The sequence below is a fragment of the Cygnus atratus genome, chromosome 3 (genome assembly GCF_013377495.2).
Source record: "Cygnus atratus isolate AKBS03 ecotype Queensland, Australia chromosome 3, CAtr_DNAZoo_HiC_assembly, whole genome shotgun sequence".
In the NCBI taxonomy this organism is placed as follows: Eukaryota; Metazoa; Chordata; class Aves; order Anseriformes; family Anatidae; genus Cygnus; species Cygnus atratus.
This window is the reverse complement of record NC_066364.1, coordinates 113,618,249-113,689,515: the sequence shown is the minus strand read 5'-3', so window position 1 is coordinate 113,689,515 and position 71,267 is coordinate 113,618,249. Positions and strand designations below refer to the sequence as shown.

The window sequence follows — 71,267 nt, the reverse complement described above, 5'->3', positions numbered from 1 at the left end:
TTGAAAGAGCAAGAGCTGTCCTTCCTGGCAGGCTGCCTTTTTCTATCTGCAATCTGTCCTACAAAGTGGATGGGAGATAACTCACTGGCAGATCCCTCCCCTGCCCCTGTACTCATAAAAGAGGTTTTAATTTACTGGTATTAGCTTGGCACTACTGAGCAATATTGGAATGACAACTCCCATCACGCTCAATGCACTTCCAAAACATATTAATAAACTTAAAAAAGGAAATGGAGCTGAGGATTCATTGTCCTTTGTATGAAGAAAAAAAAAAATGCATGTAGGTCTTCAAGTTTAACCCATTTAATGGTCACAAATATTTTGTTCAGATGTGTTACCTTCCATCAGAAAAATGTATAGTTTTCCTGAAGTTAACTTCCTATTTTCTGAGAAAAACAAAGGAAAATTATCCTCTCTGTAGACAGAAAAGTAGTGGCACAAAGAGGGCAAGAGATCTGTTCTGCAGAGCTGGAGAAAAGATCACTGATTATTAAGTCCTTTAATTTTGAGGGCGGATTAACTAATGATGCAATTTGCAAGGAAATGCCCATATGTTGCTCAGAAGGTGTTGGGCTAATCTGTTGATAATTTAGCTATAGGACTTTCTACGTACAGTAGGAATCAACACAAGAAAAACTTTTTGGTCTACCCATATCCTTTGAAGTTAAAAAAACAAAACAAAAAAAATACCCAACTTAATAGCTCTTTCCCTGAGCCCCAGCATTCAGGGCAGGGCAGGATGGCCTTTGTTCTCATCAGTATGGTAGCGTTTAATAGAAATGTTAGAAAAATAGACATTTTTTAGTCTTGTTTCCTGCAAGAAAATAATTTTTTTTTGTTTGTTTTATTTAAGTTTGTCCTGCTTTCCTGCCTGTCAGATCCTCTTTAAAAGCTTCTCCATCTGCTGGGCTGTGTTTCACACAGCACCAGCATTGCAGCCAGGGAAACAGAGGTTTGTAGTTGGTCCACATGGAGGAAATGTCCCTAAAATAACCTAAGAGGGTCACTCTGTGTTCTACACCTAGAAGAACAGGGTTAAAGATGTATTTGCTGCAATTAATGCCATTCCTGCAGTGGCCTACTTCAGTTTATAGTGGTTGGTGTGATAGTTCCCATTTCAGACTCACGAAAGGATGATTTTTTTGGGGGGCCCAAACCTACCCCCAGACTTCTACTCTGAGGCCAGAGGGCTCTTCCTCTGTCCTTTGTGGGGCAGATGGACTGGAGAGAGACAAGGAGCAATTTATTTTTGTTAACTTTTTGTATTTAGTCACCACAGGAGGTGGTACAAAGTGAGACTGTGTGAGGGTGGTGGCTCTGGTTTTGACTGAAGCTGTCTGATGAGTGCTAGGAAAAAAAAAAAAAAAAGGGTTTCTATGCCTGTGTGCTAATCCTACTACAGAGCCAGGGTTAAACCTGGGTACCTGTCAGCATGAAGCTGTTCCCCAGGCCTCTGTAGCGCTGACTTGTAGCAGCAGCTTCCTGCAGTGTATAGAGCGCTGTGTGATCAGGCCTCTGAGTGCAGCAACGCCGCACTGGCCTTGCCCTTGGTGCTGCCTAGGCTGGCTCTGAGCCACAGGTGGTGACATGATGGCAAACGCAGCATCAGCTTGCCGAAGCCCTGGATTGGGTTTATGTGGCAAGGTTTTGGTAGCAGGGGGCTGCAGGGGTGTCCTCTGTGGGAAGAGTCCAGAACCCGCCCCATGTTAGATAAGGGCCAGTTTCAGACAGCTCCAAAGGGGCCTGCTGCTGCCCAGAGCTGAGCCAATAATTGATGTTTGTGCCTCTGGGAGAGCAGATTTAAGAAAGGGAAAAAAAATCTGCTGCACAACAGCAGCTTGGAGGGAGGAGTGAGAAACATCCCTGCAGCCCCCAAGGTGAGTGCAGCAGGAGGACAGGAGGTGCTCCAGGCATGCAGCAGCAATTCCCCTGCGGCCTGTGGAGAGGCCCCTGGTGGTGCAGGCTGTCCCCCTGCAGCCCATGGGTCCCACATGGAGCAGATCTCCACGCTGCAGCCCGTGGAGGAGCCCCCGGTGGAGCAGGTGGATGTGGCCTGGAGGAGGCTGCGGCCCATGGAGAGCCCCCGCAGGAGCAGGCCCCGGGCCAGAGCTGCAGCCCGTGGAAAGGAGCCCACGCAGGAGCTGAGGGTCTAGGGGGAGCTGCTGCCCATGGGGACCCGTGCTGGAGCAGTTTGCTCCTGACGGATGGACCCCGTGGTACGGACCCATGTGGGAGCAGTTCTTGAAGAGCTGCTGCCTGTGGGCAGCCCCCACAGGCTCAGTTCGGGAAGGATGGCATCCCGTGGGAGGGACCCCACGTGGAGCAGGGGCACAGAGTGACCGTGAAGGAGCAGCAGAGATGAAGCATCAGGGACTGACTGCAGCCCCCATTCCCAGTTCCTCTGAGCCGCACAGGGGGAGAACATAGAAGAAGGTGGATGGGGGGGAGGGGGGGGGGGGGGAAGGTGTTTCTAATGTGCTTTTTTAGTTTCTCACTGCTCTAGCTTGTTAGTAATAGGTAATAAATTACATTAATCTCATTATGCTGAGTCTGTTTTGCCCATGATGATAATTGTTGAGTGATCTCCCTGTCCTTATCTCAACCCTTGAGCTCTTTTCATCATATTTTCTCCCTCTTTCCCATTGAGGAGGGGGAGTGAGAGAGCAGTTGTGGTGGAGCTCAGCCGCCCAGCTGAGTAAAACCACCACAGGCCCATGGCTCATCACTGCCAGATCAGGTGTCAGGACAAGGACGAAAGCTTCACCACATCCTCACTGCAGGATTTACCACTGAAATTGAGCCGTACTGTGCATATCGTTGCCTGCACATTAGCACAGAGAGGACATGGAAACCCACTGAGTACACTGTTGTCTCCTGCCTGAAGTGTTACCTGGCAGCAGGTGCATTGTTGGCTGCTTTGGGAAGACTGCACTTGGTGTCCATCAGCTGCACTTTGTCTTATGGGAGTTTAAATACACTGGGTTTGCATTGATCCTGAGCAGAGCACAGTAAAGAGAGCGGCAGAACCCCCTCTGCAGACCATATGGATCAAGGCAAAGCTGGTTCTGAGAGCAGACACGTCTAACAGTGTTTTATCTTCCACTGCTAGAATTGTATCTCAACACATTTCAGCTATCTTCCTAAGTCCCAGTGGCCTGACTGAAAGTGGTATGTTATCATCAGACCGGTTATGACCCTTCTGAAATGTGGCTCTTGAGAGCTGCTTCCAAGTCTTGTTTTGAGTACATTCATAATTAAAGCAGATTGGGGCTTTGGGGAAGGAGGGAGTGCAAACCATTTCCTAAAGCCCTTTCTCCTTGAATTTCATTTGGAGAAAATATACCGGAAGGATGATGCAGCAACTGGGATTGAGACTTCTCAGTGTTTGTTGGGTCAATTATACCTTCACAGTATGTTTCTGAGGGACAGTGGGAAATGCAGGAAGCCCAAGTGAGCCCAAAGTTGCTTTAAGGATTTGACATGGGAAACATAAGGCATGAATGTAAAGTCGCCATGAAGTTGCTGACAGACTCTTCTTATTTTAGAAGTGCCTCAGAGCTGTTTTCTTCAATCATTTTGGTACGTGAGCTGAAAAAAAGCCACTCAGGCTAAACCAGAGGGATAAAGTGCCCATTTTGCCACTGTAATAAATACCAGTTCAAACACAAATGAAATCATCCCAATGCAGCGCTCCCATCAGACAGGCCCTGCAATGTTGTGCAATAGCCTTTCTGCTGCCGCCTACACAAGAAGCCATCAGGCAGGAGACAAGGACACGACAAGCCGGTTTCCGCAGTAGTAAAGCAGAGCTGGTTTGATGGTTGACGCAGGATGACGCAAACACGGGCTCTGAGGAGGAACGGTATGAGGCATCTGAGTCACCTTCCTCCCAGCACCATCAGCCTTAGTTTAAACATAAAACAGTCATTTTGCAGATGCTGTTTTCCACTGCTAAAACTCTTTCTCCATGGAGATCCGGACATATCTCTTGTGTAAATGATACCAGCTGGGTTCATGTTGTTGCTGGGCAAAGCACAGCCCTCACCTGCCTCTGGGTGGGGAATTTGGCTGGTCCAGGTGATGCTAATGATGAGTGTGTGGAGAGAGGATATAAATGCTTTCCCAGGAGCCCAGTTACATGGTATGGGAGTGATATGGTCTGTTTCTTCTGTACTGCTTATTTTCAAAAAAAAAAAAAAAAAAAAAAAAGTTGTGGAGAAACTCATTGCTTTACCCATGATTTCTAGCTACTCTTTGCAATTTTATGTGGTTTCTGAATACAGCCCTAGAGCTAAGGACTCTAGCCCTGTCTCTGGGAGGGTGGTAAAGTGCAAGGTGATGGCCTGCATTAGCTAAAGCTATGGGAGAGGTTGGGCTCCCTGGCCCTTACCATGAAGCCCACTGGCAGTGTGGACCTGGGAGAGCATCGCCCTCAGCCCTGGAGGTGAGCTTCCCAACAGGTCCTCAGGCTCAGAGATAAGGAAGTGCTTGCCTGTTTCATTGCCACCTTCCTTTTTTTCTTCTTCTGTGCCACCTGGAGAGGTGTGATGTAGGAAAGGAAAGGAAAGGCTGTGGAGTACAGTAATTTGTGAGGTAAGCGCTTGCTTCCCTTCTCCTCATCCACCAGTACATTGCCTTTACCCCTACTTCTGTAAAATAAATGTGCAGTGCCAGCTCTAGCTATTTTACCCCTCACCACCTCCTTCCGTGTAACAGAAGCCCTGATAAACCATCCCTATGACTGTTTTGAGCCCCTAATAGCATCTCAGGAGGGTGGTTGTGAAGAAAAGGAGAAAGGTATGGATATGGGCATGGAGTGCTCCTCCATCTTTGCACTGATATACCTGGAAATAAAGAGGTTCATACAGGTTAGTTGCCCCGGGTGGAAATGAAGGCTAGCTCTGGCCGAGCACAGAAAGCAATGGAGAAGCTGGAAGCACTCTCAAATAGTCATCAGGATAAAATGTCTGCCCAGCAAAATATCTGTTGGATTATTTGAATGTGGAGAACTTGCATGGGGAAGCTAAAATAACATGTTTATGAGTCTTTTGGCTGAACTGAGTAACTAAAACTCAGGGCAGGTGTTGCAACAAGGTGAAGAAATCTCATGCTTATTTGCACCTGCTGTAGATTTGGCCCACTGCAGTAATGATAGAAAGACTGGAAATACATTTTGTTATGCTTCTCCTGCCCCCACAGCTTCTGAAGGCTTTAACAGATGCACAGCAAACAGCTGCAAAGCAAAGCGTGTTCCTACCTGCCAGAAGCAGCAGCAAATTTCTGAAGTTAGTGTCTTGTGAATGCCAAATTACCCTGAAAAGGGGAGAATCTGCAGCAGGTGCAGAGCACAATGGAGCAGATAACAGAGACCAGGAGGCTTGGGGGTGATCAGACAGGTACAGCAGTAGTAACTGGTAAAGCCAGCTCAAATTGTTCTCCAGCTCCCTCCTTAAGTCGTGGTTTTCTTTGTAATTTTGTGCTACTGGTGACAGTGCAATGGGATGGAGATGGTGGGAAGGCTGAATTTCTGAAGGACCAACTTCATCTATTTTATCAAAAATAAATAAATAAAAAATTTTAACCAGGGATGACCTAATTGGAACAACTCCTTGAATGCACTGCTCTGCCTGGGGACTGCAGCTTGCATCAAATGCTGTCTCCTGTGGTCACTGTTAGGTATGTGCTGTGCTAAGCAGATTGGGCTACAGCGCTCTCTCAGCAAGGGAGAGGCTTTGACAAAGGATTTTCATCATGAAATGATTTTTTTGTCTCTGCTGAACATCAGGTGACAAGAGAAATGTAATCATCTCAGATATCTACTGTCTGTCTCCACTGCTGGCAGCGACTTGTACCTCTTGCATGTGATGCTTCCTCTGGGGAGGAAGGAAAATGCGTGTAATGAAGTAGGGGTTTTGGCTGATAATTTTTATTCAGTCTTCAAATGGCTGTTTCTGGAGCATCTCTTGTTGAAGCCTCATTTTGTATGAGGTAGAGAGCTAAAAATATCAGTGGTATACCTGTACTGGCTTGAGATGCTCGGTGCTTGTTGTATAGACACATAGGCAGGTGGGATGTGTTCCTGCCATACCAACTTGGAGCTGCTCCTCACAGACCTGACCTGCTATAGAAAAGGAGCACTGCCTGAGGTGTGTGCTGCTCAAGTTGCCTGAGGATGTTGTAATGGTATTTTTGGCCAGAACCCTCTTGTGGAGTGATTGATGCAATCAGCTCTGTGAAAACCATGGGGCTAGAGGATTTGTGAAGGGGAACAGCAGCAGCCCCTTAGGGTTTCCAAAGTCCTGGGGTGGTTTTGTCCTTGCCCTACTGCTGGAGTCCCCAGGCTGCCCTTACATCCAGCCCTAAGACTTCCCAACTTGCAGGGGACAGGTAGGCTTTAACTGATTAAAAAGCCTAGCACTCCCCAAAGTGGCATGCTCTTGCTTAGGGCACACTTGGGACGGCACAAAACTGGTGGTTCCATCTCCGGCTCGCAGAAGTATGTAGCAGCAGAGGCCATAAATAATTTTTCTCTGAGATGAGCTGACACTTGGCTGCAAAACGGGAAACCATCCAGAAAGAAGGCAGCTGCCAGCCTGCTGATATCCTTCCCTGGCCAGTCGCTTTCCAGCAATCCGTTGCTGGGATATCTCATGCGTGTGCTTCAGTTGATTATAAGAGCATATCTTTCCCAATGTTGTCTTTTAAGACCGTTTTCCCTTTTCTGGTCTCAGTGTTTGTAGCTGAGTTTCTAGGCCAGGAGTCACAAGGAAGGAGATCTAGAACCCCCTGAGAAGGTATCTAATGAGGCAGATGTGCTCCAGCCAGGTCAAATGCCCAAGTACATCTTCCTTCACCCAACCCTAAGATAACAGCCAGTACCCCTGGGCCAAAACAAACAAACCCCAAACTTGTCAGCCCATGCTAGATGCTTAACTGAAACAAACTGGCAGCATCTTGCTCTTGGGGTGCACATTGGTTCCATTTCTTGAGCCCTGGACATCCTGCCAAGTTCCTTTTAGTTGCTCTTAGCTTGTTTGGTCTGGCAAATGTTAAGCTAATCCTAAAAATCTTTGCTTCTTAACAAGCACATTATGCGGCATCTCAATGGAAATTTAATGAGAGGCTGAGGAGCAGAGCTGACAAAGCAGTGACCTTTCCTCCATGGTGAGCCAGACCCAGTTCATCCTGAGGTGCTGAGATTAATGAATATGGTGCTTCCAGCCAAAAGCAAATGGGCCTTATTTATCTCATAGGGCTATTTTATTGGGATGCAAATTTCGTAGTGCTGAACTCTTTGCTTGAGAGAAGCCTTGAGCTGAGACAGCACAAAGAATCACTGAGTTATCCACTATTCCTAAGGCAAGTGTGCTCCAAGGTCACGGCTGGAGCAATCTATCCGAGCCTGGGGTTGGCCATCAGATATGACTTAGCAAATAACTTACTGAAGAGGAGGACAAGTTTTCTGTACTTCGTTTTTCAGCATGAAGTAATCTACAGGTATTTTAATCAAAAGAAAAAAAGTTTATACCTCTATATTAATAAAGAGGAGCTGTTACTACAAGGACTTCTGAGCCATCTGTGTCTTGCACGCTAAAATCTTCCCATTGTTCATTAAGTGCTGATGTTTAGCCCATTGGTCTGCAATGTCTGCCCTGTTTTGCTTTAAAGATTTCTTTTTTTTTTTTTTTTTTGTCTGCAGCTTATCTTACTGGACATGCTCTAGCCCAGAAAGCAGAAAATCTCTGAAGTTCACTTGATGCTTGTATTTGCTGCAGTGTACTTCTGGGCTCAACGCTGGGAAATGAGAGCAGGGGACTTATTTCTGTGGTGGCTTCAGAGCTTCCTTATTGGCAGTCATTACCCAGCAAGGGGAGCAATGCTGCCAGCAAGCAAGAGTTGGATGGATGGGGAGGGGCATTGAATGGCAAAAAAAAAAAAAAAAAAAAGTAAAATAAAAATCCTAGCATGGAACACGAATGGGGCCAAGAAGACAATACTAAAAACAAGGGGCAGCCCTGAGAGGCATGAAGGTGAGGTGTGGTGTGAAGGTGGGAGGGTGAGGGGGGTGGAAAGAAATCTAGGAAAAAGGTCTTTATGTACAGAGTTAGTGGGGAAACTACCATGGGGACAAAGCCAATGGAGTGGCCCAATGGTGTAGAGGCTGCTTGTCTGGTATTGACTTGGGTCAGTGGGGCATCTGCACCAGGAAAAAAAAGCAACCCCTTGTTGAAGCCTTGCTTTCTTAGGGTTAGGAGTTCAAAATTAGCCTTTATTTACTGCATGCTGCTCAGACCTTGGCAGAGACAGCAAGAGATCAAACAAGAGGATCAGTGGTCCACTTTGGCCTCTTCATCTTCCTGTATGAGTAATTATCTTCTCCAGAAGTCCTTCTTGGCTTTAGACGGGGGTTAAAAAAAATAATCCCCTAAACATCAAAGTTAATGAAATTCTTGACACGTTTAAGAAATAAATTGTTATATGTGGCATCAAGTGAGGCAGGATTCCGTGTGCTGGCGGTCGGGAAGGGAAGGCAGCGGGCGGTGATGCTCTGGCGCGCGCTCTTTTGGGCGATGCCCAGCCACAGAAATTGGTGCTGTATTTCTGAGAGGCACCAAAGTGTGTCCTGAGCATGGCTTCATGTCCTGAGCGCCTAATTAAGCACAAGGCCTGCGGTTTTGCAGAGATGATCTACTGCGTCATGTACCCTTTCTTTTTAATGGGTTTTACTTCCATAAATTAAGACGCTTTGGGTTTATACATCTTAAGGGAAGTCATTTAGGTGCGGCAGGTCACTTCCAGACACAGCAGTTCTTGTGGCAAGAGGTTTTTTTTGTTTGTTTGTTTGTTTTGTTTTTTTTTGGGGGGGGGGGGTCTCACAAAGATTTAATCTACTCTTTTAAAGTGCTAATCCTTCCATCTAAGCTGATGTGAGGATCCTACTCACCTTCCTATTACACCCCATTACCCAGATACATAAATCTGGGCAGGAAAAATCAGCTTCCAGCAGCTAGAAGCGATTCATTTTTGATGCTAGCAGAGTCCATGCAGGTTTGACATGCAGCTACAGCAAGGTAACGGGAATTACAGGGCACTTCTTAAGCTCATGAGGCACTGGGATATCAGGGCTCTTAACGTTACAGTATAAATAATCTCTTACCACTCCATTAAATGAGAGGCTTTCAGGGCACGCAGCTATTGCTAATGATCGCCTCCTAATTCTGATGTTCATGGCTTGGTAATTCAAGGTCTCCTGGTGATTTTTTTCCCCGAATGCAACTGTTTGCAAGCAAGGGCTGCGTGGGGAAAGAGGTGCCGGGCTGAAATGCAAAACGAGGCCCATGTGTGCAAAAGATCCCACTGCTGTTGCTCCTTGCTTCCTTATCCTACTTGGAGATAGAAGCTGCTGCACAGGGAAAGGAGGGAAAATTAAAAAAAAAAAAAAAGCTTTCCCCAGCTTTAGCAAGCCAGCCTTTTGCTAACAGACAGAAATGTCTCTATCATTGAGACAAAGCCAAGTCCAGGAGACCTTGATTTTTTGGTAAGATGTTGAAGTGCTCCTGTAAAGGCTTAATTTCAGGCACTATCTGCAATCCTAATAATCATTTTTCTTCTGCAAAGAAATTAAATAATGATGTGAAGACTAGTTAAATCCAGCAAATATTTGCACTGCTGTAATTCCTTGGGAGGTACTGTGGCTGAAAGCAGTGCGGTGGTGGAAGAAAGCTGATAAATAGTATTCATTTAAACTTGCAATTAAAGGAAAAATCTTCATCTGATGCTTGAAACAGTTTCATGCAGACAGTCAAAATTGTCGGCACATCTTGTGGGTGCTCTTTGCTGTGCAGTGACCATTGTAGGGCCCTTCTGAAGGAAGAGGAGATAACTGTCCCCTTGTCATGCTAAGCATAACTTTTCACCTTTTCCCAAATCCAGCTCTCACTGCTGTGTCCTTGCAGCAGGCCAGTTGCTGAGGTCCCTCGTGGGGCTGTGCCTGTGAGGTGTGTGTTTTACAGCTGTGATGGCTGTGTTGCTGGGGGACCCTGGTGCTGGCAGTCGAGTGCCCTCTCCTCCCCTTCAAATTGTCTCCTTCTCCAAGCCAGGCGGGACAAATGCCTCCGTGAAGCAGGATCCAAGTTATGTGCAAGTCTGCTGGCTTTGCCAGACCTGATTTTATAAATATATTTATATGTATGTATACTTATCTACACATCTTGTTTTGGCTCTGTGCAGGCAGTTTGAGAAGGGGGATGTTAATAGGCCAGAGATGGGATTCGGACACCTCTGCACCCAGGCAGTGGTACTGCACTGAAACACTCACAGTTGTGTGGAGCCTGGGAGCAGAGCAGAAGGAAAACAGCTCTTTGGCTGAGGATACAAAACCCATCTCTGCTTTGCATGCTCTGAAGGACAGGAGTATCCTGGCTATGCATGCAAAATGCTGGACCATCGAGTATAGAAATGAAGGGATCATCAAGTAGAGAAATGAAGCTTACTCAGGAGCTGCCTTTTGGGCAATGCACCTACAGGTGTGGTGGTCGCAGCAGCTACCCCGGGGCTGGCCGTGCTGGGTGCCATCGGCCTGCAGCCCTGGCTGAGGTGCCACTGCAGGGTGTGCTTGGTCCAAAAGGTGCCTAAAATTGTGTTGCTGCAAATTCACGTGGCACTGTGTCTTGCAATAACCATAGGGATTTTGATCACAGATGTCATAAAGAGCTGCGGGGGAAGGCAGTGTGAAATATGCAGGGGTGATCAGGTCCTGCATTGGGACAGACCAGGTAACTGCAGCAGCAATTATTTTTAATCCAAATCCACTGCAAGTGTTTTACTAATAGCTGCTGGTTGATTTCTCTGCCTTTGTTCGCTCACTCCAGATGAGCATCACTGAGTCCTGAATCAATAAAAAGCTTAATTTAGAAAGCTGGGGCCAGAAAAGAGAGTAAATGCTCTGCAAGAGGCAGAAAGGGTTAGATGGAGCAGCTATGAAATGCAGAAAATTACACACAGCCTTTAGAGATGCTAAATGTAATGTAATGCTATGTCAACATTTTAATTATCCATCTTATTTTCAGTATTTTGTGTTTGGATTTAAGAAAAACAAAAGCAAAACTCAATAGGATGTCCTGGGTAAATACGGTCAGGTCAGGAGCACATTTTCTGCTCTGCAAATGAGTACAGTATAGAAATGTGTCTTTACCTTTGGGCATTTCTGAAGGAGGAGCTGGAGTGGGAGCTCAGCCCCTGCTTGCAGGGAGCACTTCTTGTGCACATCGTCCCCTCTGCCTTTTGGTGTGTGTGTTTTGGCTTTTTTGTGTTTTTTTTTTTTTTTTTCCCCCAATGGCTTTTGAGCTCTTCTGTGCCAAATGCTCAGAAGTGATGATTCTCAAGGTCTCTTTTCATTAGGTGCTGGGGCCGAGACAGGGCCGCACTGTAGCCTCGAGCTCCTGTGACAGATTGGATAACTTATTGCAGCAAACAGGAGACAAAGGTCGTGCGAGGCTCGTGGGCTTCTGAAATCCGCCTTGAAACACTTCCTCCCCTCACCTTGCAAAATGCCCTCAGGTCTTCATTGCAGAAAAGAAGGCAAAAATGTTTTCCTGTAGTGAGAAATATCTGTGCAATATCAGTCTGGAGGAGCTAGACACCACCCTGGTGGAATTTATCCCGTGCTCAGAAGCTGCCCTTTGTACGTAGAAGCGAGGAGCGAAGCCCTGAGTGCTGCCATCCGGGCAATTTGACCTGCTGCATGGAAATAGGCTTCTGCCTGCCTCGGCTCTCAGCGGTGTGTAGCAGACAGTAACGAAGGGGATCCAAAGAGCACGCGGAGACCAGCAGTCAGCACTCTGGGTGCTTGTTTTTATAATTGCAGGGCAAAGCACTCTGGGGTTTAATTGTGCTCAGTGATGTTACAGCACCACCACACTGGCCAGCTGTCCCTGCAGAGGGGAGCAGCTCCTGTGCTGGCTCAGGGGGAGCATTGGCAACATCATCTCCCGAAAATCGCTCTTCTCTTCTGGCTTCCTTGAATCCCATGTGTTTCAGCTCAAGGTTTTCCACTTTCTAGTTACAAATGAGTCTTTTATGAGCCCGAATGAGTTTATTAGACCTTCTGAGTTCCTGAACCTCTAAAACTTTCTTATACTGTAAAATCTCCATTACTAAAATCATTGTAAAATCCTAAATTATTGTCTGTAATTGACAGACATTCTGTTTTGACCATGTTTTTTTGGAGTCCTGGCTGATAAGCTGAATTATTTTTTGTGACTTGCATCAGAAGGTAGCAAAACCATCACCACCTCTTTGACAGGTCTGTGTTTAAGTCTAGGCTACCTAATTTCTGTTTTGTAATAAAGAGGAGCACCAGGTGCCTCTGAACAAAATAGAAACACTGTTAGCTGCAAGTGTGGATGGGAGCTGAGATGCAGCTGGATTTCAAGCACTGGACATCTCTGCTTAGAAAAAGACCCGCAAGGAAGGAGTGCTGCCCTCCAACCATTCCTGCAGAAATGCAGGGTGAAAGGCATCTTTACCTCTTCCACGGTTTCAGTGGAAGCATCTGGTTTAGGGTTGTCACAGTGCAATACAGCACGGAATTGCCTGACCTAGTTAGCTGCAGACGAAGTGTGGCAGAGATGCTTTATTAGTTCCTGCGCTTGTGGTGTTTTGTGAGATATCTCTAGGCATCAAATTCAGCAAAACAGGGTGAAATATAAAGCTCGTGATCAGTGTGAGAAGTTCTTTAACTGCGAGCTCAGTGTGCAGCTATCCTTTCTGTGCCAGCTGACTGCTTGCCTCTGAAGGAGTCAGCCCCTTCTATGGCTGCAGCTACAGCTTGTTGGGTGCTGGTTGCTTTTGGCTAGAGCTGGAGAACAACAGGAACAGGAGCAAACAGCAACGCTCTGGTATCAAAAGCCTGTCAGACCAAGCTCCTTGCCCAGCTCCAGAGGGCAAGTTGCGTTGGCAGCCGGAGGTCTGGGACACCTACTGAGGCCGGAGACCTCATATTTAGGTAGCAAAGGTTAGGCTGCGGTTCGTGGCTTCTTACTTGGGAGAGCTGGTGGCCAGAGACCTAGGGCAACTTAAAGTATTTTCTTGTAAGTGATTGTAAATGAGAAAGCAAGCTTGTCTGCCTTTTTAAACTGGTTGAAGCTTCCAGGAGTTGCTTTTCAGGCATGTACTTCCCAGTAAAAGAATAAGCCATATGGCATTGAAATTTCATTTATGAACCCCCCTGAACTTGAAGGGGAGGTTTGATATGTCTCAGCTGAAGTATAACAGTGTGAGGCTTTCTCTGCCTTCAGGATCCTCAGTTTCTCTCCTGCTATACTTTTCATTGCTGTGGGTAAGAATTCATAAAAAGGATTTGTTTCTATAGGGGAGCTGAATGCAAAGCAGTGGAGGGAAAGCTGAGCTGTGTAGATAAGTCAGGTCTCTGGTCAGATGGATGGAAATGCTATTGCTCCTACTCTGGTTGACTCTGAAGCTTTAGGGGGGCTTGATGTGGAGGGTGAAAAATGCTGGTGCACCAGCTGTGGATCTTATCTTTCACTCATTCTCCTATAGCTGCATGTAAGGAGACTTTAGGGTCTCTCTTGCCCTACTGAGGAGGTAGAACTTCCTCTCATAAATCCTAAAAAGTGTGCTGTAAATTGAAACTGGAAGGAGAGACGTAGTTGTGGTATTATTTAGAGGTTCTGGACAGAAGAACAGAGGTTAGCGTGTTTTCTGGGTGCAGGGATTGCAGGAACAAGCCATATGCTGTAAGCTCAACATGTCTGAGACTCAACCTGGGCACGGAGCAATGGCGAAATGCCTCTGCTGTGAGTCTGACAGTTCTCAGAAGCAAAACACCTTCATCAGTGGCTAGTGGTGAATTTTCACACGCTTCTCTTAATTCAATCCATTTTTTTATTAGTTTGTACATATTTTCTATGTTCCCAGGCTAATATATATGGATTTGTAAGAATTCCTGGGTAGGGATTATCCTTATGAACCTGTAGGGTGTTCATGTTTGAGCACGAATCCTACTGACCGAATGGTGATGCTCTGTGCAGCAGAGATGTGATTTATGCAGAGATGAGGGTCTTGGTTTTGAATCCATTTGGGTGCAGAGGCTCTTGCTGGAGAGGGTCTAGTTGCTAGAGAGATCACCAGGGTTTATATTTGAAGCAGTGCCTCAGGAACTGATGGGGATCGGCAGAGCTTTGCAGGAAAGTCTGCCCACTACCCATTTGCGTTTGTCTGCCTTTAGCAAAAGCTATCACGTTAATGCTAATTTAAATTCTCACTTTGGCATCTGCAGGTATAATTGCATAAAGCACTGTGCATTAAATTGATTCCAAATCCATGCTTGGATGTAGAGCCTTCAGAAAGACTACATATGTTAGCCTATTTCCAACATACTTTGGCCATTCAAGATAGAAGGTTATTATGTCCTCCTCTTTCACCCCTTTTTTTTTTTTCTTTTTTATCACTTGAAGAAGTAATGATATACATTTAGAGTGGCTTGGTAATACCCTGGTACCAGTTCAGCTGCCAGTGACGTCCCATCAGTGTCCCTGGGAAGTGTATCCCCCACTACTTTTATGAACCATTTTGCTGACAGAACCCAAGTCTGCGGATTACATGGGTTGATCATGCTGGATAAATGAAGCTCACAAACAAATTGAACACAAACTACTTCGATCCTGGTTGTAACATGCTGTAATTAATCACTGCTGCTGTGTAACACCTGGAACCCAGCAGGAGCCCAAATGCTAAGCAGGTCAGCCAAAGTCAGCCTCAAACCTGCATGGAAAGCAAAGCCAGGGGCAGTTCTTACCTGCCTGGGCCTTGTTCTTATGCTGCTGGAGTTGTGCTTTTACTATGCAAAATACAACTTTAAAAAGTGCAACATTAAGGAGAAAGCTACCACTTTCTCAGCTTGAAAAGGGGAGACTGTCCTTGAAACTTTGCAAATTTGATCTTGAAAAATTACTAATTCCTGTGTTTGGCTCTCATCGCAACTTCAGCAGCACTCTGCAAATTTGGGGTTTTCCATTGAAAAGTGTTGTTTTTCCAGTTTATTTCCTGCGCACTGATAGCTGTGTCCAGGGGTTCTGCACTGCTCCAGAAAGCTTTTTGCCAGGCAGCAAGGGCAGCCCAGCCCATGCCCTGCTGCTCCTAGCGCTGGGTTAATGCCTTCTCCTTTGTGTGCACGGGCATAAATGAAGCTCCTCCTGGGGAGGAGGTTTATGACACTAGTTACTAAATGATCAGCTGAAGAAAGCCATGAAATGTTCTTTCACTTGGTTTAATCACCCTTGCCAAATGCATGTGCATGTGCAGCACTTAGCGTGGTGTGGGAGCTGCGTCTGAAGGAAGGACCTGCCTGTACGTGCCCCCCCACTTTGGTTTTGGGGCACAGTGCTGACCTGAACCCAGTTTCTCTATGCCAAAACACCCTGCATCATTCATGAAAAATAAAGGGTGGTTTTGACCTGAGGAAGGTGCTGTGGTCCTGGGCAGATCCTGCCTGTTGGGCACGGTACAGGTACTATTGGGGCCTCTCTGAGGACCCCCCTCACCTGGGGCAGGTCGTGTCCCCTTCTTTCCAAATGTCCCCGGCCACTGCAGCTCTCCAGGAGCTTGGATGTGGCATCTCAGGATGCCCCAGGGCAGCTGAGGCAGGCAGGGACAGAGCTGCAGAGGCTTCCTAAGCGTGGGTGACAGATGCACAGAGCCGTACCAAATGGGAGAGATGGCACGTCGCTGCCTGTTGCTTTTCCCTCGTCATTCTTCAGTGTCTCCTTTAGAGCTGGGTTACTGTCCTTAAAGCCCCAGCCTTAAGGTTTCTCTGACTTTGTTGGCAAATCTTCTGCCTCGGAGATGCCTCCTCCTTTAATTCCTTCCCAGTCCCGTCAGGTTGCACACCCTTATGTATTTTTAAATCCTTTGGCATTCGAAACTGTTCCCCTGCAAGGCCTCCTCCTACATCCCAGCCCTTCAGAAAGCCCCGGGGATGGCTTTGGCCGGGGATGGAGCTGTTCTGGCTCTGGCTGGGACACCAGGTGCTGATGGCTTTTGGAGAATGGCTCTTCAGAGACTCGTTCTGCTGGCTCTGCCTCTTGCTTTTGTGGGGAAGGATGAATCTGGATAAAACAAATCACCAAGTCTTCACTTCTATCTTCTTGGAATGTAGTTGTTGGGCATTAATCCCCTCGAGTCATGGTAACTTTGTTCCTCTGTCTTCTCCCCAAGCTACTGATGCTCTACAACGCGTTCTTTCTCTCTTTTTGTAGCCTGATCTTTTATTTGGTTATTTATGTTCATCTTTCCCTTTTTTTTAAAAAAAATTGATATTGCCTTATTTCACTTTAGAACAAAAAAGGCAGATGCTTGCAGCTCAGCCCTATGTTGTACAGGAGAAGTGGTGGCTGGTGTCAGAGGGGGCTCTCTCCAAGGCTGGAAGGGGGGGCCAGTCTCCACAGGCAGCTTTTGGCTACTCCATCACACTGATGGGTTTTGGTACCAGTCTGGAAACAGCAAGTCCCTCATTCCAGGTTGGATCTGTTGTCCTACTTAAAAATGTGCATTTTGGGGTGTACTTACAGGTTTATCCTCATGTCCTCCAGCCTTGGTTCTTACAGGGTTTCCTTCTGAAACCCCACTTTTTGTTGCCCTTTCCCTGCTAACGTCACCCTGTTGGTGTGACTGTGGATAGCCGCAGGTGATGTGATCCAGGTGCTCTTCACTGAGATCCCACTGTGATTTTATGGCACCAAAAACCATCCGTGTGTTGTCCCTTCCCTGATAACACCGATGTGGAGCAACACGCAGGCACAGCACACGGTGGGGAGAGGGTTTCATCTGCTGGCGTAGCTCGATGCTGAATGCACGAGGTGGAGCCCCAAGCACTTGATCACCGTGTCAGGGTAAGCTGTGACGGAGCACGCTGACAGCAGCACAGTGGCTACATGACAGCCAGGATCAGCCTGATATACGAAGGGCTTAATACCTCCAGCAGCGACACTGCCATGGAGCTGAGCCCGAGCCTGTGCCCAAGATAATCCCTGATCCAGGGAGAGCATTGGTGCTTGCTCCCCGCAGGGTGCTCTCGGCAAGCATTTGGGGATGGCAGCTGTGGGCCGGAACCCAGCCTTGGCTCCGCAGTACGGGATGAGTCAATGAGGGATTTAGAAGAAAAATCGTCGCAATGTCTTTGTTGGCCTTGTTTGAATAAACCCCAAGAGAGGCCCGCCTAAGGTGGCTGCTGGTGATTTGTGTTTTTAATAAAGAAAAGCAAGATGTCTTCACTTTATCTATAAATATGCTATTAAGAGGGCTCCAAAGGGAAGATAAATGTCGGGTTGATGTTTGACTAGCTGTTGCTAAATTCATAGATGTAAGATCCGTGTATGTTTAATGCCACTCACGCCTGACTTGGATAGACCATGAACAAACCATGCTGTGATCCTGTATCGGCCGTCAGCATCAGGGCTGGATCTGACCAAGTGACACCCCTGACAGCAGAGAGGAGAAAAAAGGGGTTAAGCTGTAGGCAGGAAGGGGAAGGCAGGAACAAGGCAGCAAACAATTGGCATCTGGACTCTGGACTAAAAGTGGGGGGGAAATATGGCTTAATTGAAAAATCTGCCCATTGTGTGTGGCTGCTGGCCTCCAGAGGGAAACAAAAAGAAAAAAAAAAACAGTCAAAGTGGGGAGCAAGGAACTGGGAAATCCTGTACAGGCTTAGGCAAGCACTGCCAGCAGCTCAAAGAGCCTTGGGCTTCAGCAGGTGAAATGCTGTTTGCAGCCCTGTGCGGGCACTGAGCCCTCCAAGGGGGTCAGTTCTTTCTGCAATGCCACAGGTGTCCCCTGTGCTGCTTACTCTGCCTGTTAGCTTTTTGTTCACCCAATTACTGAGCTGCTCCTCGTGTGTTTTTATAAAATATTTGGATGTGACTGATTTGCAGGCGTTTTTAAGTGTCTCTCTTTGGGGTGTCTTTCCTTGTGTAACCTTGCTGTTGGACAAAACAAAGTCTAACGTGGACAGTGTCAAAGGCTAGGCACGTAGCTAATTTTAGACTTTTAATAGTTGAAAGAGTAAGACTTTCTCTTCCAAATTTGGTAAAATGAGCATGAAGCAATTGGTTTTGTCTGTTGTAAGGTCTCTCCAGCAATGGCCTCATTAGGCAGTGAATTTCTCTATTTTTTCTGTAATGCTTGGAGGGCATAGTATTTTTTTAATATTTTTATATGCCTTTTGTAGCATGACTAATTGTTTTAGACATTTTATGGTGCAAACTAGAAGAGATTTTCTTTTGCATTTTCCTCTTTGGTTTGTCTTTGGCTCTGCTAAAGCAGTTGTGCTGATTCCGAGGTTTTCTGTGCACAAAACAAGGTGTGTGTGTATCCCTATTATGCTGGATTCCTCTAGCTGTGTTTGGAGCTGCTGCAGCATCTTTGTGACACTCAGATTTTTTGTCTTAACCCTGTTCTATTAAGCTCACAAGCAGTGCTGTAATTTCAGAGGATCAGAAAGCCTCGGATCAGGTCAGCGCTGTCATTGCACAAGTTTGTAACCCAAGTGCCAGTCTCTGTGCCCTGTGCTATCAAGAGCCCCTTCAAGAGGCTTTACCTTGAACTTCCAGAAAGGCTGCACTACAGTACCCTACCAGGAGGATGATGTTATTAGAAAGGCTTTTAACTAATTGTATTTAAGAGTCCCCAAGAAAAAGGGCCATGGATCACATCTGCTTCAGCACCAGCCCCAGCTCACCACTGGTGCTACTCGAAGGGATCGCTCCCTCGGTTCTCAAGGCATCCTCCAGGAGCTGGTTGGGAGCAGGACTGAGCTTGGCGCGGAGGGAGGGAAGTCACCGCCAACGTGGCAGCTGTTTGTCACTTCAGATGACAAGAGTGAGCAGCAGCTCTGTGGCAGGTGAAAGCAGCCCATGTCCCACGTGGTCCCGTAAATGCTCACACATCTGCTGAGTGCTGAAAAGGCAATTCTAGCTCTGTGTTCCCCTACAAACTGATACGAATGGGGAAATGTATCAACTTGATCTCATGTGTATTTGCATTAAAAGTTAAGGATCCTCTGTTAGGATGCGATGGTGTGCAGCGCACAGTCTGAGCATGTATTTTTAATGCAATCTATTCAGCTGTCATTCTAGAAAGTTACACGAAGATGGAGTTAGGGTTGAGCTTGTGTGTAAAGCACACTGCTGGGACCTTCCAGCCCCAAGAAAATGCACACTGCAGATTTTAAATTGAAACCTAAATTTAAGTTTCCAACATTTTAGAGAGAAACACAAAGATGTTAAGACAAATGCAAAAATAAGCACCCAAGCCACCGTAACTCTGCCCTGAAGTAGCGTTGAGTAGAAATGTTGATTTGTGACTAATCTTTTTTCACTATTCTCCAACTAAATTGGCTTAGTCATGGTTACTTGTCTAATTTGTGATGAAGGAAGAATTATGGTTGTTGGCTTCAATCCCAAACCAGAAAAAATGAAGTTGTTCCCAGCCCCCACTATTTGAAAACAAGCTCGCTTTCCAGATTGCCGGGCTTACTTTGCTGTTGGCTGCAGCCTCAGATCAGAGGGAAGCAGAGCTTGCTCTGGAAGGGGGGTGAAAAAGGTGAGTGATGTTGATAGCAGAAGTTTATGCTGGATTATATCAGGTAGAGGCTGATGGGGCAAACTGATCCGCAGCCAACCCAAGTGTTCTGCTTTGCCACAACCTTTTTCTGGGGTCTGGGGGCACCTCTTGTGTATGCTCCCCCCGTGCTGCTTCACACCAGCTCCCACAACAGCAATCCTGCTGCGTCCCGCCAGAGCCAGCTTGCTCCTTGGAGAGCAGCTGCTTCTTTTAGGAGGAGAAATCACTCGTTAGCTTATTTCTCTCCACAACGTTACATTGCTCCTTAGAGTCTCTCTCTTTCAAGATACTCTCTGCTGCACTGGTACTTATTAAAGAAAAAAAAATATGAAAAATTCATATATAGAAAACTGAGACATAAAAATATTATGAATAACGGTGCAATAGTCTCTTCTTTTTTCTTCTTTTGGCATTTTTATAACCTCTAAAGGAAGGTTTAGGGAGCTGTTTTGTCTTTAGAGCATACAGTAGCCATCTGCTGTCAGAAGACGTGTGCTGCCTGCATCACCTTGCGGAGCGTTTCAGTTTGCTCTTTTGTCCTCTCAGTGTGAAGGGAATGGCTGCATGCTCTGCAAGACTGCTCTCTGAAGGCTGTGGCAGGGAGCTGAGCTGCCGTAACCTTCCCCACGTTGGAAGGTTGGTCCGAATTTAGATCTACAGGTGTCCAGAATTGTGGTTCTGGAGTCCACTGACCCCACAGACACCTCCTTTCTTGATTTGACACAGCCCAGGGCATGCACAGGTGTGAGTCAGGTATTGCATTCCTTCAAACCCAGAATCTGGCTCCAGTTGGAGCAAGCAATGGCCACTCTTGCTGTTCACCAGCTGTTCACTCCAGAAGGATTTTTCTGATTTTTACAGAATTCTCATTACTGTCCCTCAACGTTCTAATACTATTAACATCCTCCTTAATGTATTCTGTTTTCATGGATCACATCCTGAGGTGTCCAACTTTTCCCTTTGGTACAGGCTGCTGGGTTGCACTCCAAGATCTGGGTGCCTAAATCTGAAGCAATGCAACGATGAAACCCCTGCTTGAGAGCACAACCTAATCTCTGCTGTGAAAATCATCCATGCTCTTGTCTTGCTTAATGGGAAAAATATTTTCATGAGCATGAGTGCTGCAAAAGAGCTTGAGCTGAGTGGGAAGGATCGACCTATGCATTAGTCCCTTCTAGCAACACAGCATTCAGGCAAGAGTAGGAACAGGACAATCATTCATGATGCTTCTCCCAGAATCTCTACAAGCCTATTTCAGTCAAGGGGTTCATAGCCTGAAGTGCTTTCCCAGTTCGTTAACCTCCTTGGGATTTCCAGGTGCTTGGAAGCCCCGGATCTTCTCCCTCTTGTTTGAAGAACCACATTTTTTTTTTCTTTTTAGGCTCTTACTAGTGTCATTCAGAGGCACCTCATGCTTGTATAGGAAGAGAAAGTGAAGAACTGATGTCTCTCCACCTGCTCTGCACCACTCATGGTTGTGCTCTTGTATTGTAGTTGAGGAGGGCTAGGGAAATGCTTAGACCTTGATGCAGGAAAATGGGCTGCCATTGCCTTTGACCCTTCATTGTTCTCCTCGAGGAGCTACAGCTGTGGAAATGAAGAACAAGAACAGTTATAACACTTCAACAGCTGCCGTTGACAGAACTAATAAACATCATTTTTAAATGCTTCCTGGGAAAAGTAAAAAATCTGTTTCAAGCAGGATGTGATGCACAAAGTGTGGTTTCCCTGAAAAACCCATGACCAAAATCAGGATGTTAAACTTAGCAATATAATGGTGGATGGAAAAATTTTATTAACGCTCTAAGTCTAAAACTTCAACAGAGAATTAGGCAGGGCACTACTACAGGGTCTGCCTGCAAGTGGTTACTAAAACAAAGAAGACATCCAACAGTAAAATGTGAAACTGAATTTTAATCTTTAGACATTTACTAACTTCTGAGAAAGAATAGTGTTTTTAATTCAGAAATAAGGAGTCTAGTGGTAGTTAGCATCTTTCTTAAAGCACAAGCTGCTTGAATTACAGTTTGTTTTTTTTTTTTAGAATGTCAGCTTTCTTTTTTTCTTTCCTTTTTTTTTTTTTTTTTTTTTTTTTAGGTGAAGAAACACAAGTTTCAACACTTACGGGGTGGAAAGCTGAAAAAATGGCCCAAATATATGATAAGTTTCAAGCCTGTCAGAACATATCCAAGGCAACTCAATTAGCTGTTTCTATTTAAGTCACAGCACTTTTGGAGGCTTGTTTTGGCACTACCAATTGTTCCTCTGTGCTTTTTCACCTTTGGCAAAAGCAGTGAGAGCTTTAGCAGTACTGTTTTATAATCCTCAAACAACCTACTAATGCTTTCGTTTCCCATCTATTTGTTGCCAGGCACAAAGGGGTTTAAGCAATCACAAAATGATTGATAACTCTATTTAAACAGAGCATTAGCCTAATGACGTATGAAACTGTAGCAGAGTTGTTAGCTGATGTACAAACGTATTCCTTGAAGAGGGACCGAAGTTGCCTTGTCTTGCGTCCGAATCGGTTCACTAATCTCTCTGCAAATTCCTCCTTTGCATTAATCTTTTTGCTGATGAATGCTTGCTGGGCACGTTGCAAGCGATTGCTCGGTGCCCACAGACATGTGCGGTGTCCTGGCCCTGAGCAGTACCTGAGAGGTGTCAGAAGGGAACCAGCTGGCAGGGGACAAGAGGATGTCCATGTTAACATGGCGAAGGAAAACCACACGTAGCCCAGAGCATCAGCACAGCCTGTGTTTCTCCATACAATACACAGAGAAGCAACAGCATCCTGATGCTACATTTCAGCTTACCCAAAAGTCCCCTAGCAGCAAGAAATTTAATGATGAACTTGGCCAACAGGACAAGGTAATGGTTGCAGGCGTATTTGGGGTACACCTGGGTTCATCTCAGAAGCAGACGTGTCTGCTTAGCACTGCATTTGCCATCTTTAATGGGAAATGCTCCATGAAAGACTCGCAGCTGCAGTGGAGTCAATCTTTGCCTGAACCAGAACTCACCTGACCTCCATTTGAGGCTGCTGGTACTTTTCCATTATCACATGCTTGGAGCAAATCAGGTTTTTTTCAGCCAATGCATTTAGTGAGATTATGCAGTTCACATCACCATTTTAGAAACACTTTTCACTACGCATTTATTTTTCTTCATTCCTTCTAATCAGTATCTGGCCAAGGAAAGCTCCAGCTCCATTTCTACTGCTACTTGTCCCCGGGTGACTTCACACGTCACTACGTGGTTATCCTCTCTCCTCACCCTAAATATCTCACTCATGGATGAAAGGATCCCTCTAGGTAGCTGATCCCTGTGCATCCTGACAAGTCAGTCAATCCTGCTCTGTAAAATATGTGTCCATCCCAGATACCCGATGACAAACGAACTATGATTGATATTCCCTTTATATCCTACAACAGCAGCCATTAGCCCTTCCGGAGTTGTCCTGTCGTTATGAAGACTACTAGGAGGATGGTTTGCAAGTTTTTTATATCTGAAACATGGCTATTTATATCCTGACTACTGTACAGCAAGGATGGGAAGTGAGTCATCAAAGATGTTTTGATTACATGAATAAGATTCAATTTTGAGTTTATCCTAATGATGCAGCTATTCTTCCCTGGAGATGTACGCCTAGAGCCTCTTTCCGTGCTGGCAGCTGAACAAGGCAGGGCTTTGCCCCTTTCAGCTCTGGCTAATTAAAGAGAAAGACCCCATCAGTAATGTGGTGGGAGACCTCCGCATGAGGGAGAGCAGTGACTTTTACTCATTGTGTTAACAGACTTTTCTAACCGAATTCATACCAAACCTGCAAACCATGCTGACCAGGAAGGAAGTCAAGCCCCAGAGGGCTGGAGCTATCATCCATGGTAAGCAAGACAGCAGTGCTTCCTTCTGCTCAGCTTTCTGCCCTGCTCCTACCATCTTCCAGCATCTTCCACCTCGGTTTCCGTGCTGGTTCAGCTGCTTGTGAAGACCAGCTGAGCCCAGCCTGGGAAGGCAAAGCCATGCCGAGGAGGAGAGCGAGGGCTTGGCCAGTTGAGGGACCTGGGGCCACCCCGAGGTGAACCACAGCCTCCTGACATGGCCACTGGAGATCTGGGTGGGTCTTCTGTGACTTGAGCCTTCCCAGCACTAATACCCTGCTTTAAGTGTTACTGTAGGCAGGTGCATGCTGCCTCCCACCACTCCGACTCTCAACCCAACACAATTTTCTCCTTGTGTTTCAGTGCTGCAGAAGCTGATGAGGGGCTGAGATATGGATGTCCCACCCCTGGAGGTGTTCAAGGCCAGGCTGGATGGGGCTTTGGGCAACCTGGTCTGGTGGGAGGTGTCCCTGCCCATGGCAGGGGGCGGAATTAGATGGCCTTTAAGGTCCCTTCCAACCCAAACCATTCTGTGGTTCTAGGTTTCAGCCTGAAGCTGGTGACTGCAGGCATGATTCCTATACAGCAGGTGTTATCTGCCTGTATTCATAACAGTCATTTGTTATCCTCTTTGCAATAAATTAATAAGACCCCGCTACTAGAAGAGATCAAAAATAGGCTACTTCAATATGCGGTAGGATGAATTCTTGTGGGAAAATCCTGAGGAAAGCATAAGAGATATATACAAGATTGCTAGAGGAGCTTGTCCTTCCCCCACCATCTACAAATAGCCTCATGCTGGGAGCTCGAGGGGGAGGTCTTTAATTAAACAGGATGATTTATAATATTATCTGAAAACATAAGTCTGGAGATGCTGATGCATCGTCTGGATATTTCTTGCTATTGTCCTGGAACTCGGTCATCTTTAACCTTTAAAATATTGAAAATACTTTAGACGGAAATAAGGAGAGGCATGTAACTCGCTCTCGGTGTGCTCCCAGGTGGGGAACACCTATATCAAGCACACAGAGCAGGGAAGCGAGCTTGAGGTGCAGCCTGTCCCCCACAGTCCCAACACCTTTGACGAACCATTTCCCATCAGTGCCAGGCTATGTCCAAGATACAAATTGATGGCATTTCTATCTATGAGGAAACAATCAAAGTTTTTTTTTTGCTTTTAGTTTCACTCCTCCTTTCAACACACTTGCCTATAGCAAATACTTAATTTCGTTCTTATAAATAGTCAGCATTGTGTTAACAAGATAGGGATGGTTGCTACAGTACAGCAGTCTTTTTCTTATTTTTAACCCAACTACAGCTATGAGGATGTAACACCTGAAGCCATGTTGACTGGCACCCACCCCTTTTGTTCGTATTTTCCTCTGGCATTTTTGACACACATCCATTTTTTTATCTTTTTTTTTTTTTTTTTTTCCCAGATCAGTGTTTCCAATTTGTGTCTCATTGTAGACTAAGCAGCAATGCCTCAAAATCTGCGCTGGGCTCATCGGGAGGTGACCTGGCTGTAAGCAGAAACAGGGAGGATGCAAGACACCCACCCACGTGTGCCACTGCTGCACGTGTGGCAACAAGGGCCACCTGATTTGAGACAGCTCCCAAACTAGTATTTTTATATATATATATATATATATATATACACCTGTTGAGGACATTAGTTGTCCATCATTCTGTGTTTTCTGATTTGTCTCTCTTCTACCATAAAGCTCTATTTAGAAATAATAATTTAAAAAATAATAAAAACCAAACAAGAAAATAAAAGGAATGCTTGTTTCTGTGGAAGCGTTTACAGCATTGTGCAGGCTGCTGCAGGTCGATCAGCCTGCTTTCATGCAAAGAGAAACTGTTCTGGTGGTGATGTTTCTCCACCTGCCTGCAGGAAGAAAAGAAATCCATTTTGAACTCGGAGAATAGAAAATCGATGTTGGTTTTACCGGCTGTAGTTCAGCTGTAGAAAAACTTCAGCCAAAATCTCTGCAGGTGAAAAGTGATGGAGCTGGCACACTTGTGCCAGCTGGGTTGTATTGCTTTTTTAGCACGGGACAGGATTGTTCACTTGGAAAAAGACCTGCAGAGATCATCGAGTCCGACTGCCTGACCTCTTCAGGGCTAACCAGGAGTTAAAGCATACAAGTGAGGGCATTGTCCAAATACCTCTTGGTTCACCTCCAGCATTTACCATCCTGTAAAATCCTGCTCATGGGGAGCAGGCAGTGATATGCTACTGTCCTGACCCAGGAGGAAAGTTCCCTCTGACAATCAGGCCAGCCAAAGCCCGTGGGGACCTTTACGGTTTCCCATTCCTCTGCAGAAAACCAGCTCAATGCTTTCCCCTAAACCCAGATGAGCAAACTAGGCATTTCTTTGTATCCTTGAAAACCAAACAGAAACTGCGGTGTATCTTCCTGCAGGTGATGAGTATGATTACGATGCTTTCCTTTATTTTCTTCCAAAGCAAAAAGCACCTTTCGCTGCTGAGAACTCGTCCTTCAGTTAGCGGAGCTGGCAGCTGTTGGGAGAGGAAAGCTGCAACTTGACAGAGGAAAGAAACAGCGAAAGAGCTCCCAGAGCATTGTGCAAAAATCTTAAGATGTTGACCTCTCACAGTAGTGTGCATAATCAAAGAAAAGCAGCAGTATAATGTCTTAGTTTTCCCTATATCACCAGGTATCCCAGCCCAAGAGTGTGAAGTAACATTTTTCTTGTGATTTTCCTCCAGAAAAGGAGATCTCACATGTTTAGAGGTCGCTCCCCTTATTCTTGAAACCCATTTCACTTTTTTTTTTTTTTCATATAATTTCTTCATCATCTTACAGTCTGTTTTTATTAAATTACTTCAGGGAGGGTAATTTGGGAGAGCTGTGGTGCACTTGTGTTAAATCTGTGACCTGCGTAAGAAAGTCTATACCGTAGCATTAAAACCCAAGTAATACAAAAAAATAATAATTTCTTCCTTCTCCTCCTCCCCTTGAGCTCCCTTAGTCTTTGGATTTTTCCTCAGCTTTAATATCCTTTCTGTCTATAATCAAGTTCACTTTCAGACCCTGCTGTTCAGCTGTTACTGAAACGTTGTCTTCAGAAACGCCAAGTGGGGAAATGTTGATTTGTTTTGCTCTCAGGGGAAATAATGTAACTCGGTGACAAGCTCACCAACAGCAACTCTTAACACGTATCAAGACAACTTGCATAAAATCACCTTGCTGTTAGGCTGCATACACATATTTAATTGCATTTAATTCTCGAATGCTGATACAACTCATTTCAGTGATATGAATAATGGGTTTTCTGGTTCACTGGCTGAACCAACACAGACTAGAGAAAGAAAAAAAAAAAACACCATAAAATGCTTAGTTTCGTTTTTAGGGTCTTTAACCCTCTTCAGTAAGTGGACTTTTAATTATTAATAATTTTGTTTAATTTTCTGCAATGCTTTTGGGGTATCAGAAGCTCTGCCAGTCAAGAATCATAGAATCATAGAATATTCCGAGTTGGAAGGGACCCGTAAGGATCATCAAGTCCAACTCCTGGCACCGCACAGGTCTGCCCAAAAGTTTAGACCATGGGACTAAGTGCACAGTCCAATCTCTTCTTAAATGCAGACAGGCTTGGTGCAGAGATTACTTCACTGGGGAGCCTGTTCCAGTGTGCAACCACCCTCTCGGTGAAGAACCTCTTCCTGATGTCCAGCCTCAACTTCCCCTGCCTCAGCTTCACACCGTTCCCACGGGTCCCGTCACTGGTGATAACAGAGAATAGGTCACCTGCCCCTCCGCTCCCCCTCGTGAGGAAGCTGTAGACTGCAATGAGGTCTCCTCTCAGCCTCCCCTTCTCCAGGCTGAACAGGCCCAGTGACCTCAGCCGCTCCTCATACGTCTTCCCCTCTAGGCCCTTCACCATCTTCGTTGCCTAAGAAGGGGTTGGCAGGATCCTGCTGTCTCATCACAAGGCTGCCTGATGACCCAGATTACTTTGAAGATTTGTAGTTTGTTTTCCAAAAAAACACATTACACTTCTCACACTGTTTTTCTTACGAATGTTCTGTTCTCAGGCCCTGTGTACTCTCAAAGACTTTGAGCTGTGAGTTTGTAAGGCATAATAGAAATGCCATTTTAATTGGCCAGGGCAGAAAATTTGGTGCGCAGAGCTAGAGGCTGAAGCTGCAAAACTTAGAAAACCAGACTGCTCTTTCTAGGACTAGCTCGTAGAAAAAGAGCAGGGCTGTGCATGGACTAACATGCAGCTTACCAGCTTTCTGCTCTCTTATGCAAGGATTTCACGTTATTACATGAGGAACTTCAGAAGTAATAGATGTCTTTCTCCATCTGTCACTTCTGTACCGGTTTTAGTTCTCTTTTTAACCTATTTTATAAAGGGAGACAGAATAGCAGGTCCCACTTCAGGACCCCCTCCTGCACATCCTTAACACCACAAAGGCTGAATGCCTCTGACTTCCATAGCAGGTGGAGCTGAAACATGGGCACTTCGATACCCCTGAAATCCACCCCAGGGGCAGGTTCTTCCCTCGGCTCTGTCCCCGCTTGTCCCCAGGCTGTGGACAAGCACTGACAGCCCAGGGAGCAGCCGCGAGCTGCCAGGGAGCAGATGGGCAGGGGTAGAGGAGAGGAGAGGGTGGCAAATGCAGTGTGCAGGAATTGGAGGGCTGCAGGACAAAGACGTGAGCTGGCAGCCAGGTTCACGGACCTTGGAGCAGCTTGCTACAAAAGGAAAATAAATAAACCCGGGATTTTAATTAACATGTTCTTTCGTTCATGCACAAAATTAAAAAACCATCCATCCTCAATCATCATCATCTTTTTTTATTTAATTAGGAGGTTTTGCTATACTAATTGTTACATTCGTCCAATTCCATCAAATCAAATCAAACTAATGACAGCCAGATGGTCATGTCTCTCAAGATGCCTTACTCAGGGCTAATCCGTGCCCTCTGCTGTGCAGACACAAGGAGCAGAGGGAGCCTGTGCTCTTCATCCAGGCACCAAGAGGACAGGATTAAAGACGCAGACTTATTCGGCAGGAGGCAAAGCTGGTGAAGATCGCTGCGACCAGCTCTCCCCATGGAGCTGAGGTTTGATTATCCACCCTGTTTGTATGCTGTAGTCAAAAACACGCAGTGGGTTAACTGGGGAAGAAGAAGCTGATGTCTCTGGAGCAGAAACGAGGTGAATTTGACCTCTTCAGTCAATGTGAAGGATGTGAAGATTCATACATGCCCTCTCCCTGTTGTGACGCGTAGACTTCTGCATCCTCTTGCCTACCCCCTAGCTCCTGCTTCATCCCTACCCTACACACACAACATTATTAAGAGCACGACTGGTACCCACGGTTTTTGTTCCACAATAACAGGCTCAAGATGTTGTTCCTGGCACCTCCTGATAATGCATGCGTATTACTAATTACAGCAGTTTATTTAAGAAGCGGTGGGTCAAATCTGTTGTGATCACTTGAACGATACTTGAAAATTATTACAGGGTGCACCCATTGTAAGTTAGGATAATTAAGGCTGCTGGTATTAACACTCTGCCCTTCCTTATTGCCAGCTTAATTTCCTTGAACATTTTTACATCCTACTCCTCGTTCTGCCTTGGGGCTTTGTAGTAAAATTCAATAACCATTTTCCTTTCTAATTTTCTATTAAAGCACCACCTTATTTCGCCATCACAGCTTAAAGCTGAGGTAAGCCTCTCTGCTTCCTTCTGCTCGGGGCGGGCTGCCTGTCCAGAAACCAGGGGAGCCTGTGTAACTCCTCCGTCACGTCCTGCAAGCACCTCTCTTCGGAGTCCATCCCAGCTAATAAGAGCCTCTCTGTGGACTTTGAGGCAGGCACAAACACCTTCACATTTCAGAAGGGTTGACTATTCAAGCACTGGAGTAGACTTTTTGGAGTCATCAGTTGGGCTTATTAGTTTTGCCAGATACTTTTTACTAACTTCATCCTGGCGGATGCAGCGAGCACATGCTGCCAGAAGGACACCACCAGTCCTATGCATCACCCCCGTACAAAGCCAGGAGTCCTGGATAGGGAGCACTCATCCCCACCAGTACAGCTTACTGGGATGGGGGCTCGCACACCCTGGGCGTGGCTTTGCCCTCAGCAACATTGCACTCATAGCCATATCCCAGGACAAAAACGTGCCAGTGGAGTGATTTTTCACAAAAGCACAAGTGCTTGGTACAGCTGAAGAAGGACAATTTATTTCCTCATCTTAACAAGCACTTCCCATCCCTGCACAGCCCCAAAACCACCTGCCTGCCACAGCCACATCTCATCACTACTACCTTTATCTGGAAAACCTCATTTTGCATCTTTGCCTTTTTTGATGGACAACCCTGTTAGGAAAAAAAACCAAACACATATGACCACCACTCTGGTCAGAAAGAAATATGATTGCCCTCCTGAGACAGATGAGGAAGGGTTAAAGGCACCTGGGACTGTTGCACCTGGGGCCTAATGATGGGGTGCTGGAGCTATAAAAGGCCGCAGAAGGAAGTTGAGCCCTTGAAAGGGAGACTTGGAGGTGGTTTCTGGTGTAACTTGGTGACAGACGACACAGCTGGCTGAGAGGAAAGGAGGTGTGAGAAGTGACTGTGCCGCTAAAAGTAAGTGATTTTAGTGGGGAAAGGGCTGAGGTGTGATGTCTGTGTGCTGGAGATGTTGGCTGTCAGAAAGGAGTCAAAAACTCTTCAGGTTGCTTGTAAAAATCTTTTCTTTCCACAATGTCCAAGGGAGGAGAAAGTTTCAGCAGCCTCTTTTCTAAGCCTTTATGTGGTCCCTTTTCAGCAGGGTGGCAGCTGAACCCCCAGCTGATCCTACAGGTGTGTGGGGTGCTGGACCAACCTGCTCCTTATGGGCAAAAGCAGGAATTATGAGACCTGTGCCATGGGTGGGACAGCGTAAGGCAGTGTTTGATGCTCCCCATTAGATATCTTGCAAGCAAACGATGTGTGTGCTGTGGCAGAAGGCATGCAGAGCCTGCATAGCCAGTGCCTGATGAACATTTATCAGTCAGGGACATCCTGGTCACCTGCCCAGCTGCTAAATTTGGTGTGACATAGTTTGAGAGTGGTGGCAGCAGTTGGTGTGGTTGCAGGGGAAGCTGACGAAGGGGAGAAAACAAGCTGCTGCTTTTTTCCAGGCTTGCAAATAACAATTCTAAAACAAGGTATGGCTGCTCCATGGAGGCTACCCTTTATCCCATACAGCTCTTGAGCAAGCTGAAATTACAAGATATTAAAGCAGCCTGAGTGCAAGTCATCTTCCTCTGGATTAAGGCCATAACTCACGCTGAGGGTTCTGGTATTTCTGTGCATTTACCTCTCTGTTATTATCTTAGCAGGTGATGACAAATGAATACCTGCTCTGCAATGGACACCCATATCTACTAGTCCATGTATTTTCCTTTTGGAAAGGCTGATAGCAATTTGCTTAATCCTAAAGGAGTTCCTGCCCCAAATCTTTGGTGGAGGGCAGAACTGGGAGAGATGAGGAAAACTGTATGTGCCTGCATGCTAGACTGGAAATCATGGTCTTCTGGCTGTAGCTCCATAGCCTGCGTGTCCTGACCTTATGGGTTAAAGGGCAGACAAAATTCAACACCCTCTGCTCTTAGTGAGTTAATAATTAACCCAAAACTCAGGGTCACCAGCCTCAATGAGCTGCTGTAGATAACACAGAGTAGATTTTGGAGGCATCTGATGCCTAAATAAATGCAGGGGACATGGCACTGCACTGGGGATGGCAGGATGGGGATGAGCTCCGCTGGCTCGGTTTTGTTCACATCCTTGGCTCTAGGAAAGCTGCTAGTGCGTCTCCCTCCAACTGCTCCTGGCTTGGGCGCCCAATTTCTAGCCTGAATATCTGCAAAACCCCTGGGGGTTTCACCCTGTGCTGCAAGGGCCTTGTCCTGACTGCCAAAAAGAGCTAGCAGCAGCTGCAGAAGTTAATTTTACAAGTCAGGTGTCTGCCTCTGACAGGCAGTTCTTCATATCTTTATGGCTAGACATTATTATATTGTTCTTTCATTTGATAACTGCTCTAGTAATGGCTTCCACTTGCGGTAAATCTCTTGTGCTCTCTTTTCTCCCCCTATTAAATATAAGATGATAACCTTTCCAGGAAGCTGTGTGGAGAGACTCAGGGCAGCTTTAAGAGGGGAGACATAGGGTGGGGGAATGGTCAGCACTAGCAAAGCACCTGGTGGGATGATGCTTTTGGAGAAATTGTAATTATACTCTGCAGCACTTGGGAAAACCTCCCCAGCATGCAAGCTGAACTGGAAAATGAACATTTCAAAATGCCTCTTCAATTTAGTGTCTTTGGAAAGTGCTGCTTAATACCTGGAAAATATGCCTGTGACATGAGAGAACAGACAAGTCTGAATGTGACTCAACACAAATATTTGGTTCCATTTTCCTACCACCACTATGTAGCAGAACCCATCCCAGTTAAATGGCTTTGTAAACACTGATGAAAATACTTCAGCTCTCCCATGCACAGCTTTACCTTTCTTGGCAGCACTGGAGCTTGCCTGGAAACCTGGATGAGAGCAGACAAGACCCCAAAGCTATAACGGAGCAGCCCAAAAACCTTCACTGCAGCTGCTCTTGGGCTATGGGTGCAACATCTTCAACATGAGGAGATGGGGACATCAACACCCAGCCCCACCAGGGCTAGAAACCCCCAAGAGCTGTGAGGGCCCCAAAAGTAAAACTAGTGTTACTGGAAGGAGCACTTCATTTAGGGACTACTCAGTGACTTTCTCCATCTGAAAGCCATCTGTGAACACCGAGTAACCTTCAGACTGTCCTGGGGAACTGAAACTGGGAATATGATCCGTACAACATATAACCTGAAAATGGGAAGCATCCAAAAGCAATCAAACAGTTGCACTTCACCAGCTGGCAGGCCTGCATGCTGCCAGTGCGTGTTGTACCCCCTTTGTTTACCACCAAGCCATGACCAAGCTCTAGTAGGCCTTCGCTATTTCTAGGGCACCAAGGCAAGAGTGAGTTTAGCCCTAGTCTGTAGTGTCCTCTGTGTTTTTAAAAGAGGACATGTGAATCAGGTGAGTGTAATGAATGACTCCATGGCCAGAGCACACTTCCACTATGGGATCACAAATTCAGGTTGCGAAACAAAGCCTTTCTCTGAACTGGAGAACAGGGCTTCTCTCTGCCACTTGCCTGACTCAATTACCTGAGCTGCAAAAGGGACTCTTCCCTTCCCTCTGAAAACAGGATGGAAAATCAGTGGTTATCTAGGCCTAACCCTGCTGTTTAAATTCAGTTTAGACAATGAATATTTTCATTAGCTTCCCAAGTCCCAATTAAATCATTGTTTGCACGCTATAATTTAAAGCATGTACTCTATTGGTAAAAACCATAAGAGCTATAAAGTGTATACATATATGGTTGCTACTGCTGCTGGGTAGCTTCTTATCTATTTTAATAGCTACAATATTAAAACAGGGAAAGCGAAGCACTGATTATCCACAGATACGCCTAATTTCACTTTGCGAAGGTATCTGTTGAAATAACATCTATAATGTAGGTAAATGAATGTACATGAGGGACCAAAGCTGGAGCACAACGCTGATTCCAGAAATAATTGTTTCATTGGGGTGGGGGAAACAACACTAAAGCTCAAAATAAAGCCTTTTGTTAGGCTTTTAAAACTAAACGCCAGCAATACATCTTAATTTCCCTTGTGGCCTGGTAGAGCAGCGTTATGAGGAGCCCTGTATTTATGAAATCCTGGATAAGCCTGGCTGCTGACCCTGACAATGCGGCTACGTGTTTCTGAAGGGGCTCGGGGGCTTGGCGGTGGTTTGGGCCCAAGGCCATGCTAGGCTGCCATGTCAGGGCACCCACGGAGGGTTGCAGCCCTCCGGCCCCTCACGTCTATTCATCTCTGAGGTGGGGCTGGTGCCCTATGGTAAAACCAGCGTTTTTGAGACTCCCTAACCCCGCAGCGGGGTACTTTCACGTGTGTTTTGTTTTTTTTTGTTTTTTTTTTTTTTTTAAATTTTACTATTTCTGTCAATTTTGTGTGTTCACTTGCTACTTTTGTCAAGTTAAAGCCGCCAGAGGCGCCTACCTCGCCCTGCCTTCCCCCTCAGCCCGCCATGGAGTTGTGAGGGAAAGGGGGGGGGGGGGGGGGTGCGGCGTGCGCGTGCGCGCGGGGCGGGCGGGCGCGTTCCCGAGGCGGGGCCGCGCGTGGCGCTGCGAGGGGCCGCGCCGGGAGCGCCTCAGGTCGGTCGGGGTGGAGGGGCCGGGGCGGGGGGGTCACGGCCGGTACCGGGCGGTGCCGGGGGGCGGCGGCGCTCAGGGGGCCGGGCCGGGCCCCGGGGGTAGGGCAGGGGCCGCAGGGCCCCGGGAGGGGTAGGAGCGGAGCGGCCGCACCTGAGCGTCGCCGGGTGTGGGGGGTGAAACTTGGGGGGCTCGAAGCGGGGAGACCCTTGTGGTGTGGCACCGGGAGCGCCGCAGGGGTCCCTGTGTAGCTCTCTGGGGGTTTGGGGTTGGTTTTGGGCCCCAGGGTGTGTGTGGGAGGGGGGTGGGGGTGAACGGGGGGGGCTCTCAGCTGCTTCTGGGGAAACGCTTCACAGTGGGGTGAACCCAAAAGTTGCTTTCTCTCCTTCATTTTCCTTTTTTCTTCTGCTTGAAATAGTGATTTTTTATGATTTTTTAAGCAAAACTCGCTTAACTCTCCATTAAATAAAACTTGCAGAGGAGAGGTTGGTGGCAGTGCCCAGTTTGACCAAAATGCTCTTTCCCTTCCCCTTTCCCTGTTGGCCCAGTGTCCATGTGTTCCCCCAAAGCCCAGCGCCTGGTGTTTCTGCAAGTTTTTGGTCTGAGAGAGTCCAGTGGTGGTAAATTTCAGGTGGAGTTTGTAAACTCGTCTGCCTGGATTGTTTCCTCAAAGGTGAGGTGTTTAGAAATCGGGGATTGAGGGTTGTGCTCCCCTGAAGGGGGGAAAAGTTTGAAGTTAGGATATTTCAGTGTAACTAACAGGATTACAAGCATGCCCGCTTAAAACAACAAAGGCTACCTGTGTTATGTCTGAAAGGTTCTGGTGTCAGTTTTCTGTGCTGGTACTGGTCTTTGCAACACTTTATTTCCAGGGTTTAATCTCTGTCCAACACTTTTTGTTTAGCGTTTGCAGAGGAAGGTGGTGTTGGGCTGTACGTGTACAGCATTGTATTGGAGTCAACTGTAACTGTTCCATGCTTGAATCAGGCTTAAAATAGTTTTTATTTTGGTATTTTTATTCTGGTCTCATCGTTTCCTGCAGAAAGGAAGTGCAGTATGTCATAATGTGTTGTATCTTGGCGTAATTAGGCTATTTAACTTCGCAAATTAAATATCTTAGGACCTTATTCATTTGCAGTAAGTTCTGTAGGATTGCCAAAATCAAAAGTAGAGTGCAGTACTTCTTTTTTTTTCTTTTTTAAATCCCTCACAGTAAGTATGCTGCAACATAATACACCGTAACTTTCCTCATATTTCCCCTCCAGTGATCCTCAGCTCTGCCCTGGAGGAAACACCTTTCAGAAGCCATCCGGAATTCCTCTAGCTTGCCTTGTAAGGCTGAGGAAAGGGATACAACTTGCAGTAGTTTTTTTTTTTTTTTTTTTTTTGTTATAGCATGTATTCTTGCTACTTAGACTGTGTGATAGTTTTTTTTTTTTTCTAAAGTTGCTAAATGGGTGTTATGTTGATAACTTTAGGGCTAGGGTAGGTTTGGTTAAAGCAGAGGTCTGCTGCTGATAGGCTGTGCGTTATGCTGTCAGAAGAAATTTAGGTCTTCATCTCTTTTGTGAAGTTGTGCAAACAACTAGTTATGCAGCAAGACGTCATTCATGCCAGCATTAGCATTGTTGGGTCACTTAAGGTAGTTCTACTGTGATATTCTCTCTACTAGCTGAAAACTTTTCAGGCTGTTGATTTGTTTTACAGAAGTATTTAGATACCTGAGCTGGCAGGCAAGCCCCATTTTTTGAGGCACTACATAACTAAGCAACGGTTTTCCTTTCAAGGAGCTGCTGGATAAGGCAAAATATGGAAATAAGAGATGGCAATCTTGTAAGGAAAAGATTAGAAGCTTTGTGCAGTGCAGGTTTTATTCGGTTCTGATTTATTCTGTAAAGTTGAATTCCGGTCCTGTGCCTTAATTCTGAAGTGCCTTATATGTATGCATGTCAGAAAGCTGGGGGAAAGCTTAGGTAAAAGGTCACTTCATTTGTATTTGTGCACTTTCTGCTTTTCTGGCCTGGCTCATCTCTTTTGTGATCCTACCAGCCCATCTGAGTTTGCTAACTAAGCATGCTGGAGTAAAAAGACCAAGTGAGGGCAACGTCTGTGAAATGCTTGCTATTTAAAACACTGATGGGCAGACGGGTGATCTGTGAACATCTGCTGGCCATCCTGGGTACACAGGGTGTAAAATCACAGAAAACAGGTTTGGAAGGCACCTTGTGAAACCTTCTTGTCCAACCCTGTTACCTGCATCATGTTACCTGGCATCCTGAATAAATATTTCAGTCTACCAGAGGATCATGTACCACTTGAGTACACTTCTGAATGACTTGCTGATAACATATGCCTGTGACAGGATGGATATTCATGTGCCAGGTTACACTTTGCGTCCACCCTAGCTGCAATTTCTCTTCACGATCTGAAGAACTTAAAGGAGTCATTTTACTTCAGAAAATGACATTTTCTAGAATTATAGCTTTGCTGCCTCCTATTTTGCTCAAAGCTTGCTTGGTTGCAAGGATTTTCTGAGAGCATGAGAAGAAAGTAACTCTTCAGTCAGGTAGCACGTTTGCTTGCACCTGGTAGCTGTGGGATTTTATATGTAGGCTTATAAGAGTTGATGGAACAAAATCCCTTTAAAATCTAATCCCTAATGTGCCACACGCTGCTTTCAGTGTGTCACCTTGCTTACGTAGCACAAGCCATACTCTTTACAGCTGGGGAGGAGCTGAGGCAAGCTGCTTGTTATTTACAGCGGAAACATGTACGCTGCTCCTTTGCTGGAGTGTTTTGCCTTACTTTAGAGTCCTCAGCATACAGTTTAACTCGGGTGAAAGAAATCCCTGCCCTGTTAGACAGCTTGCTTGGTTTCTGTTGAGGCACGTAGCTCACATGAATGCCACGTGACGTTAGGGTAGTGTAATGCACATATAAAGGTGTACAAAGTACACCTGGGTGCATTTGATTTCTTAGTGCTGTTTTGACTGTCAGACCAAGGTGATACAGCTGCATATATACGAAGAAAAAGTAAAGGCTTTCATACTACGGAAGTTTTATAATACGTAAAACTTACGTACATGTGCATAATACAATCCCTTAAAATACCTTCATGCTCTTATGTTTGATTACTTCCTCTTTCTTCATTTTTTTTTCCTGTTCTACAATTCTGAGATGTCACAGGGTTAGTAAGACAGCATTATCATGAAGGAGAGTAAGCACTTAGGATGCCCTAACATTGCTACACAAATATGTCTTGATGCTTAAAAATATAACCTGAAACCAGAATTTGGGTATATACATGTCCACCTTTCAAAACTTTATTACTGCAAAGTAGCTGCCATTTACTTGTAAAGAGGAGGAGAAATTAATAAAAATGCTAAAGCATGACTGAATTAATAGGCAAGTGTGGCTGAAGTACTTGCAGCAGAGGAAAGTATATCTGATTTTGTAGAACAGTTGATCTGATAAAACTTTGTCAATGTTTTTATTCCCCTGTGGAATCACCATTATAAATCCAAACAGAACCTGCACGTGCTGGGCAAGTCTGGAAGCAAAGCTAAGGGCAAGTAACAAGATCCACAGCTGCTGACGTGTGGCCAAAGAAGGTTAGTTCAGTGCAGTGCAGTCTGATGGATGCAGTGTTTGGTTCTGTTCCTTGAAATATTTGGACACAGCTCAAGTTAGCAGTGATCGGTCCCTAATACCTGAAAATTGGGGTTATTAAACAATTTAAAAAAAAAATCCAATAGTGTTTATTCTTGGGTTTTGAGACCCACTTTTGAGAAATGAGAGCCACCGTGTTTGAGAATGCATTTCTTATCAGATACTTGCTTTGATAAGGGACTAATCTGTTCCTCTCCCAATAACTGGGATGGTCCTTCTCTTTTGTTAGTTAAAATGCATTGGAAACAAGAAGCTATACCAATTTTTCCCCATTTTTGACTCATTCAAAATACTACTTTTGGATGGTTCCAGGTGTGCTCTTCTACTAGTGTGCCCAGTTACTGATCTGCTTGGGGTTTCTAAGCCAGCTATTTCATGTCTGGTGAAGCTTAGAGTCCAACGGATTGATGTAGTTTCATGATGGCAGACCCTCATGGTGTTTGTTACAACACCTAACCTTTCAAGTCTCCTCTGTTTTTCTTAACCTCGCTCAACTGTGAACTTGAAGCACTTCAGAGCATGGCGATCTCAGGAGACTGAAGGTTGCAGGCTGCAGAACAGTTACTGTGTGGGTCTTAGCAATATCCTCCTCCCTCTTATGTCCCACAGGGTACTTCCACAGTGTGGTTTCACATGAAAACAGGTGATCTGCATGTGAAAATGTAGTCCTTGAATTCTGCGCTAACACATTCAATTGGATCACGTTCCTCCTGTGGTTGTTCATGGGGTGGATACTCCTCTAGTGCCATCAGCTTTCAAAAGTGAGGACTCACTGACGAGTTGTCTATCATTTTGCAGACTTACTGACCTGTGTGTAGGAGAACAAAAACATCTGGGAACCACTGATGTAAGGGAACAGGAGCAGTCATCTTTCTACCTGCCCTTTGTAGATCCTGTATTAACTTAACTGTTCAGTTTTTAAAAAAAGTAGTTTCTGAACAAAGTTAAAATTAGTATTAAGGTTTGTCTACATAAGGGAGATCTGTCTGTGAGATAGGAAGGGAAGTCCTGTCTCTAGACATCCGATCCCAATCTCCCTGTTGAAATAGCCAGCATGTGTACTAATTGTAGTGGTGGTTTCTCTAAAGTGCACTAAGATCACTAGCTTCTTTCTCACAGGGCACTGAATGATCATTAAATGCTAATGACTTTTGATTACTGTTGACCTCGGTCAATTTAGAATTAGTGACCTAGAGATGAAAACCACTGTATCTCATTACCAATTTCCTGAGCTATCTGATCTTGCCTTTGTAAGTCAGTTTTGATAAGAGGCAGAATAGAATTAAAGTTGACCTCTGTCTTAGGAAAGGGCTGAATGCTTTCAGGTTTGCCATATGTTTAGAAACATACACACACAAAAGAGGCAGCCACTAAGAAAGAACTTATTTTTTGACCCCACAATTTGTCATGAGGAAAAAAACATGCAATGAAATGGGCAAGCTTAGGCAGTAGTGATGGGGAAGAAATGTGTAATTTGTTGCTTTTAAATTATTAGAAGAACAGTTTATGTCCTGTAATCTCGGATAGAATTTTTCATTTTTATGTTGAAGGTTTTCTCATCTCACACATTTATTTATAATTCCTGTTTTTACGTTGAACTATCAAGCAGCAAATGAATGTTCATAAAATAAATGGCAAATTCTACTCTGGGATATTTTCTACTTGCAGTTCCTAAACTATGACGCTAGGAAATGTGTCTCAGCAGGCTGGTAAGATCATTTATTTCGTGTTGTGATGAAGCATTTCACATAATTTCTTTTCATATGCACAAAAGGGAATGTTTCTATGATAATTCACTAACAGGATCAAATATGTTGTTCACTGTAGGTTGTTTAAACATAAGTCTTTATACAGTTATGGTTTATATAGAATGTCATTTGTGTTGCATACACAGTATTGAATTGATAATGAAAATTCTGGGGAAACTTAAACATTTTTTTCCTTTCTCACTTTAATATGCTAGCTACATTTTTATCCAGCTGGAAACAAAACCTTTTAAATTTAAAAGCAAAACTCAAAAGTGTAAAGAAGTCTTTTTTCTGTTATATTAGTGTGTTTTGGGTGTAAATACTAAGTTATTGAACCTCTCACTGCAGTTAAATTGCAAACTTTGGGCAGCTAAACAAGAAAAAAATGACAGTAGAAAGTGTTGCACTTGGTTTTGGAACAGGTTTATGGTGAGCCAACTAAAATTCACACAGAAAGTGGATTGCATCAGGAAGTAAATAAAGGGGTAAATTTTTTTTCTTATTCTTAAATACAGTGTTTTGGTTTGGTTGCTTTGCCTCAAAAAGGCTATTGCTGTAAAAATCAAAAAGGGGTAATGAAAATAATTGCAGATACAAAAAGGACATTAGAAAGATTAAGGTTGTCTTGATAGGGAGACCAGTAAGAAGTGATGTGTAGAAATATAGCCTATATGCTAGCAAATAACAGAATAATGGGAGAATAAAAGACAATTTTATTCTTTAAACTTCTGATTTATAAAAGTTTGTATTCACCTGATGATTGGGCTGCTCAGGTCTTTCTGCTTTTGTTTCCTTTAAAGCATTTGAGGGCGGTTAGGGAAAAAAATGTAAAAGCTATATTTGTGGATAGAATTATGCAAAGGGTTTAAGTCCTCATTCTTTAAATCCCATAATAAGCACTAGGCAGAGTTGGGAGGAATATTTGCCAACAAGCATGTTGCTAGTATAGCATACCAGCTATAGCAAAACACAATTTAGCTTCTAGCATTGGTTCCAGATGCTTTTCTATTCTGATGCTATTCTGTTCTTGGCTTTTCAGAGAAAGAAACACTCTCTCCTTTTTTTTTTCCCTTATTTTAGCTTATTCTCTGAAAGTCTTCATAATTTTATCTTTGTTCCTGCTCTTGTCTCATTTTCACCCTAGCGAACCTTACTGAGGAAGACTTGAGGGCCAGCTTTTCCATGCAACAGTCAGAAACAGTTACCACTCCTGGTTAGCTTCAGTGCTGCCAAACAGTAACTTGGGAGAGAGCAAGGAGGTTGGAAAACTTTGTCAATTGTAATGTGTTTTTTACTTGACGAAGTCAAGAGCAGAGCTATCAGTCTCCTTTCCAAGTGAGCATTTTTACCAACAGGAGGGTTTGAATGGTGATGGGGAAGGGTTCTTCCAAGTGACTAAATAATTCATAAATAGGTAAACAGAATTAGGCTCTTCAGTTGTGTGGGTTGGTTTTCTTGGTTTTATTGTTTATTTGATCTTAGAATTAAACACTGATTAAAAAATAGTGTGTAAAAAGTCAAATTAAATGAGAAGTAGCAGTGGACAGGTAGATTTGTTAAACATTAACACTGTGTATTTATTTTGGTTAATAGAGATGTACCGTCTGAAACGTGCTTCATTGGGGAATCCAGAATTTAAACAAAGAATTTTAATAATGCGTAGGCATAATAACAGCCCAGGGAAAGACTTGGCAACTTTACAAAAAAAAAATATACGCATTTTCTCAATGCCTACTTGGAATTCATTCCTCAGTTCAGGATCTGGTTGCGACAGACCATTGGGAATTTTGATGAAATCTTGTTTTTTAGGGATTTGTCTAGTTCCTATTACTACATGAAGAGCAGAGCTGTAAATATGTGATACAGGAAAAGTACAACCTATTAGAAGAAAAAACAGAAAATTTTGGTATGCTTGCTGTTGCATAAGGAGAGACTGATGTAATGCGAGGAAGAGTACCCCCATCAACCCTGGAAATTCAATGATTTCTTGAGTGTAAATTACCTTTAGAAAGGTATAATCGCGTGTGTGTGTGTATATATATATACACACAATTATTACATAATATATATATTGCACCAAAAGTTGGGCAATATGATTCCTGTGCCAGTCCTCACAATGGTTTCAAAGCATATTACTTAGAGATCTTAGAGGATAATTGAAACTGGGATTGCAGGTATGTTATATGCATTTGGATTTAAACTTAAAAATTAATGCTTCAGTTTTTTTGTTTGTTTGTTTTTAAGAATTTTTATCCAGGAGCTGATTTCCAAGGGTTCATAACTTGTTCCCAATTTGAAAGAAGGGTTAAACTTGATGCATGGTTGGACTTGGTGCTTTGGGACATGATTTAGTGGGTTACATTGGTAGTAGGGTGATGGTTGGACCAGATGATCTTTGAGGTCTTTTCCAACCCTAATGATTCTGTGATTCAGCCTCAGAATATAGTTTTTTGCTAAACTCCTCACATCTGGCATGAAGGATTTTCGTTAGACTTGTGTTAAGACTTAAGGATGGAATTGCCTACACCCTTGAAGTTAATATTTCCGGTTTGATTACTTATAAATATTAATATGTCTGAAGAATGAATTTCCTTTTTTTCGAAGTTATATTTATGAAGTTCTGTTAATAAAGAAAAATGTGAATTACTGAAGAAAATAAGGAAAACATCATAACAAGTTTCTGGAAATGGATAGATCTTTGGGTAAGAGAAGATCAGTTTCCTTGATCCTCTCACCAGAAACAGACTGATTGGAACTTGAGACTATGACTAGCCTTTCAACAGGGAGAAGCTCATAGCTTGCTTTTACTGATTGCTAACATTGATTTGTAAAGTCATTAACAGTATGTGTATAATAAAAGAAGAAAACTTTTTTATGGGAAAATATGTGGAAGTTGTTGCCAAAACAGTAAAAAATAGTGAGTACAAGTAGCACCAGTTCTTTGCGCGTTTTTTCCCCACTTCACATGGGTCTAATAATTGGTATATGTCACTTTGTTCTGAGCTAATAAAGTTCAGTAGAAGGTGGTATAAAGCTTGTAAAAGGGTCATAACAGAACTCAGCAGTTCCTATGAAAAAGTTGTGGAGTCATCAACATTTTCCATTTCCAGCAGACCAGGTTTTGATGGGGGACTTAAGAACTGACAGAGCTGCCAGTTGGGCTTTTTACCTACTGGGGTGGATTTTTATCCTTTTACACAGATGTTGTCTTGTCTACTAGGGGTCTGTCTGACTTTTGGGTTCAGGCAGAACATACTTCAGCTGCAGCTTCTTCCTCTCTTCCTTCCCCGTGAGAGCACAACATGCTATAAGTATGTGTGTTGTGTTTTATAGAAGTCAAAGGTATGCCTGACTCCTGGTTCACGTTTACCACTAGTCTTTCCCAAACTGAGGTAGCCAGTGAGTCTGTCTGTCATTCCCTTTCCCTTCTGCAGCCTCCCAGTGACCTTTTTTATTATGTGTATAATCTTTGGACTCTTTGGCAAAGTAGTTTGCAAAAGTGTACGAGGACCTTGATTTTTTTTGCATTTGTTAGTAAGCGAAATGGATTTGTGGAATTAAAACCAAATCTCCCATATGAATCTCCTAACCTCTGTTACCTTTCTCCTACTGCCAATGGCAGTGCTGAATTTCACTAGATTTTCTGATGAATGCATGGCTATTCAGTATCTCTAAGGTTTTTACTTTTTTCCTAGTGCAATGGCAAACAGGTTATTACTGTAACTAGAAGGGACGGAAGTTTACGTAAGGCGGGGAAAAAAAAACTTACACAAACCCAACAAGGTCACATTTTATGCTGAGAATACTTGCTGTGTTCACATTGTAAATCCTCCACTGTGAGCAATTATAAACATCCCATCTGTGGGATGAGTTTCTTTCCCTTTTACCCCTTCTTTTACTTCCACAATTTAATGCGGCTAAGATTGTTAGTTTCTGACCCAAATGAATCTGTCACAGATCAAAAAGAAAAATGAGGGAGAATAAGAAAGGGGGGAAGAAAGCTTGCTAGGAAATATTTCTTTGGAAATTGCTTCACCTGTCTCTTAATCTGTTTAGGAATGTCTCCCAGTTTTTTCAGCCACAGCAGCCATAACCCGCCATCTCCTTTTACATTACCAGCGAAGGTGGCTTTGCATTGAGATGCTGGGCTGTGAAATGCAGCAGCTGAGCATGGACAAGCATCTTTCCCTGTGAGCTTCAGACAGAGGAGAAAGACGTGTGTCTGGAAATAATATCTTATCAAACCACTGCAGCCAAGCCTTGGGATGGCCGCTGCCAATGGTTTTAGTTAGTGCTTAACGTGGAGCATCTCTTCAGGAGACCTGATAATCTTTGAAATATCTGCACTTGAGGTTTTTACAGTCCTTGGGTTTAAAGACGTTCTGAGATTACATGTTATGGAGCCGTAGCTGCGATTCAAGCAATCCCAATGGGATTTTCAATAAACAGCCTGAGTAACTTCTGTGCCTCAGTGTAAGTCAGTGGCAGACTGTCAGGGGTTTCAGCAAGGTCAACTGATTCTCCACCAACTTTTGCTCTTTTTTTTCTTTTGATGTTGTACTCTTGTCCAGCAAAATTAGTTAAAGCTACATATGGCTAGGCTTGCATTAAGAGGAAAGAGGATTTTTTCTTTAAAACTTGAAAATCATTGGGATGACGTTTGAATTATCAACCCAGCCAGTATTTTAAGGTGTGAAATGTTGACACCTAATACTGAATATTTCTTCTCTGCCTTTTTTTAAGTGGCAATATTTTCCCATTTTTATACACTTGACCTACTATTAAGGAAATCTGTTCTATATTTAAGTTCTAAGTAAGCTAATGACTGAAAATTAGTCTTCTTTCTTATTTAAATGGTTTGGTTGGCATAGCTTATATCCTGTTTATTTCAGAAAGTGTTAATAAAATCAGGATGCGTTTGCATCTCAAGGAACAATTTCTGCCTGAGACTCGCTAAATTGTTCAGCCTTTCATTTAATGCTTTGAAACATTGATTAAGTATATTCACTCTGATTTGCTTTAATCTGATTGCACATCTAGAAGTTTTCTTCTGATGTGGTGCAGCCACGTCTGGTGTAAGCTGGCCTAATTAACGCTGCTTAGTGATTTGAGACCCCTGTCAAAGGCCGTTACATTATCGAGAAACATAAGGAGTTAAAGCTGAAGCTGTGACCTCATCTCTATTCATGTTACACTGGAATATAAACTCCGCTGAAAGGGATTGTTTAACCGCATCGCCGTCTTTTCCGCTGCTAGCTGATTTGCTTTAATTTGGCTCGGATATTTATAGCGAGCTCTTTCTGCACAACTGTTACAGGAGGGGTTGTGGGAATACCAGGGGCATAGGGAGCCATGCTAATAGCAATTGCATGTGGGAAGAGCTCCCACAGAAACACTGAGGCTCAAATACGTCTCTCTACCTGATTTCAACTTTTCATTGCTTCCCCCGTGAAAATCCAGGCAGCACCTAGGAGGGCAGAAGCTGCCTGTCCTGCCCCTGGCCAGCCGTGCAGTTATGCAGCCGTGCGTGGCGGTCCCTTCCTTCCTTAGCGCTGCGTCTCAACTGCGGAGCGCCACTGCTGTCGCTTTCATGTTGGCACCGCGCACGTTACAATAGGTGTCACTGTGCGGCTGGCTCCAATCGCTGGCGGTGACTCCAGCCATTGGCTCCGAGCGCCGGCTGACTCCATCTGCAGGGCTGCAACACCGACTCTCTTCGGGTCCCTCCATCGCACGAGTTGAGCTCGCTGAGCGGGCGAGCGGTGCGACAGCACGCCGCGGAGCCTCCGGCGGGAAGCTGCTGCCCTACCCTCCCGGCAGGGCGCAGCGCTTTCGGGCGGTTCGCGGTCAGGAGACCTGGAAAGAAATAAAACTGGCTGGAAGGATGGGGATGTGTTTAACAATTCGAGTACTGGATCAAACTTAAAGGCAGTTTCTTAGTCGGTATGCTGGAAAGGTCACCTTGCCTTGCTGGAAGAGAAACAAACTGTCAGCTCTGCTGCCCTGTGTTTAACAGCTTACATGTGCATTTTTTAACGTTCTGAGCTAGTGAGGCTATCTAGCAGTACAGATAAGTATACTCATGGTAGATGAGAAAGGAAAGAACATGAAATGTCTCACCTTCTTCTTGATGCTTCCAGAGACAGTCAAGAACAGGTCCAAGAAGAGCTCTAAGAAGGGAAATAGCAGCAGCAGCAGTAGTAGCAGCAAATTGCCTCCAGTTTGCTATGAAATCATTACCTTGAAGACCAAAAAGAAGAAGAAGATGGCTGCTGATATTTTTCCCCGAAAGAAACCAGCCAACACTAATACAACTGCTGTCCAGCAGTACCACCAGCAAAATCTCAATAACAACAACACTATTCCTGCACCAAACTGGCAAGGACTTTATCCAACCATCAGAGAGAGGTAAGTTCAGGACACTTCATTTTTGTGTTTTGGATGGAGTGGTGAGAAGTCACAAAATGTGTACTTTTAGTTATTTATTAGCTGAGTAAAACACTGTTCTATCTTTTTTTTTTTTCCATGGTGTGTGAAAAATGTATTTGGCTAATGGAAATTATTTTGATAGCTCTTTTCCAGACAGTGCAGCTGTTTGTGTAAATAAAAATGTTGCTGCAAGCTGCAGCATACCCATAAAGATTTGCTTGTAGACCTTAGTGGGGGTTTTCAGTGATACATGCTCTTGACTGATTGCCACCTTTTGAAAAGTTTTTGTAAGTTTGTTTTTTTTTATTGCTCCCCCCTCCCCAGCTTTGCTTTTTCCCAGTACACTTGTGCACTGATGTGTAAAGTAGCTTAAAACTGTTCGACCTGTTTCTCAGTCTATTATCGTGTAACTTTAACATGTTAAGAAATTTGATTTCTTCAGTCCGGGGCAAGTGCGGAGTTACGAGGCACCATAAATTAACACGCTGCCTATGTTTGTAGAAATGCAGTGATGTTCAACAATGACTTGATGGCAGATGTTCATTTTGTGGTCGGGCCACCAGGTGGGACCCAGCGGCTGCCAGGACACAAAGTAAGCAACAGCTGCATTATCAGTTTTTGTGCGGGGGATAGCAGGAGAGCTCCCACGGTTATGCCAGGACGTAGCAAGGGAGACTCAGCTCTTCTGAGGCAGGCTTAGTTCTGTATTTTAAAAGGCTACGTGCAGTGGAATGCTGTCCCTTGTTTTTTTTGTGGTATCTGAGGCAGTCATTGTAAAGTTAGGAATACTGCTCATGCTGTTGATTAATATTACTCTTGAGACTGTCTAGAAATAGTTAACTTCTGTAGTGGATATGAGCTTTTTCCAGTAGCTAATGCATATATGCCCATGAGAGTAAAACTAAGGGGAAAATGTGTAATTCTGTTTTTAACTTCGACTCCATTTCTCATTGAAGTGTGTCTATTGCCTGTCAGTGAAGCCTGGTATCTTCAGAATGGCTCTCCCACATTGTTTTTGTTGGCAGAGCTTTCGGCTTAAAGCATGAAATAAGATTTCCCTTTCTCAACAGTATGTCCTGGCTGTTGGGAGCTCGGTATTCCACGCGATGTTTTACGGAGAGCTTGCTGAGGACAAAGATGAAATCCGTATACCAGATGTTGAGCCTGCTGCTTTTCTTGCAATGCTGAAGTAAGCATCATTCATCTGCTGGATATATTTTTGTTTATGATGTACACATACTTGAACTGTGACATTAGCAATGTATTAAGAGTTGTGTGTAAACAGAACGAAAGCAATTGCTTAAAATATTCTTTTTTTTGTGTTTCAAGTATTTCAAACTTTTACCTCATGTTGGTCTCCCCCTCTACTTCCAGGCACGCATATATTAGGCTAATGTAGGCAGTTATAAATAATGACTTTGACAGGGGATCTTTGGGCACATTGTATACTGTAATGCCTATTGATTTGATTTGTCACCACATATTACACAAAGGAATGGAGTTACTAAAAGGAATTGTCAGCTGTAGCAAAAAAAAAAAAAAAAAACAAACAACAACACAACAGCACTGTTATACTTTGCTTGCAAAGTGAAAAGTTAAAAAGAAAAACAAAAATCAGAATTGCTATGTTTGTATATCAACATAGTTCCAGCTCTTTTTTAAATGTGCTACATGTCTGTCTTGTCTTAGAAAAATGACCATAAATTACTGAAAATTAAATTGCACTGAAAATTAAATTTCCCCTCATCTATTATATATATGCATCTGGAAAGTGCTAAAAATGCTGTTTACAAGAATAGGGTGGTTTTTACTCCAACTGTGTGTGGGGGGTGAGAAGTCAGTTTACATGATCATTATTTATCTAGGTCTTTGATTTCTTCTTGCAAACTGCATAAGAAATGCTATCGTTTCCAAGTGAACACAATGAAGCAGTTTCCCTGCTGAGCTGTCCTTGAATGTATCTATAAACTCTGATTTTTCAAGAGAAATTCCCAATTGCAGAACTGCTGTGCCTCTGAGGCATTTTTCCCTTCAGCTTTAGTAACAGCTTTAGACTATACGTTAGTATCCAATGGTAATCCTTTTAACGTGCTGTGGGGTTTATTGCATGTAATGGTATAATCACTAGCGAACCATTTATTATATTCCATAGATTGTTTTGGCTAGCATGTGATTACAGAAAGAATTCCTTTTTTTTTCTTCTGTGTTTCCGTGGCACTGTAGAGGAGCAGTCAAAGTTGCATACAGAGTTTGTCGCGTACCGGTTTTTATAGGTTATTCTGAACATCAGAAACATTCCGTGCAAATAACTGCAAGGAGAAGCTGAAGTCACAGCTTTTGCATAGACCTGGAATGTAGGACAAAGTTAGGGCATTATATCGGTAGGTGCGTTGTAGATCCCTGCTTTGGGCCTTTCTGTTTTTGCAGGTGTTTTCTGCAGAGCTCAGACTTGGGCTTTACTTTCATGCAGAATTTTACAAGGCACAAATGCAAGATACTCAGAGTCCTGTCCTACTTTCTTTTTGAACAGCAAATCTATATCGCTGTGACTAAATGTGATTTGCCATCTAAAAACTGAATGCTTTTTGAATTTATCATTGTCATGAAAAAATATGTTCAGAGAGCAAACCTAGAAAAGAGAATATCAATACTGATAACCTAAGTCTTGGCAAATTATTTAGCCCATGGTAATTTCAGGAAATATCTTGGAGAGCATGGCCAGAACCACGAAATTCATCACCCTGTAAGCTTTTACTTAAAAAAGCAGAAGACCACACAAACTTTTTGTGGTCTTTGTGGATGTTGAGCTAACCTTCCTAGCGCTAACTGATGCAGTGTGTCTGAGCCTGCAGAGTGCTCCAGTGTCTGCGAATGCCGGGGCTGCCTGCAGCCGTGATGGTGCAGGGATGGGGAAGGGATGTTGCTCAGCAGTGCAGCATTCCCCTCCTTGCACTATCCTGAGCATGTGCTGCACTGGGCGGAGCTTGGGGGAGTCTTGGCCCCCTTCGCTCCTCACCCCCCAGGAAATCTTTCCCACGAGTGTTGCCTGCAATTTTTGTGAGAAGCGGATGGTATAAAGCTCACGATACTGATGCTAAAGAAAGAAAAGACTTTTTGTCCATCCCAAAGCAGTCTTCTCCTTCATATGCTCCTTCCCATAGCCAGGAGGGACCCATTATAATCTTTGTAAGAATATATATTATTTTTTTTCCTTAGACAGTGAATTCTTAAATATTTTTCGTGTTTTACTATATAGTGTGTTTACTTACAGTGAACATCGGACAAGGTATTGCAAGATGCAAGATATAACATAGGAAATATTGACTGGTAGATAGTAATTATTCTCCAATTAAAATTGATTTTGCTGTTCTCTATTGTTTTAAAAATAGGGTTAAGAGGTTGTTAAAATTCATAATCCTGCTGACACACCGAGTTGGTGTCTTTAATGCATATGTCTTACCTTAATATTGACTGTTGAAGTTAGAACTGCAGTCTCACTTTAACCTAGAATGAATGTGTTACTAAACCATCAACCCTATGGTCTAGCAGAATCCTCTGTTTAAGAATAGGATGAGTAATTGAATAATGAGTAATAAGGATATCAGTAATTGTCAACCAGAATCGAGGTACATTGGCAGAGTGCAAAGTGTGGAATATTGCTGACAGCTGATCTGCGCTGTGTCTGTTGTAAATCAGTGATATTAGTTCCTCGCTTTCATGAATATTAAACTAGCAACTTCTGTACTATTTCAATTTAAAACAGATGTCATCATTCTCTGCTGTACTAGCAGGCAATGAGAAGTAATAGAAGGGAGAAAAGTGTTGGAGAGCAAAGAGGAGAATCATAAAACCAAACAAACTGAAAGCTTGTTGGGACAGTTAAGGACGTTAAGGCCTAAGCCCTTGTTGTTGCAAATAGCCCAGTTGAAACCAAGTAACAAAGGTGTGTTTTAAAAAAAGGGGGGAGGGAGATGTCTGTATGAGTATTCTGTTCTCTGTAGCCTCTTAAAATTTATTACATTGTTTGGTCAGTCTACTCTGAGCACATTTTCTTGGTGTGGCTTGGAAGATATCACCATAAACCTGCAAACCATCCAAATAAAGCTATCTGCAACTACAAACAACCTACTATGTAGGTACTAGTTCCCCTTGATAAGCACGTTCTGTAGTACCAAAAATGCATTGTGTTGGGAAACCTGCTAGCTAAAACATATTAATTAGTACAGGGTTGCATACAACTCCAGCTTCACTGGAGGAAGATGTTTTTATCAACCATAACCATCAAGAATTGCTTATCCCCGTGAAGAGTAAAATTGCATTTGACATGGTTTTAACACATTGCATTCACTAGCTGCAAATGGGTCCCTGAAGCATGAGATATTAAAAAGAACAAACTGTACAATGCTTCATTTCTCCAAGCAATGAATCCCAGCAGTTTAGTCACATAAATAGAATTTCACCTTCGTCTCTTTCATGACACTATCATGGCAGTAAAAAGCTTTTTTTTCTCCTTATGCACTGAGACTGAAACAAAATGCTGTGTTAGTGGAGCTAGGATGTTGTAAGCATTAATAAACCTGAAAATTAGTTTTCTGTGCCTTTTGCTTTTCCTGTGTGTTTCATTGCCTTGTTAAAATGCTAGTAATTACAAAGATGGGTAGCACCTGATATGCTTTGATAGCATTTCTCTTCTGAGAGACCAGCTGGTTATTACCAATAAACTTGTTCTCGCTCTTGTATTTATATATACCTCAATGAATCATCATCGTTCTCCATCTTGGGACATCCAGTCCGAGTACTGTTTGTAGCACCTGTTCCAGACTATTGCCTTAGCCAAGTAAGGCAGTACTTGACGAGCTCCCTCTTGGGGAGGTTAGTCTGTCACTAGCCAAAGTACCTACGGAAGGAAAACAGAGCTGGAGAGGGGACCGTGCTTTGGAAACATAACCATTGTCTTACAGCATGTGCCCCAAATGTGAAATTTTATTCACCTTAGATTTAAGCATGTTATCTCCCATCATCTTACATGAGTGGTGAATTTAGCTGGTACTTTCCTTATGAATTTAATCAATGTTCCCCAAAAGCAGTGCTTAGTTTTAACTTGGAACAATTTAAATATTCGTTGTTTGTAACTTTCAGGTGTTACTGACAAATGATCCTTGTGCATTAAGCAGCAGCATTACATGCTTGTGTTTCCTTTCAGATACATCTATTGCGATGAAATTGATTTGGCTGCAGATACTGTACTGGCCACTCTTTATGCTGCCAAGAAGTACATTGTCCCTCATCTTGCCCGTGCCTGCGTTAACTTTCTAGAAACAAGTCTAAGCGCAAAGAACGCCTGCGTGCTGCTTTCCCAGAGCTGCCTGTTCGAGGAACCTGACCTGACCCAGCGCTGTTGGGAAGTGATTGATGCCCAAGCCGAGCTAGCTTTGAAGTCTGAGGGCTTCTGTGACATTGATTTTCAGACGCTTGAAAGCATTCTCCGAAGGGAGACTCTGAATGCCAAAGAAATTGTCGTTTTCGAAGCGGCTCTGAACTGGGCCGAAGTGGAGTGTCAGCGACAAGAGCTGACGGCTACCATAGAGAATAAGCGCAAAGTCCTGGGGAAGGCTCTGTACTTGATTCGCATCCCCACCATGGCACTCGACGACTTTGCGAATGGCGCTGCTCAGTCTGGGATTCTGACCCTCAACGAGACCAATGATATCTTCCTTTGGTACACAGCTGCCAAAAAGCCAGAGTTGCAGTTTGTCAGCAAGCCCCGGAAAGGGCTCGTTCCTCAGCGGTGCCACCGCTTCCAGTCCTGTGCTTACCGCAGCAACCAGTGGCGTTACAGGGGCCGGTGTGACAGCATCCAGTTTGCTGTTGATAAAAGAGTGTTCATTGCTGGCTTTGGGCTGTACGGCTCCAGCTGTGGATCGGCAGAGTACAGTGCCAAGATTGAACTCAAACGGCAAGGAGTTATCCTAGGCCAGAACTTGAGTAAATATTTCTCAGATGGTTCTAGTAACACTTTTCCTGTGTGGTTTGAATATCCAGTGCAGATTGAGCCTGACACCTTCTACACAGCTAGCGTGATTCTGGATGGTAACGAACTCAGCTACTTTGGACAGGAAGGAATGACAGAAGTTCAGTGTGGGAAAGTGACTGTTCAGTTTCAGTGCTCTTCGGACAGTACAAATGGCACTGGGGTACAGGGGGGGCAGATTCCCGAACTGATATTTTATGCTTGAATGGAAGTGTGTGGAGACAGCATTTTCCTATGAAGAACCTGCCTGGTTCAGACCTACTGATGCTTAGCTTTCTGTCTGCAGATACATGATCAGTACAGGTAATATGTCACAAACGCTGTGGGCAAGTTACCGGCTTGCTATACTTGTAGCATTGTTGGTGATAAAGTTTAAATGTAATATTCAACTTTAAACTGGAAGCTTTTTGGGAACACACAAATGTTAAAGGCTTTATGAGAGAGGTGCCTGTTTGCTGGTGATGCTGATCCTTGCTTTGATGCACCTGTGAATCACCAGAGGATGCCCCCCTCTTGTATCTCATGGATTCTAGGACTCCTTCCACTAAACACTGTCTTTATTGATCAGTTTTCTTTCTCTGTTTCCTCCTCTCTGCTTGTAATTATTAGGGGAGATAGGGGTAGAAAATGAAAAGCCTTTTTTTATAGTTCTCTTCTGTCTGCTCTTCAAACTTACGAGATTCCAATAAGCTGAGCTGCTTTTGATCATGGGAGCTGAAAGAAGTGCTTCAGTTGTAAACCAAAAAAAATATAGGTTTATACCTTTATCCTGTGAGATTCTCCTGTGGCCGGCTGTTGGGATGGCTGCAGGGGAAGAGGAGACAGTGAGCAGCTTTCAGGAAGCCACTCAGCATGCTGACCGCAGTGCATGGACATGTTTACAGTGAGGAGGGGTCTGGGCTTGGCAGCTTACCCTCAGCGTTCATCTTCTAGGAAACCCACCTACAGGGCAAGGAAGTACTTGAACATGTTCAAATTGTATATGCAGGTTTAAGCCTCTACTCCCATGACCTAATTTTGCTACATTGAAGTTGATTTGCTATTTAAGTAGATTTTCTTTGAACCCATGCTGAATAAATGGGGGTTAATATCTAGAATTCAATGCAGGACCGTTCTGTTTGGTTTTGGTTTTGTTCTTATTTCTTCCTCCTAAATGTTACAGAGACAGATTGTAGAGGAACAAAAGAATGTACCAATCCTGACTTGGACTTTTTTTTCCTGTAATATGAGCTTTCTTCTTTTTATAACCATACATTATCAGTGGAATTTAGACAAAGACAAGAAGATTCCCAACTGTGATCATATTACAGTTAGCCTATATCATCAGATAAAAGTCAGGAGGAGAAAGTCTTCTCTAATGTGCTAATGATGGACCTCTTGCAACTGCCTATAGTCAAACATCAATCAGGGGATTATGCAGTGTGGAACCTTTCCCTTATCTGAATTCTTTCTCAAGCTTCCTGTCATATGTCTGCATCATTTCTGGAAAAGCATTAGGGATCACAACTCTATCAGGGAAGGAAATCAGTGTAAATAAGAGATACAGGTACTATTTAAACATGAGAAAATCTTTCACCCTTGCATTGTGACAGTTGCATCTCAAAGGGACACTACCTATTGTAATGTATGTCATTCTTATTTCATCTCTGAAGTGGGTTCTTTTTGTTGTGTACGTTTTAAGAAAATGAGAGGACCAAATGATTCTCTGGACAGTCTCAAGGTTAATGTTATATTATATCAACACATTAATGTAGCATAACCCTATATTCTCTTGTCAGTTTTATAATAAAAATGTTTTCCCATATGATCTCTTACCAGTTTGATACTATTACTTTTAGGTGTTTCTTGACAGTTGAAACCCTGGCCTTTGGCCGTCATAAAGTGCCAATACATCTTTGCAGTGTCCAAAACACCATCCAAGGTAAGGAAAACAGGAGTATAGACATCAAATACATTATGGCCAAAGCTCAGCTCTTCCCTCTAGGTAATAAAGGAGAGCCTTGATGAAGAGGCAGATGAAGAACTGCTTACAAGTTCTATGCTTTTTACCCATCTTAGTGTTTAATGTTTTATATACATACATACATATATGTGTGTGTGTATGTGTAAGCAACATTCTTTCTGAAATGTAAATACCCTCAAAATACATAGAAAACGTTTTGGCTTTTTTTTTTTTGTAACAGATGTACATAATCCAGACTGTTAGTGAAATCTAAGCAGAATGCTCCATGGAAAACTCCCAGAGAGATTTAAAAAAAATCCCTAGTTAATTATATTTAGATGTGCAGCCTAAATTAAACAAGAATACAGTTGCATGGACTGGAGGAAGAGTTGAAGAGACTGCAGAAAAGAATCTAAGATTGTTGAGAAGTAACAGTCATCTACTTGTAGACAACGTTTTGAGCAGCAGTTCCGTTTACTTAAATACATTTGGAAGCAGAGCAAGACACTAATCAGCTGATTAAGTTTTCTTACAGCAAGAGGTTGACATAGATGTAATCATTCCGAGTGATTATCAGACTGACAAGTTGCTTGCAGAAGCAAGCTGCATTCTGAGTTGTTCAGGGGAAAAAGCAGGTGCCTCAGCTGGTGGGACAAATCAGTACTGCACTGGTAGAGCTAAACTCTGGTTCTCACTTGTTTTTTGTTTATCTGCAACTAAAGGTAAGCTATCCGCTACAGTGGCTGGAACAGATAGGAGATCAGAATACTGTATAGCTGTAATATGTAGAAAATGAGCTATTATTTTTATTTGCTGGTTTTGTTAAATCTTTTTGACAAAGTAGGATCAAAGCTACCTATAGCTTAATTCCTCTGAGTCCTTTCCAGGTTTTAGGAGCTGCTGCATGTAAAGTTTTTTTGTTTTGTTTCCGTTTATGTGGATGAATAAATAAAAGGACCACAGAACACCTTTTGATGCCTACAATGCAGCTTGACTCTGAGCCCTGCTTGATGCTGACAGGTACTGCCATATGAGAAGGTGACTACTTCCAGTCACCTTAGACATCAGGGCACTTAAATAGGTGTCCAGGTGTGAATTTGGTCAGTTTAGCAGTAGTATCCGAGCTTGAACACATTGATACGGCTGATGCTTGCAGAACATCAACCTGGCATGTAAGCATAATGTTAATGCAGAGAATTTCCTAGGTTGTCTTAAGCTGTACCCAGCCACCTCTGCTAATTGTACGTTTGATTTTCCTGGTGATGGGAATCTGTGATAGAGAGTATAATGTAATATACTTTCTGCATATCTAAAATAGTATTTAAGTAAGCATTTTAATTTCTACATCCATATTGCACTGAACTGTTTTGTTGTTTAGTTTTTGTTTCTCTTTTTTTTTTTGTAATTAAATACAGCTAACTTCAGATCACAGCACTCATTTGTGCTGAAGCAGTGTTTGACCTTAGCAGGCTTACAGCATTATTTATAAAGGACAGATATATAAATATGAAGTACCTCATGTTGAATGTTATTGTACTGTATCTTTAATGTCACAGTGCAGATCTTGTTGGACTCATGAATGTGTATAATCGCGTTAAACATACAAATAAAAATGGTTCTTAAATGGTTGTTTCCTGCAGTACCTTTGAAGTATGAGCTGTGAAAGCCTTTACTTAGCTATCTTGTAGTGATTTCTATTGTACAGTTGGGCACAGATATTTGTTGAGCTTATGTATTCAGAGATCTTTTGATCCCCAAAGAAGTAAAAGTCTAAGGAAAAACAAGGAAGAACAATGAAAATGTTAATCAGTTACATTGTGAAAAGGTTGACGATTAAGCTAATGAGCTAGAGTGAATGAATTCATTTATGTGCTTTATGAAAGACCTTGTCTGCTAGCATTAATATTTTAATGCTCTATTAATATTATTAAGTATGTGGAGATGAAGGGGGAGGGTCTGGAGTTTATTCTAAGAGACAGTTGGCACAGGGAAGGCCGTGGTTTTCAGTCTCTGATCTGTAAGAATAAAGGACATGGTTCGTGCAAAGGGGCTGTTCTCTGCTGAAAAGTTAATTATGTCACGTTAGTCAGAATTCTGATTGTTTTCTTAACAATTTTCTTCCAGCAGATTTGAGTCTTCATTTAAACTTTTATTATCAGTGAAGCTGAAGCCCCACTTCCTTGATGTCCATGTCCAGAACCTCTCATATATTATCAGCTAATTATAAAAAAAAATACTCCACAGCGCTATATGGAGACATGGAAATTTAATTGAGGAATTCTTCCCAAATAAAAACAGTAACTTCAGGCTTCATCTAAAATCCTGATTAAAGCATGTTTACGGGCATCAAGCTTGTCTCTTTCGGTAAGTTTTCCTAAAATTCTTGCTGCTGTATTTAATACTACACTGCTGTATACGTGATCCAAATTCCCTTTTGTGTCCAGTGCTTCTCATTAATTTGGAAGAGGCTTCAAACAGGAACTGATCATGCAGTTCTTTACTAATAATGCAAACTCTTAAATGTGTGGTAGATACCGGTGTGGTTTGGTGCAGGACCACATCTGCAGCAGTCCAGCTAGTTATGTTACAGGAGATAGGTCATTATTTATTCAGGTTGTCCACTTTATTTATTTATCAGAGAAACTGAGGCTGTGAGCAGCACCTATCTTATCCAAAGGGACATTCTCCATTTCTGGCTGAAACCTAACAGAAGGAAGCGCTAGGACACTTGCTTTGGAAATTGGCATTAGCGTGGCAGTCTCTTGCTCTGTGTTCACTGATGCAAAGAAGCGAGCGTGTATTCACACCAGAAGGAAAGGATTTTAAAGTGGCAGGAAAAACTGACGGGGTCTTTCAGGATTTGGGAGGAAGATGACTCCAAAAGCTGAATTCAAGCTTTGTCACAGATAAAATCTTGCTAAGTGGGGCTCTCTGTTCCCTTTTAGTTGGAAATTCCTGAGGAGCTGACAGCCGCCACCTCTCAGGCAGACAAGGTCCCACCTACACCAGGCTCCCTGTTAGTGCTCACCTCTCAGGTACAGGACCCCAGGATTTCTTGGCCTCTGAGAGTCAAGAGACCTTGTCCATGGCCCACACTGAGCCTGTACCTCCTTAGGGAAGCCAGTTGGTCCTGCTGTAAGCAGGAGGGTCTTGTTGGACCTCCCTTGCTCAGCACTCAGTGGAAGCCAAGGCCACAGAGCCAGCTCCTGGCACAGGAGTGGGATAGGGACTTCAGCCCATCTCAGCAGTAGTTGGCCCCTGAAAAGCAGCAGGTTTTAAGCCAGCCTGTTCTACCGTGCCTTCAAGCAATCAGTGGGAGCACAAATACCTGCTGATTTCCTGAAGGCAATGAAAGGAGCTGTTTTCTCAAACATGGCAGTGTGACTGTGTTCAAAATAAAATTACAAAAAAGACTTTTTGGCATGCTGCTCTATTTCCACAAGTCTGATTTTTTTTTTTCTCCTTAAGACTTCCCCACAAAGTGGGACCCTGGCCCAACTGAGATCAGTAGGCATTGCCCTAGTGACCTCAATGAACCCAGGATTTTCATTTGCAGTGTTCAATTTGTGTGATTGTTCCCAAAGAACTACACAAGAAAGGGAAATTAATTTTGAAATCACACTGTAATCTGATTATCTAAAATATAGGTAGAAACATTTCTATCAAATCTTATCAAAAGTCCTGCTCATAAGGAGATTTTATGTGTCCCTGCCAAAGCCTTCATACTAATATGAAATGCTTTATCTTCAGTCATGAGTCTATAGGCAGAACAGTAAACCTGTTTGAGGTTTGATGTAGATTTTTGCAATCTGCATTTGAAATTCATAGCACGTAAGATACATAGATGGCCAAAGTATTTTTAGATAAGAAAGTGCATGTAAATTGCCCACAGTCTCTTCAGAATGAAGGAAAAACAAAAACATATTTTGCTTGTAGGCACTTATTTTGAAAGAGATTCCTGAAGTCTGCTGGGTTTGTGGATAGCATCAGAAATGCATTTATATTAAGCCCTTAGTTGTAGCATTTTATAATTAAATTTCTAATTGTTTTCTATAGACAAAGATAATGTAGTTCTCCTTTGGGAGTCCTCCGTCCCTGTCCACTTGGGCTTAACGTTTGAACACATATTGGCAAATGCAATTTTCTAGATCTCATTTTAAAGCCTCACAGCCGTGTTAAGTGCTGCTTGGGGAGCAGCAGTGCTTCAAGACCAGCCTGTTTTCAGTCCAACAGCAAACAAGGGTTTGCATGGCGGGATTTCTTCAGAGATTATGCTGCGGGTAAGTAGGGAGGAAGAGTTTACATTTCCCTGGAGGAAAGAAACACCAGGTTTTGCCTCATGTTGATGGCCACCACCTGCTGAACATCGCATCCAACAATTCAGCAGCCATGTAGGCATGAACATCAATGGGACACTGCTGCACGAAGGCACCAGTGGGAGCTCCCAGATGCAGGGCTGTTTCAGGTGAGTTGATTCAATGAGCTGAAGAAATGGGATCCCATGTCTTAATGTTCCAGTGACAGAATGTTCCAGCTCGGCTGCTGAACAGTATGTGACTGTGACTTTTCACTACTGTGACTCCCACGTTGCATTTTATTATTATTCTGAGGGGGTCTCCAGCTCTCCTCTGCTCTGGGCTGCCTGCTCCTGCTCTGTGTCACACATTTCTGCGTGCACCAAGCCCACGCAGTGCTTGTGTGCTGAGACTGAGGGGTCTGGGAGCACCTTTTGGAAAGGACTGGCTGAGAGGGTGGGACAGCCCAGTGCTCAGTGAGCTGCTTGCGTGCTCTTCTAGGTGTGCTGAATGCTGACCCCCCAGGGTGGCAGGAGAGGGCAAGGCAACTACTCCCTGTGTGTATATAAATGCATGCATTTCAGCCTCACATTCTCCAGCCAATTGTTGGTTCTTAAAAAGTAGAAGGAACATAAATTCACCATTTATTTATTTATGTTTGTTTATTTTGGTAAGCCATGAGGATTGTGATTCTGACACAGCTAATGTATGCTTCTGTCTTTACAAAGTCAGCAGCCCCAGTGGGCTCGGGGGGCTGGGAGACAGGACTCATATCTACCTTAAAAGCAAACATGGGGACATCTCCTTTCTTCTCTAATGCCTTATTCTTAGGAAGATGTCATGCAATAAAATAAACTCATACAGAGCTGGGACCTGACATGTTTGGCTTGTTTCTGTAGCACATTTGTGTGTGTGTGTGTATGTGAATAAAAAAAAGTATTTAGTATTTAGCTTAGAGATACTAAACTGCAAGAGTATGGGGCTAGCACACTATTAAAGCACTTGCAGATGTAAGGCTATTGCCCTCTGCTTGCATTGTTGAGCTAAGGTGTGACATGTTCATACTTCTGTTCTTACCTAGCAGGGCATGCCAGTAGTGGTACCCACATCTGCATCCCTCCTCCCTAAGTGCTGATGGTGCTGAGGGAGAGAAATGAAGCTCAAAGATCTGGAATAAGGAGGAAATGTATCTAATCAGAAATAAAAGCCCTCATCAGGCACAGACAATAGAGAGTAAACTGGCTTTGGGAGAACTGTTCAGGCATCACAGGAGCCAAATCAACAGCCATCAGGTAGGAATACAGTCATGTCAACTACTTAAATCATTCCCAAAAGCTGCTTACGCTTGAGACCTTCCTAGACACTACAAAGGAAGAAATTGTTTTGCTCCCTTAGAAAAAAGACCATACATATTTTTCCCTTTTTCCTCCATGCTTCATATAGTAGCTTCCTTACAATATATGTTACAGAAGCTGTTTTTCCTCAGTGCCAGGGTATGAGCAGGCTGGCTGACCCTGCGAGGAAAATAATTCTCAAATACAAGCTGTAACTGGCATATCAAACACGCTCCTTCACCCCTCTATGCACAGAGGCTGTTGGCTCATAATAAGATGGCAGAGAGCTGACAGAGAGTAGGAGGCCCCAGACATATTTGGGAGAGGAAGCTTTCCCTACACCCACACTGTGTTCCCGAGAATGGCAGTAGCAGGGTGCTGTGCTCTTATCAAACACTCGCACGAGTTTCGTGTGAACCAGGCATGCTCTCAGTGTGACTTTCTTTTGGGTTAGCTGGGACATGCAGGATGGCTGTTGTGAGCTCTGGGATCTCTTTGTCACCTTGCTGCTAGCTGCAGGGGGATGGATGAGCCCAGAACCAGCATAAAGCCTGCTGATGTTGTGAGCAAATATGAGCTAACAGTGAGTTTGTACTGGGTCAGCGTCTCATGGCATTTCGGAGCTAGTATTAGGAGCTTTAAAAATCACTGTAATGCAGCATGACATACCTAAAATTTGGGGTTCCTCCCAGCTCCAACAGAGCCAGACATGAAGCTCAAACGTTGCTCCAGCTCTCCTGGCCATTTGTCCAAGAGCTAGAATGTGCTCATTTGCAGAGTTGGGGTGGTAGCACAAACGCTTATGATATGCACTAAACCACTCCAGCCTTGTGGCCAGGATCGGAGCTGACTGCCCAGAAAGATGCCAGCCCCACCTCTCATTTGCAGTATTGTCTTTGGTAGTGACAGTGATCACAGGTACCATAAGCTCAGGGGCACTGGGAAATGGCAGAGGCTTAAAACTGAAAACCAGACTTGTAGAGGAGGGCCATGGTAAGTAAAATCAGCTGAAACGACTGCATGGTTCTGATTCCTGCCTAACAATTTTCAGTAATGCAGCTTGTGGTCACTGGTTGGAGGTGGATTTTCACGTAATAAAATATGACACCCAGCACCAGCAGGGCTGAGAGCAAGCACCGACTGTTTCTCACTTAGGGAAGCTGGCATTCAGCACTCTGTGTCTGCCTTTGCAAGAAAAAAAAATAGAGTTTCTCGTCAGCACCACACACACAAAAAAAAGTGAAATTAATTGAACTGTGGTGAGTGTGACTTGATCCAGGAGCAGCCTCACAAATGAAATTTGGAGCTATGCAACACAGGAAGGAACTGGCACATTAGGTTATAGTAGGACTGACGAATTAGTAAGGATACTCTATCCATAATTTCAGTGAGCTGGGACAGACACGTAGGAGAGAGGAAGATGTGCACAGGAAAAGCAATATTCAAGTAGGCCAAGATCCAGGGACTTCAAAGGGAAAAAAAAAAAAAAAGTCAGCCAAGTTAAGGGAAAAGAAATCTCCTACCCTTGGTTTCTGCCATTTGTCATGCTGCTCGAGTGATTGTGTAGATGATGCACTTTTGCTGAGCTCCTGTTAGGACACCGTAGTTAGAGAAATGAATTGCTCCAGAAGGCCAGAATGAGGTCTTCCAAAGGTCATTATCAGAACTGGTTTCTCATCAATACACTACTTGATTGGAGGAAAAGACTCAAAATTGCAGGGCTTTGATTGCTGAGGGGGAAGCTTTCAACTGCTTCCCGCTGTTCTGTCATTTTGTGCTAACCTCCAACGGCCCTGTTAAATTGATGTCCTGTTTCACATTCACTGCCCACAAATCACTCTTCTCCTGCTAATATAGGAAACAGTCACACATGATAGAAATTGGAGTGGCTAAACATGAAAGCCAGTAAAGAACTCAAAAGCATTTCCTTACTGATCAAGGTGCTGATTCCCCCCCAGAGCACTTCACAATATTCACTTGTGAACTTCGTTCAAAAATACAGAGCCTCACATCTGCCTTAAGAGACTCTTTTGCACAAATACTGCTCCCAAACAGTGCAACGTGAGGCTGATTTCTGTGAGATAGCTAATTTCTTGCAGCTAATTGGAAGAGAAAAAAAAAAAGACTAGGAGTGATGCAGCTATTCAGGCAACGAGTTGCCATCGCTGACACTGTGTGCCTCTGAGTACTGCTGCTGTGGGCTAGGTCAGCGACGAAAACAGCGCAACAGCCCTGTTTTCTCAGGACAGCCATCCCATGAGAGAGTGCCTGAAGCCAGGAAGTTCTTGGGCCTGAAGAGATGCTAGCAGACAAAGTTCAGAAAGTCTGTGGGGTTATTTCTATTTGGTTCCGATTTTTTTTTATGGGTTTCTGAGCTCACACAGTTTTAGAGGTTTGCACATACTTACAGTTTTGCATCCAGAATTGAGTTGCCCTGCCACTGATGGCATTTTACTGAAGGCCGCTTTCATTGCCAGATTAAACTGAAAGAAGCAGACTGGGCATGGAGAGCCCCACTGATCCCATCTATCCCTGCTCTGATGTAGAGGTCTGCCAGCAGCAGAGGGAGGGATAGACAACTGGAAATCCTAAAACAAGAGTGGGTTATCCAGGAATACCCTTAATAAAGGTCTTAAAGGGCTTCAACACAACTGGAGAGGACTGAGCGAGTGAGCACCTTGCAATCTATAGCATTTGTTGTGAGCAAACAAGAAAAATCAGTCCATTTTCCACTGGCCTTCAAATGTTGTTGTTTCCCTTTACTCCTCCGTGTGTTTCACCCACTGCAAAAACTGGAGGACTAAACTGAGTGCCTCTGCAAAGCGCCTTTATATCTGCTGATCAAAACTGCTTGGTTTTGGCAGCAGGTATCAGGACAATTGCCACAAAGCCCCACTCTCCTTGGGCAGCCCAGCCCGCAGGCAGGCTCTGTGACCAAAAGATCCCCTTACTGTCCCCAGACTGAGAGAAGGAGCACTGCTGAAAATCAGCACGAGAGTGGCCTCGTATGTAAATCCTTTCTAAAATCTTTGTAAGCCTCAACTGCTTTAGTTCCAGCAGTTCTGCCCATAACAATGAACTGCCAGCCAAAAGGTAAATAGAAATGCAAAAAATCCCCAAAGCAAACACGTTACTGTCTTTTAAAACAAGTCCATTTAAATAATGGGAAAATATATTAAAGAAACAGAATCTATTCGGGTTTATGTTTAAAGATGAATTAATGCAAATAGCACAGGTTTATCCTGAGTTGCTCCCTTGAGAGGATTCACTGGGGAAGCAATTTGTTTCTTTTTAGCTAAGACAGGAAGCTTTGAAGTTAGCGAGTTGTCTGTCTCTGTGAGTAGCCCATTTAATCTTAAGGAAAAGTGTCAAATCCAAGTTGGAGTTGTTAACTACTTGTGTGTCTGTGCGTTGTTGGAAGCACTGGCAAGAAGTCTTCGGCAAGCTGGCGACTGGCAATACAAAGAAGGCTGGAAATGGCACAAAGAATTTCTGGGGAAAAAAAAAAAAATATATATATATAGAGAGAGAGAGAGAGACTATTAACAATCCATTTTATTTTATTTTTTTCCAGAGGCAGTCTCCAGAGTTTTAGGGACGTTTGCCTGCTCCATCTCCCCTGGTACTACTTACTGCTCCTTTAGCTGTGCTAACGAACGTGTTTCTGGAGCTTTGCTGTAACTGGATTAGGTAAATGACCTAGGTTTAATTTCTTTTACTTTCAGCTTGGAATATTTTGCTGATTTCATGCATAGGATTGCCCCACGATGGGCTTGCTGGCACAAGTGGGTGGGTGATGAGTTGTGACCAGTCAGGTGATGGAAGCAGGTGCCTCTTTCAGGCTGTTTCCGTGCACAGAAAATTTTAAAAGCTGTTGTCTGAAACTGCCATGGGATTCATGTCAGACTCCACCTTCATCCCAGAACTGTTCTTCTGAAACCAATTTTTCCACTCTTTAGCTACAAATCAGACCCTCAGCTATCAATCAGCACAGCTCCACTGAGCTGCGTTACATGAGCTATGCACAGTGTCAGCTTTTAGCCCAGAGACACCAGCCTTGGGGCATCAGCTGCAAAGAAAACCTCTGCAGTGTGAGTAGCCTATCAAGCAATCCGGGGAGGTCAGCATGCATCTGAAGATAGCTCAAAACAATAACCAGAGGGGGAATATAAACTGTTTACTGCACTTGGATTTGCACTGAAATCTACTGACGCAAAATTCATAGCCAACATGAATTAATTCACTCCTGATCATTTCCTATAAAAACTCCAGCTTCTCCCCCCTTCCCCTAATGACTTCTGCTCAACAGCTGTGGATTTGCAAACTGAACTGCAGTAGATGTTAACATTTCAAAACAGTGCTAAAAACAGTGAATTGAATTGCCTTTGAAATTTTAAAGTTGCTCCCGGTTATACCAAATTAAACTTGTGATATTCTTCATGGGCTATACTTAATCTTTGAGCATCTTTCATCTCATTATCACCTGCGTGTGAGGGAGATACATCATCCCTCTTTTGCAGATGGAAAAAAGAAGCACAACATCTGAGAGAGTCCTGGAAATTGCTCTGACCAGTAGCATGGGCTAAGTCACAAGAAGGCCCTCGCCTTTTCACGGTAGCTGAATCAGCTGCAAGATCTCAGGTTGGTTTTCCCAGCGTACCGCAGAATTTAGGTCAAGTTCCCACTGGAGACCAGGCAATGAGATGTGCTAAGCTGGTCCTGCTTTGCAGCAGCTCCTCGGCTGGAGAGGAGAGCTGGGCGCTGCTGTTTAAGATGTTGTTGTCCCTGTTCCTCCTCTGGAGGGTGAGCTGAGGGCTGCAGCTGAGTTAATGGCCTCAACAAATGCATGGTGAAGTCAGTTTATGTAATGACCTGGAATTTATATCTTTGCTCATGAAACAGGAGCTGGTGGCTCTTTTAATGACTAGCGTGTAGTGTAAATACCATCCTGAGCTGAAGTCTTTCCTCAGACAGTCCACGCAAACGCTGATGAAGTCAAGGAGAGCTGGGCTGCTGTCCAAGGACAGAAGGTGGTTGCTTGTGTGCTTAGGATACACCGAAAGCATTAGGAATGAGATGTGAGAACAGAAGAGTAAATGAGCCTCTTTACCATGTGGGGAAGGGCTGCCTTACAGACAGTTAGCTGCAAAAGGACTAGTCAAGGACTGCACTCATTCACATCTCCCAAAATCACAGGCTCACCCGCCCTCTTTCCCCCCCATCAGCTCAGGAATGAGCCCTGTGATACCCCTTAAAAGGGCAGCTCTACAACGAGGAGGTGTAGTCCTGTGTTCTCTGTTGAAAAGATTCCTCGTGTGAAGAACTAAAGGCATGACTGGAGATATTTGAGAGTACAGACTTGTAGTCAGAGGAAAAAAAAAAAAAAAAGCTGCTGTAATAATATTTGTATTTCCATGCTTCTGTAGTTGAAAAGAACCAAGATTATATGTTCATAATGTTTGCTGTAGAAGCCTCTAAGTCAAGTCAAAAGGAAATGAGGTAAAAAGATGTTTTACGGATACTTTTTTTTTTTTCCCTTCAAGTCTGCTTTGCTTTATAAGCTTATGTAAGCAGCTGGTGTAGCAGAGCATCCTGCTTCTAAACTCTGACTTTGGTGTGGCTTCTCTGGTAGCAGCAGCTTTCAGTGCAACTAGCTGCAAGAGGAGCAGCTGGGTTCACCCCTGTGTTCTGGCAAGCTTCAAGGAAATCCATCACACCTGGCTGCAAAGCCTGCGAGGTTGAGGAGAAGAAAGCAGGGATTTCAGTGACTCTGTGCTTGTGTGCAGGATGTGAGCAAAGCTGGTTGCAGTGAGTCAATGCAGAGGAATACCAACTGAACACAGGAATAGAGATGAAGAGGATACATAACGTCCTGCAGAATCTTAATATTCCAGAAATAGGGTATCAGGTATGAAGTAAGTAATGGGGCTGGTTGGCAAAGCCTTGGATTATGGGATCTAATGCAAACTGACCCTAACTGGTGGCTACTTCAGGGTTAGAAATGTGTATGAATTTTGTGGCTGCAGTTTACCCTGCAAGAGTTAGAGAGCTGTTATATTAATAGTATAAACCAGGCACTGTGCAAATTGGGTGGGAAAAGAGAGCTTGTTTCTCTTGGCTAGAAGAGATCCCTCAAGAAGTGAGATTGCAGGAGCTGTGAGGGGAAGAAAAGAGTGGCACAGGGCCACAGAGTTAGCTGAAGTAGCACCTTCTGTGAGTAAGGCCTTCCCAGCAGAATTAAAAATTCATCAGGCCTAGGACCTTAATAAGCGATTTCAAAAGGAGATGTGGCAAACAGAGCTCAGCAAGGCAGGCAGATCCTGCTGGCCCAAGTGGCTGCAAGCCAGGAGCAGTGGGAGAGTGGGTCCGCACTTCTGCAGGGAAGTTATAAATAAAGGAGCAGTGGGAAAAGGAAGGGGTAAGTCATGAAGCAGGCAGAATTTGTTTAATGTTTCTCAGGATTTAAAGCTAATCACAAGCTAAGTTGACACTCGTGATTCCTCCTCCCACCCCACACCTCCAGGATCTCCTAATTTATAGCCGACCAGGCTCCTGCGCTTTTCATGAGCATGATGTACGTGAAGGGAGCAGCCTAATACCTCAGCTGCTCCAGGAGCCTGACAGTGTTTTCTCACTGCTTCTCCCTCCAATAAATCAAAGTGTTCAAATCTACGGACTGCACAGCCAGTGAAAGTCCTACAGTAGGGAACAGCGGCTGTTTATGCATTTTTACAGCCGTGAATCTCCTGGATGGCATTCCTGCTGACTGGAATGCCTTGCAGCAGTTATATAATTGCAAACAAAAATTTCACTCTTTTTGCCAAATTGCTGAACTAGAAGGGTTTGCTTACTAAAGGACCAGAGGGAAGAAACTGGAAGGGAGATGCAAAGGGAAGAAGCTGTATAACTCTTGGGCTGTGATCAGCATTTTGATCGTTTTAGGAATTTGTCAAGGGGAAAAAGGGGAGTTGAGTGGTGAGAGATGGGCGAATAATTAACCATGTATAATTTAGTCAATGAATTTTGCTGATTGAGAACTATCTGCAAATGGGTTTGCGTGTGTATCAAATGTTCTTTAATAGCTCTTTTCTGTGAATAGATTTTGGATTGTAGCTTTATCCTGAGGAGTTCATTTGGGTATTTGATAATTAAATACTGAGGAAGAAGTGAGACTACTAGCATACGGAAAGGAAATCACAGAAATGGTGCATGTGTAGTCTCATTGATTTCTGAAGGTATGAGATAGAGAAAGTTTGTTTGATTTGATCTTTCATGTCTCTCTCTCTAGCCTCTGGAGAGGTCACCTCAAGTTTTGAGAGCAGTGAAATCTGAGGCATTTAGAGTGAATTACCCAGTCCTATCATATATTTGTCTTGCATGAACCCAGCTTTAGGGGAGCTGAGTACCTGTTTGCCTGCACATGGTGATGGGTATGCAATACTCATCTGCAAATCTTGTGCAGACAACCAAGCCTATTTCATTAACTTATTATTACTCTCCCTCTTACCCGCCTCCTATCCCTTCATTAAAGTGATGTACTCCTTCTAGACTGTATTAGAGATTATTTAAAAAGCAGCAGTTTTCCTGAAAATACTTGCAATGGAGCCTAAGCATCATTATTGCAATTAAAGATCTTAGTAACAATCTTTAGTATTAACTTCCAAGGCTCTGAGGAAGACACGGATGTTCTTTAACCTCCCCTCCTTGTGTAACCTTGAGAAGATAATTGCTTAGAGAAGTTTTATTATCCCCATCTTACAGCTAAAACCCATCTGAATGATAAAAAACACTCTTAGTCATGAGGCAAAAGTCTCAGACACATACATCCCCAAATCTGCAATGGGAGTTAGGAGAACGACTGCTCTGAGTGTCTGACTACAGCACATCACCCATGAAGCTGGTGTTGTAGCAAAATACAGAACACAGTGATCTGCAGATGCTGCTGATGAAGTAAAACTGCAAGGCAAAATAAAATAAATGCTATGAAAACACATTGTTTAGGTGAAAGTCTTTACTGGACAAAATGTGGATTTTGAAGTAGCAACTTCAGAAGCTTTGCATCTTTTATTGCACTAGGTCATTTGCATTTTACCTGTTTAATTTAAATTAGTATCCACAATTTATCCCCTCCTTGGGGAGGGGGGAAGTAATTTTGTATTACCAAGTAGCTTTCTCCTGTGAAGTTCCCCCTCCAAGTAGCACGACTGGCTTTTCAGAAAACTCTGCTCAGCTTCTGTGTATGTGTTTGCAGCTCACAAGCAGATTGCTAATGCTCTTTTTGTTTGTTTCAGTGCTTTCACTTAGTGGGTGACATTCCTGACAGTTTGATTACTTGGAATTTGAGGTGAATATGCCCAGGCAAAGAGATCAAGTCAAGATAGAGAAAAATGAGGAGCACGTTAGAATAAGAAAATTGGACTTTTTGTGAAGAACACAATTGCTTGTTCATATGTTGCTGAAATGCAAAGGTACTGTTAATAACTCTCTGAACCTCAGCTTTTTAATTATCTTTGTATTTGCCACCTAGGATCACGAGGTAGAGACTTGTGGCTGCAGTGCGTACAACAGACAAAAGCAAAGCTGCTTGATGAAGCATCAAAAGTTTGTGGCACTGAAGTTTCATGCAGCCATTGCTAAATCTTTCATGCTTGAAACAATGATGAGAAATGATTGTCAGCTATGAAACCAAAATCATATTAATCCACTGCAGCATTGTTGTGGTTTTTTTGGTTTTTTTTTTTTTGCATTTCTTTTTTCTTCAGTTGAAACCATGACCCAGCCTAGCACAGTTCACTTACCAACCTCAAGTGCTCTGTCAGGTTTGAAAAAGAATAGAAGTGAGTCAGGAAGGGTGAACGTATTTCATGCTTCATAAATGTATGTTGGGCTGGGAAGAGAATGCCAAAAAATAAAATCAAGCAGGTCAATGCTCGTATACCTCATTCTAATTATCTGTTGCACGTCTTATACAAAGACAGTGTATCTGCTGTCTGGATTTCCAAGGGGCATGCTCAATGTAGAGCAGCTGGAATGGAAGCTAAACGTTACTGTAGGCTTTAGTTTCCCAGCAGTAGTGCTGCAGGTAATTTTTCTAGCTATAAATAAAATGATCCTTAAAACTGGACGCAAAGAAACAGAAGTTTGGGGGTGATTTGGCTTGCCATCTCCATCACAATCTAGTCTTAATGAATATCTCATTAGTTATTTCCACACCTGATATTTCCTGTGCAGAGACCTCCAGGATGCACCAAAGAAATGGACTAAGTAGAGAGCAGGAAGAAAGATGAAGCTTAAATTATCATCAGCAGCACTGTTTGTCAAGTAGGGTATGAACGTCTGAGGGAGGCTGCGTGTGGCTGCTGCTGCTGACAGAGCCCAGGCAGCATGCTATGTGCGTGCACCCCATCTGGAGGGACCCCGTGAAATGGAAGTCCTCAGGCCTGGAGGAGGACAAGACTGATGCCAGCCTCTTGGCACCAAAGCCCACCAGGACCGAAGCACATTGACCTGCTGTAGCTGTGCAGAAAAGCTGAACTACTCAGAACCTCACTGCTCCATGGGGCTACTTGTGTAGTTTGTTCCAGGAGCTCACAAGAAGCAAAACCTCTCACCAGTCATGGGAAAGGGACATCAATTTTGCAGTGTAAGTAACTTTCTGTGGCAGTGGTTTTTGTTGTAGGTGAGAAATAGAAAAGAGATGGGTTGGGTACTTCTCTCCTTGGGCATGAAGGAGAGGTCCCATCAACACAGTGCCCTCAGTGGTCCTGCTGTGAGGGCTCTTTCCATCCCCAAGCTATACCAGATGCTGATAGGAATCCGAATCTCCCCTACAGAACTCTGTTTTCATCTCACTGATGAATATTTTTGTTGATCTCCTCCTCCATTCGCTTAGCACAGTTATGTTCTAATATCCTGGTTATAACATGAAGCTGATTAGCATACGTGCACCCAGTCAGCCTCAAACATATGGGAACCTCTCAAAGATTATGTTAATTCTGAGGCGATGCTGCTCGGCGATTAGTCACAAAGTCTGCAGTATAATTTCATAGCTCTGTCTCCCTCTGCTCTCCTTCCTCTGCCTGCTCTGTATTTTTTGTACCACCTCTGGCAGAGAAGCTGGAGGTCAGACAAAGAAAGGAATGAAATACCGTCTAGCAAGAAAAGGTTATAAAGATAAATTGTACCACTCAAATGTGAGGCACTTGCAAGTGTGCTGCGTAGCACAGAGTTCTGCATGTTGATGAGCTGTGTCACTTTACCTGTTTGCAATGCTCCTTCATCTTCTGTTGTTTTGCTTTAGAGCCAGTGATAATGCTGGCATTAAGCCATTTTTACCCCGAAAACTCCAAATGCTTTATTTAGACAAGGCGTGCTCTGCTCCTTGGCTAGAGAGGGCAAACCTGTGCCAGAGCCTTGAGGATTCTTATTTGAGGAAGAGAATCACTTCAAGCAGCTGGATAGGTGGGTACTGTCCTCTCAGCATTAACCACATGTACACAACCTCTTCATTTTCAGACACTTTTTGCTCAGAGGAGGCTTCCTCAGTGCACCTCATAAGCCCATATGTGACAGGAAGCCCTGCATTTCTGCTGGAAACTTCAGGGACTGTGCATCTTGGATGTCAGACAAAGAAGTCTGCTTGCCCTTGCAGATAGCATCCTCCAAAGCCAGACCCCCTGCAGTGGGAATGTCCTGGATGGCATGGGGAGAAGCACAGGGGTAAAGCAGCTTGACAAGAGCACAAGCCAGCAGCTGGTATTGTTTAGCTTGTGCATCTGTATTATAAGATTTTATATGATTAAGTTGTTCCACAAGGTAGCTGTAACTAAGTTATAAAAAGTCTCATAAATGTTCCAGCTGGTAGGTAGCAGACTGTGAGACGCAGCTGATGGTCAAATGTATACTCTAATCGGTCATGAAAAATTATATTTAATTCACTTAGGTTTACTTGAGAGACTTGAAGCTAAAGGATCAGCCAAAATACCCTTCAATTCTGAAACTTTTTTGGCCCAATTCCTAAACTCTGAATACCCAAGAATTTCATATTTGACATTTCAAGCCAGGACACATCTGATCCTTGTGGCTTAAACCTTCAGTAATTATATAAATGAACTAACAAAATTATTTTCTTCTACACTGATGTTCCTTTTATCTACATAACTTTCCTAGGAAAGCACTGGAACTGTAAGTAAAGGACCTCATGTTATAAGCTTCTGTTTTCAGTCTCAGGGACTTTTAGTTTGGTAAGCCTTTCCTGAAGATGTCTGACTTTATTTTTTTTTTTTAATTTTTATTTAATCTTCCTTGCAAGCAGGTTTGTTCTGAGAGCTGTTTTACCGAAGATGTGTCACTGAAAACTGGTACTGTGGACTGCATAGCCTGCTGAATCTGCTCCGAGCGAGAAACAGCTTTCCTCTATCAGCACCATCTCGTCTATGTTGTATGTGAATCAGCAGCACCTAAAAGACAAGAAGTAGTGTGCTTTGGTGAATAAAAGGATTTTTCTTGCTTATTGTGGTAGGGGGAAGCATCCACAGGAGCAGTTGCCCTTCAGAAATTAGGTTTACCATGTTGTAACTTGTTTGTGCTTCTATCCTGGTGGTCTTTGAGGAAGCTGCATTCTCTCCTACCCAAGCACACTGCATCCCCTGCATTGCTGCCTCACCTCCCACAGTCTGGGTTCCTGGTGTTGGCAGTTGCATTTAAGATGAATGTATAAAGAAAGCAGAGCATCTTTCAGGCACGTGGGGAAGAACAGGTCTCCACCCCATTTTTGGTGGCACTGATAACCCCAGAGAAGGTGTGCTCCTTGCTGTTGGTCTCCTCTTCTGGGTTTGGTTTTGTTGCAGTGGAAATTAGTCAGTGTTGCTGTAAATATCCTAAGATTATAATGAATAATAATGATACAAGCCCCTATTATACTGTAAATTTCAAGCCTTTCAGCAGCAATGAAAGAAGAACTGGGGGCTGAGGGAATTGGGGAGAAGCACAGGTTTGCCCTGTTGATTGTATT

General features: G+C 43.8%; 1 protein-coding gene across 8 annotated transcripts; it reads left to right on the top strand.

Moving 5' to 3' along the window:
* The first annotated feature begins 33,743 nt into the window (after nucleotides 1–33,743).
* On the top strand, nucleotides 33,744–55,970 carry BTBD3 (BTB domain containing 3). Of its 8 annotated transcripts, none has more exons than XR_007708155.1 (7): nucleotides 33,744–33,809; nucleotides 45,364–45,631; nucleotides 46,154–46,244; nucleotides 46,723–46,841; nucleotides 50,856–51,986; nucleotides 53,522–53,604; nucleotides 55,753–55,970. XR_007708155.1 is itself a non-coding variant. In XM_035552954.2 (5 exons), exons 2-5 carry the CDS (start codon nucleotides 45,489–45,491, stop codon nucleotides 51,886–51,888), a joined length of 1,386 nt encoding a protein of 461 aa, XP_035408847.1. In that variant the 5' UTR covers nucleotides 33,744–33,809; nucleotides 45,364–45,488; the 3' UTR covers nucleotides 51,889–55,339. The 8 variants fall into 8 exon arrangements, 3 of the variants coding, with proteins under 3 accessions (XP_035408847.1, XP_035408846.1, XP_035408850.1); XR_007708154.1 differs by lacking the exon at nucleotides 55,753–55,970 and adding an exon at nucleotides 54,589–55,338; XR_004779670.2 differs by lacking the exon at nucleotides 55,753–55,970 and adding an exon at nucleotides 54,581–55,338.
* The last annotated feature ends 15,297 nt before the right edge of the window (nucleotides 55,971–71,267 follow it).

Excerpts from the sequence above, each read along its gene's own strand:
- BTBD3 (XM_035552953.2), top strand. The coding sequence starts at position 45,306 with ATGGTAGATGAGAAAGGAAAGAACATGAAATGTCTCACCTTCTTCTTG. Across the intron at positions 45,632-46,153 it reads TATCCAACCATCAGAGAGAG|AAATGCAGTGATGTTCAACA; the intron begins GTAAGTTCAGGA and ends CTATGTTTGTAG. Across the intron at positions 46,842-50,855 it reads GCTTTTCTTGCAATGCTGAA|ATACATCTATTGCGATGAAA; the intron begins GTAAGCATCATT and ends GTTTCCTTTCAG.